A 72089-nucleotide genomic window follows, 5' to 3' on the forward strand; every position below is an offset into this window, starting at 1 on the left:
TAATCATTGCCTCGGGTAACCGAGATGGTAGCATTTCCATGCCTTAAGTGGTCCTGGTAAGGCACTTGGAGTATGGGGGTGTTACAAATGGTATCAGAGCGACGATCCTGAAACCTGTAACCAATGAATCCAATGAATATAGGGAGTCAATTAAAATGAATCCGGGGTAAAGGTTGTAGGAGCTAATGCAAAGACTTGGGAGACGTCCTAAAGTCGCGAACTCGCCCTATAATTTTGAACCGGTCACATGGGATATGAGTCGGGATCGCTATGTGTTTACCTTGTGCTTTGTGTACCTATGGAGTGATGTGTGGCATGAATCAGTGGATGTATGTATGTGGAGAATAGGGAATGTGTAGAAAAGATGGTGATAATGTGATTTCGTATGTTGTTGATTGAAAGCATGTTGCATGATAGTTGATTTTTAATGTTGGTTGGAATTGTTAGAAAAGTGTATGAGAATGATGAGTAATGTGTTGGAAATAGATGAATTGATTGGAAAAAAAATGGAGTAGCAATTGCATAGGAATATGAATTTTGTGATTATGAAATATGTTTAGGTGACGAAGTGTAATTGTAATGTTGTTGTATTAGTAACATGGGAATGGGATTTGTAATGTATGAGAATGTTTTGTGTTACGAAAAGTTATAAAATTTAAAGCATGCAGTTAGTACATGACTAATGAGTTAAATAATATAGGATTATTTCACATGAATAATCCATCCTATTGCTGTCCCACCTATATTAATCTATCCTTTACATTATCTCACAATAATCCTACCTATTACACGACTTTCTTTGTTTGCACTTGGCAACTTATGGTACCTGCTATTCCCGGTCCTCTCTTATTCAACCTTGCGCCTTTCTTCTTCATTTTAATTCATTTCATCTTCTTCTTATTTATCATTCTTCATGCTCTTCCCCATTACCCTATCCATTGCTCACCTCAAGCCACTTCAACCTTCAGTCTGCTGCTTCTTTACACTGCCAACGGCCTCCGTCAGTCCGCACCACAACCAAGTCCCCGCTCTCCTCCCTTGCCTTGCGCTGTCGGCTGCCTCGACCACAACACCGTGATCTGCCCTCTCCTACGATGACCACCAAGAAAATCACTAACCCTAACCCCCAAATTTTTGATCCTAATAATTTTCTTCGATTAATCAATATTTCCTTCTCCTGTGGTGATCTGTTGCCATTTTCTTCGATTAATCAAGATTTCCTTCTTATTTTCCGATTTTATATTGTTTTATTTGATCGTAATTTTTGATTTCTTTGATGTTGATCATTGTATATTTGTGGAATGATTTCATGGTGAATTATTTTTTCTGCTTCAATTTAAGTGTAATAGTTAACAGATCTGACCTGTGATTGATGATCATATGATGTGATATTTTGTTTTAAGATGTAATGTTTTATTCATCTTTTTTATCTTCATCATCGAGTTTAATTAAAGATGTTAATCTTCTCCGGGATAAGAATGGTGATGGGATTAGTAATTGTTGTTGTTGGTGGTGGGTCGGTGGTTAATGGTGGTAGTGGGCTAGTGGCTGATGGTGTGGTGGTTAGTAATTTGAGGTAGTAAATGACAAGGGTAGTTGTTAATTTGGTAAGGGTATATGATGAAGATTTACAGGAGAGAGGGAGAGTGAAGATGAAGGGAGAGCAGAGAAGTGAAAGAGAGACGTGAGTGAGAGAACTAATAAAATGTACTTTTAGTTTAGGGGTTTACCTGTTTAACAGGTAGCCCTTCGCCTAAGTGTAAAATGGGAAGATTGTAGGGTAGTTTGTATTAATGTGAGTTAATATGAAGTTTGGATTAATATAAGTTGGACACCAATAGGATGGATTATTCCCGTGAAATAATCCAATAATATATGTGCATGATGGATGTTGTTGCTTGATTTTTGAAGATGGTAACATAAGATTAGCAATACTGGTTTTATGAGTACTGAGTCGTTTTGTCTACCTTGTTGTTGTTTAAGTCGTTTGGGAAGTAAAGATCGATAGTTGTGTTTTTCGATGATAAAGAGGTTGTCTTTAAACTCTTATAACTTGAGATGCGTAAATGATTTTAATGTGATTCCAATTGGAGGTGATAGCTTGTTCTTTTACGAATCTAACGATAGGTCACACGCCCAAAATGACCAAGAAATGAGTGAGTTATGACTGTTTTACGAAAACTGGACAAAGGTCTTTGAGAAATGCGTAGGTACTCGATCGAGTAGCCTTGGTACTCGATCGAGTAGGGGAGTACTCGATCGAGTACGTCAGTTACTCGATCGAGTGTCCCTGGCAATTTGTTTTACGTGCTTCTGATCTTCACCTACTCGATCGAGTAAGTCCCTTACTCGATCGAGTGTCTATACTCGATCTAGTGACCCCTATTTTGGGTCATATGCTTATCTTTTGAATTCGTTGCATATTATGTTTAATTCAAAGTTATTATTTTGCTTCTTTATGCATTGTTTTACATGTATGTTGGTCTTGACGCGTAAGTTACCCAATCTTGTGGTGTAGTGAGTGGCACTGTGGTGAGTATGAGTTCGGTGGGAGGACATGAGTTATACGTGGTTGTGATAGATAGTGGAAAAAGAAAAGGAAGATTGTTATGGCTTAATTAAGACATAGAGCATGTTTTCTGAGATGAAATGAGATGAGTGATATGAGTGTGTGTTGAGTAACGTAAAAGTATGTGAATGTGAGCAATGGATGATGTGAGTCTAAGGAACGTGAGAATGAAAGGATTGAGAGTAAGGATATGGATAGTGACAACTTGAGATGTGTAAAGAATTATGGAGGGAGGTCGTTAAGAGCCGTGTGGGTTAAGAATATACATAATGAAAGTTCGTTTTACAGGGGTTGAGAAGAGTGGTATATAGTGAACTTTGTGGAGACACGTCACGGGGTGGAGATTTGGCTTTTTAAGAGATGAAACTATTGTGGGTTTTCCTTGGGCAATTAGCGGTATGAAAGGAATTTTGATTTCTAGAGATGTAAGAAGGGAGATGCAATTGTTGAACAGTAAACGTTGATTCTATGGATGGATTAGTGGCAAGGGTGATTGATGACATAATAAGAGAATATTTGTGGTAAGAGAGAGTGAGATGATATCGATATGAAATAATTAGATGTGAGTTTTGGAGCAGTGAGAACGTAACCGGGACACTAAAGAGTTAGGTAGAAGTGATAAGGAGTTGAATGGTTAATTGATTTTGTAGATGTAAAGGAAAAGAATGAGGGGAATAAAACGAGAAAATGTTGACCGGAGTTATGTGATATAGAGGTAAGGAGTCGTCGAGATGTGTGCTACAAATCATAAGGATGTTAGTTAATGGTTATAGAGGAGTTTTGGGACAACATGATTAGTAATGAGTTTCGAGGAATTAAGGAAAGTAAGAAGTTGGTAGAATACTTGCACGATACGAGATTTTTGGCGGAGAGTTAGATGATGATACAATTATGGATAGTATTGGGAAGAATGTTGAGGGAATTTTGTTGATGGATTCGATGCTTGTTATTTGGGATGTCAACCAAAGATAGGAAAGAAATCGTGATATTTAGAGATGAGTGTAAGAGGTTTGATGTTCGGACAGTGGTAATGTTATCGTTTGTGACTAGTGGTTAAGGGTGATGGTATATTAGAAAGGTCGCAATTCTAAAGAGGTTGATTTTGTAGAGACCAGATGGATATTTATGGTTGTGAGAGGGTATAAGATGTGGCTAGATGAGGCGGATGCTAATAGTTGAATAGTAATGGTATGGTTATACTGGGCAGGAAGTGATGGTTGTGCGAATGGGGGAAAAGGTTATGAGGGGCTTATGAGTTAAGCTCGGGCGGCAGGTAACCTATGTTGAGTGGTAACTTACGTGATCAGGATTGACTGGTTGGATGTGATTATGGGTCTATGTCATATATAAATGTTTGTGTGAGGTTGTGACCTCACAAGAAATGGTATGGTGTGATAATTATAAGTTGTTATCTGAATTTTCTGTAATACATGTTGGATACGAGTACGTAATGGAAGGATGTTTAAAAAGGTAATAATTTGACTGTTTTGGCATGACTAGTTATGCCTGTCTGTATTCATGGTACATGTCAATCTGTGATATGGTAAGGAGATGATCTTCACGAGGTTATTATCTGTTTAATTCATAAAATATGTGGTGTTATGATTTAGTAAAGTGGATTTGAGTAAGTTTTTATTGTCTGAGAAATTATTCTGAGACAGTATTTATGGGAGTTGTATGCAGTCGTGATGACTATCGATGTGGTTGTGGTGCCTCGGGTGGTGATCCGGGCACGATATTTAGTGTTGTGATGCGGGTATTTTCGCACCGCGGTGTGGCTGTTGGTGGCGGTGATGTGATGCCGTCACCGGTTGTGGTGGAGTAGGCGGGATGATTATGATTCGAGTTTCGAAAGTACATAGCAGTTATACATAGATTGTTGTTTTGTTTGATGTTGTTCCCTGCGAGTTTCAGTTTGTGCAGATAGACAGTTGTCTTGTTTATTGATATTTTCTTTACCAGTTTAAGTTTGAGAATCAGGATAGAGTATGGTATGAAATAGAGTTGTATATGTTTTCGTTGTTGTCATGGTATAGTGATATCTTGTTGATGAGACGCGGTTGTGAGAGGTTGTTACAGTAAATTTGATCTTGTTCTAGATAAGGCTTTAGTGGACATGGTAATGGCAAATGATTCGTAAAACATGTGTGGTAATGACCTGATAGATGCAGGTGGTTCATAATCCTTTGTTGAGGCAGTGAGTGTAGGGTGTTGGAGGAAATAGTGTCATGTTAAGTTGTGTATGAGTTTTGCGGTAATGAAGGAAAGAACTTGAGGATCTAGTGTGAGTGTACGTAACGAGTGTAGATCGTGAGTTATGCTTTTGGGAGATAGGTGCCTTACATAGAGAGGTATGTTGTTTTGCAGTAAGAATGGAGAGTTAGTATGGTATTTTTGCCACGCGTTTTATGGTATAGATTAGGTGGTGTGCCGTATGAGTTGAGGTATGAAAAATGTTTAAGTAAGAAAGCCTTGGATATGTGCATGGCGAGTGTTTAGGTTATAGGTGATTATCTTTGACATGCGGTGGTGATGAGGAAAAGGGAAAGATATATCTAGGATTTAGTATTAGTGAGTTACGAGGACGTAACATTTATCTTAAGAGGAGTAAGATGCGATAAAAGAGATTTTGATGGTTGTTCATATGGTAGTATATTTGGAAGTAGAGTGTTGGTGTAGCATAAGATATGGATTTGTATATGTTGTGGTTGATAGTGTTAAAAGGTCACGGACGTGCTTGTAGTAGTTTGATGTTAGGAATGCGAGAATACTTCGATAGTGTTGACAGTTGGATGATGAGATTATGGGTGTGAGTAAACTTCGAGGACGAAGTTCCTTTTAAGGGTGGTAGAATGTAACATTCCGTTTGATGTCTATGAGTGTCTTGATTTTGGATTTGATAGTGGATGATATTATGGAGCTAGCAGCGTTAGAGGATGGTAGTTGGTTATGTATGGAGTTCGTGTCGTGAGAAATATATATATGTGGAGTTGATACGATATCGTGAGCCATGTTGTGGAGGTAGGAATAGTTAGTGGAGTTGGTGTTACGAGTTCATGTTTGGGTTGGAGTTTTGTTTTGAGTTCTTAGTTACGTTGTTGTGTCTTGATCGAGTTAGCATGTTTGTTTTTATGTATGGGTTGAACTTCGGGGACGAAGTTCCTTTTAAGGAGGGAAGACTGTAATACTCCGTATTTATATGTCTTGGGGTACTCTATCGAGTAGCCCTTACTCTGTCGAGTAAGGGCAAGTGGCGAAATAAAATAGTTTCGACTGTTGGGGGCTCGATCGAGTAGTCAGTACTCGATCGAGTAAGGGGGTACTCGATCGAGTGCCTTGGATACTCGATCGAGTGTCCGGTTTACGGGGAGTTTTTCTCGGGTTTTGTTAATTATGCGATTAGGGTATTTAAACATAATCGTCGTTGTTTTAAAAACACTTTTACCAAAACCTAAAACCTGTTTAAGAGAGAAAGCAGTCAGTTCATCTTCCTAATCGCATCCTTAGCAATTCCCGGAGTTCAGACGGTCAGTTTGCATCATAATTCGTATCGTTGAGTTCCTTGCGTCAAGGGTAAGCTTTTAACATAATTTTTATAATGTTTTGCTAAGATTGGTTAAACCCTAATTTAGGGTTTGGGGGTTTTTATGAGTAGTTTGTGATGTGTAGTCTTTATGTGCTATATGATAGGAGGAGGATTCGTAGAGGAGGCGTTTTGATACACCGTAGATACCGTCTCGCTTGTTGTGCTTTCCGGCAGGATTTCTACTCGCATTAGTCCCATAATGGGATATTGGTGATGTCTTTGTAGTTAGTTGTTTGATATGATGATTGTGATTGTGATTGTGATTGTGCTTGGTTGTCTATGGTTCTCGAGATGCGTTCTCGGTGAGTGGGTCGCTTGTGGGAGTGACTTCACGCCCTAGTTTCGCCCTTCGTGGAACCCGCCACGGAAGGGGATGTGCACATTAATGGGACAGGGTTATCGCTCGGTATGATGAGCGGGGCTTAGGTGGGAACGGATGCGGTCCCCCACGGCGGTAGTCCGGTCCAAAGGGACGATCGGTGATTGAGATTGTTGGGATTGGTGTGGTTGTGTGTGTGTGTGACGGTTAAGTCATCTGTTTGTCTTATTGTTGATATATTGAATTGTGTGATTAGTACGACCCGTTTAAATGTTTTAAAACTGTGGTGATCCATTCGGGGTGGTGAGCATTATTGAGCGGTATGAGCCGATGCGTATGGGGTAATCGGGAGGAGTCACCACGATGCAGTTTAGAAGTCTTCCGCTGTGTTTGATAGTTTTATAGTCTTTTGATAGTAGATAGTTTTGGAGAACTTGTATCTCTTTATCAGTTTTGGTTTTTGGCATGTAATCACTTTAAACGTTAATTATTATTTAAATACGTTTCTTTATTGTCTTATGATAATCATTGCCTCGGGTAACCGAGATGGTAGCATTTCCATGCCTTAAGTGGTCCTGGTAAGGCACTTGGAGTATGGGGGTGTTACAATTTTCCTTTGTTGAGACGAGAGTGGAGATGATATCCACCTCACCACGAATGAGGTCCACGGTGGAAGCAAGAGCCGAGATGGCCAAATCCTTTTGATGAGCATCTTGCTTCATCCAAGCACTCAACTCAGCCAGGGCTTGAAGAACTTCCCGCATACTACCCGTATTCACTTGACTAGACGACCCAACCTCAGGATCCTTCTTAATTTTCACAGAGATCAATTCATCATTTTCCACTTTGATAAGCATTTTCCCCATTTGACCATCACTCATGATGTCACACATGTCTAATGAACCCAAACTAGAACTCACTAATACCCCATGTGCCTTGAGCACAATTGATAACCACATTCCATAGGGTAAGTGAAGCATACTAGTAGAGGGTTTGCGGAGTTTGGTCGAAATAAGATGAAATCGCTTAAACATTAACCCAATCAAGTTCACCTTTTTGTGAGTTGCAATGTGATAAATTAGGTATTGTTGGGCTATGTAGAGTTTTCCCCGGTCACCCGAAGGGTAAATGGAACGACACAACATATTAAAGACAATCCGAAGAGGAGGGGGTATTTGGGTGTTGCTTACGGGACCACAAGTGACTGTTTTAGGACAAACAACTTGAGCGACACTAAGGGGTGAGGCGTAAGGTAAGGCTATCCATGTTTCAGAGGGGAGATTATCATAACCTCCGGTTGGGATACCAAGGGCGGTAGCAAAATCAGATTGAGTAAGTTTCAGAGGCTTACCATTCACCTTAGCCGTGAGGAAATCACCCGATTTGTCAACTCGGACGGATGCAAAGAATTGAATCACCTCACTCACAAAGACCGGTTCACGTAACTCCAACAGTTTCTCCCAACCTTGAGCCAAAATCATGTCACAGACAGTGTGAAAAGCGGGAGGCTGGAACCAAGATTGATTGTAAACCCGAGGAGAATGGATGGCTTTGGGATTCATCAACCTCTCACAGTTTTTGTAGATGGAGGTAGGAAGATCTAGACTTTCAAGGTGATCCCAAACAAGAGCCAAATTCCACTTAGAGACAAGGGATACGGAATCAGAGGGTGAAAGGTACACTAATTTCTTCTTTGATGGTTTCGATTTTTTCAAGGGTGGTTCACTGGGTGTTTCAACAGGAGGATTGATAGTGGGGTTTTCAATGTTGCTTTGCTCGACACTTTCAGAAATGGGGGGTAATTGGGATGAAGAGGCTTTATCTTTTCTTTTGTTGTTTTTCTTCGCCGGAATCGGATCTGACTCGGCAGACTTAGTCGGATTCTCATTCAAATCGATTTCAGTTTCTTCAATATCATCAACATTCACCGTAACCGGTTCAGAGGAAGAGCTTGGGACAGTAGTACTCTTCTTCCGACCTCCTCGAGTACGACGCCCGACCATGGTGGAGATGGGGATGTCGTCAGATGGGACTGATGATGGTGGGACAGTGGAGAGAGGTGTTGGATGAGGGTTTGGTAGATCTGGGTTGGGTGAAGGGGTTGGAGTCGTGTTTGAGGTTTGTGGAGGAAAGGCATGGGAGATTTTGGGTGAAGGCATGTTTGGAGTTGTTGTTGTTGTTGGTGAGGTCATTTTTGTGGGTTTGACGGGTATAGTTGTATTGAAGGAAGTATTTACCATGGTGGGTTAAGGGTAGGTAAGTTTTGAGGGATTTGGGAGATGAAGGGTGTTGTGGGTTAGTAAGTTTGGACGGGGGTTAGGGATAGAAGGTGGGTTGAAGGGAGTAAATGGCCCAATAAATGAGGGAGGTGAGGTAGTTGGCCCAACTAATTAATTTTGATTACTCGAAATAAAACGCAAGGTAATATATTATAAACGTAAATTTAGATATGAGGTTGAGTGATTACCGACTCACGAATACGGTGTCAATTTTTGGTCTAAAAATGATGTCAATGCACTTAGAATACTTAATAACATATATCCAATTTTAATTTAATCAATTAAGGAAATTTGTAAAACTCACACTAAAAATCACAAGCAATTAATTAACCCAATTTCTAGTCTAAATTTCTCAAAATGTTCTCTTGCAAGTGGCTTAGTGAAAATATCGGCAATTTGATTTTCGGTTTTGCAAAAGATAAGTTTAACATGTCCTTTTTCCACATGATCACGAATAAAGTGGTGACGAATATCAATATGTTTGGTTTTAGAGTGTTGAATAGGATTTTTGGAAATATTTATTGCACTCGTATTATCACACATTATGGGAACGGAGTCAAAAATAATACCAAAATCCAAGAGTTGTTGTCTTACCCAAAGTAATTGAGAGCAACAATGTGCGGCACTAACGTACTCACTTTCGGCCGTTGAAAGAGCTATCGTGTTTTGTTTCTTTGAGCCCCAAGAGATCAAACAAGGACCCAAGAATGTTGCAATTCCGGAGGTGCTCTTTCTATCAACCGTGCATCCCGCATAGTCCGCATCCGAAAAGCCTATGAGATCAAAAGGACAATGTAAAGGATACCATAAGTAAAGATTTTGTGTTCCAATCAAATACCGAAGAATTCGTTTAACGGCTTTAAAGTGTGATTCTTTCGGATTTGCTTGGAACCTAGCACATAAACAAACACTAAAGAGAATGTCGGGACGACTTGCGGTCAAGTAGAGAAGCGAGCCTATCATACCTCTATACACCTTATCGCTAACATTCTTACCGAGTTCGTCTTTGTCCAATTTGGACCCGGCTACCATAGGTGTATCATGAGACTTACCATTAGTCATCCCAAATTTCTTAAGCATTTCCTTAATATACTTTTGTTGATGGATCATGATTCCATCCTTTGATTGCTTAATTTGGAGCCCAAGGAAAAATCCTAGCTCACCCATCATGCTCATTTCAAACTCCGATTTCATTAGTTCCGAAAAATATAAGTAAAGGAGCTCATTTGTTGCACCAAATATAATGTCATCAACATATACTTGTACAACCAACATTCATTGGATCGTTGCTTCAAGAACAATGTTTTGTCAACGGAGCCTCTTTTAAAACCATTTTCAATAAGAAACTTAGACAATCTATCATACCAACACCTAGGTGCTTGTTTTAGACCATAAAGAGCTTTGTCTAATTTGAAAACATGGTTAGGCAAGTCATTGTTATCAAAACCCGGTGGTTGCTCTACAAAGACATCTTCTTCCAAATATCCATTTAAGAAAGCGGTTTTAACATCCATTTGGAAGAGTTTAATGCCTTTGTGAGCCGCAAAAGCTATAAGCAATCGTATGGCCTCAAGTCTAGCTACCGGTGCATAGGTTTCATCGTAGTCAATACCCTCTTGTTGGTTATGTTGGGGTTGGTGTCCTTAACAGTTAGTGCAAGGACTTATAAACCTCTAAAAGGATCAAAGGGCATACTTTTGGTATTATTATCAGTTGATCCACGTTTATCAATAACGGTTGGCTTGCTAGATAAGTTTGACGTTATTGTCATACAGATGGCGGTGATCAACTGGTCCCTAAAAGTCACACCTATAGGATACGTTTGAGAGACGTGACGGTATGAAAATACGGTCATGTAGATGCCAAATTTGACTAACCAGTTAGTCCGAGTTATTTGACTAGTAATTAGTCAAATATGTGATGTTGAGATATTATATTTAATACGGATTAAATATTATGGGCTAAGGCGGATTAACCAGTTAATTCGTAAAATTGAATATAAACGTTTTATATTTAATTAAATGTATATTGAATATAATTATACAATACTGTTTTGTCGGACACGTATTAATAACTCAGCTAACCCGTATTATTAGCTGATGCCTTAATTTCCGATAACCGATAACAGTTTATAATACAAACCCGTCATATACATTTTAGCATTTGGCGAACTGGACCTCGAGCTAAAATTAAGAGGAAGTGGAAGCCCACTTCCCCATGCATGCCCTCGGTCCAGCCGAACCAAACAAAAGGAGAGACTCCCTCTCCTTTTGACCTAGACAATTTCATTTACACAGAAATTAGGGTTTTGGAGATTAATTTTTCTCTGAAACTGAGATCTCACATCTCGAGAAAAACTCACAACAAGTTCTCCCAATATTGCAAGGCAATCGGAGAACACGTTCTAGCACAAGGGCATTTCTCGGACAAGGTCTTGGGTGCAACAATTAGGAGGGAATCTCGTTTGATTTACTTTTTACGCTTTACGCCGTGCATCAAAGGACCCGAGGTTATTTCTTGTTCCTTATCGTTTCTATTGTATTTATGTTTTATGACGATAATCACATGTTTAAATTTACGTTATAGTCCTAAATTTAAAGGGTCTTATACGGATATAACCCTACAAGTGGTATCAGAGCGAGGCCACGTAAATTTTCCTATGTGTTTTTCATAAAACGATTTGAAACGATTTTGTTTTTGTCATAAAAACCGTGCGGCAGCCTCTCGGCAGAATTTTTTTTTTATTTTGCACACGGCTGTTTTTGATATTTTGTGTCTTGGGAACCGTGTCCTGTTTACATGGTTGCACTTGTTGTTGTTTTGTCTCGAAAACCGTGCTGTTTCATGCTATACACGGCTGTTTTTGTTTCAATTTTCATATTGTTTTTTTACATGTTATTTTATACGGAGATTATAGCAACATGTCAAGTTTTGTCAATTGTTAAATTGTTTTGATGTGTTTTTGATCAAAATTGCAATTGATTTTGTCTCGACAAACTGTTTTCACGAGGGTTTTGAAGTTTCAGCCATGTTTGCATTCGATCGAGCGTATTTCTACTCGATCGAGTGCTATTTCTGTCTTGTTTTTGTTCGATCGAGTCCCTGTTGTACTCGATCGACCCCTTTCTTAACCCTACTGCTCGATCGAGTTATCCTCGTACTCGATCGAGTAGATTTGCTGATAAAGGTACTCGATCGACCACCAGTTTAGTCGATCGAGCACTTTCTGTTTGGCAACCTTCTCGATCGACTTGCAGTTCAGTCGATCGAGCCCTTTTATCCCTCGATCGAGCACTTATGTCCCTGGATCGAAGGATTTCCGTTTTGACAGCTTTGAAAATTTGTTTCTTTTGATTTAAATTTTCTTTTGGCTTCAAAATGTACTTTATACGGATATTGTACACTCGCTATGATTGTGAAACGGTTCACACACGTACCATTAAGTTATTTTAAAGCGTATTTAAAGTAACGGATTGTAATGGATTAAAATTAAATGATAGAAGCGGTTTTATCACATGAATTTTAATCATTAAAAGGTGGTTTGGATAAATTTAACATAATTACGGAATTATGTCACGAATGAATTTGTTTTTAGTTGATGCATTTTTATTTATCGTTTATCTTGAATGCCGTGAATGCCCTTTTATTACGTATTTAATTTTACAATCAGTTGTAAATTAGTGTGGCCTTAGTAGAACGTGTTACCGTAATGATGGAACACGGTCTAGGTTGTATTTTGAGATCTCGTATCTCCATTTTATTTCTTTTAATTATAGTTTTAATTAGAATGTAAATAGGTTTATATTTGTAATTTTAATTTGTAATTTTTGAGAAGACCAAAGATGGAGACCGGATGCTCACTCCCGCTACTTGGATCAAGATGGAACATCAAGACAAGCTTTTCGGGTCCAACGGTGGATTCCAAAGTTGTATTATGTTCTTATACTAGGATAGGCCACACTAGGAAATTTATATTTACGTATTGCATTCTTTTATTTATTTTTCGCAACGATAATATGCATCATATTCCGCCTAAAAACCAAACCACCTAATTATTGCATGAAAACTGACACATTTAGAGGCCACGAGTTAGTTTTCATTGACATTCTCATGTCACACGTTAAAAGCCATCATCTAAATTAATTTGTTCACGACAGACGCTAGTTATTCGTTCACTTAAAATGAATTATAATTTTGTTGATGGGATCTTCCTCGTATAAACTAAAATTGAGAACGGTCTTTATAGGTCAAACTCCAATGAGTCCCTTCTTCGTCGGTAGGCATAATATGACCCCTTCTACGTCGGGTAAGTTGGAACCGATTGACCTATTTTATCTCAACACTATGGTCACTCGTACGATCCTGTGATTATGGTGGACTATAGATAGGATTTACGGAAATCTATCGACCAAGAGTTCTTCCGGAAGAATTAGCTAAACAGTTGGCTTATCAATTTACAGAAATTGAGTCTTGGGATCACTTGTATCATTCTTGAGGGAGATCAATTATGCAAGTGCAAGAGTCTACATGTTAAAATGAATTTTAAAATAGACTTAAATCACCTCGATGAGTTGCTTATTTCGTTTTGTTTTTCTTTCTTTTTCAGTGTAGATCACGATTTTAAAACTGCTAAACAACAAATGGCTGGTTCTACTGATAACCCAATGCCAAGTGCCACATTGGACCGTGAGTCCTGGCTTCGGATCTTCATGAATCGGATGAATCGGTCTACTCGATCAAGAATGATGGATCCAACTTCGCGGACCGGGAGGCGGTATTACGGAATGTCTGCTGCCGCGACGGGAAGCTCAAATATCTATTAGAGCCCATCCCGGCAAACCCAGGTCCCACGGCTAGAGCTGCTGAAATCACCAAGTTTAATGATTTCTGTATGGAAGCGGGTGCGATTAAAAACGTACTCATTTTTGCAATGGAACCCAATTTGCAGAAACGCTTCATAGCCCATGGTGCAAACAAGATTTTCACCACGCTCACTAAGGAATTCTCGAAAGCACCGAGAATCGTGACCTATGAGCATACCACTCGCTTCTTTGATGCGAGACTCCGAAAGGCCAACCGGTTAGCCCACACATTCTCAAAGCATGATTGAGAATGTCGAGAAAAATGGAGACCTTTAATTGTAACATCAGCAAGAACATTGTTATCGACCGTATGCTTCACTCACTCCACGATGGTTTTTCGCAATTTAGAGCGAATTACTATATGAATGATTTGAAGAAAACCCCACATGAACTGCACTCCCTTCTCGTACAGACCGAGAAGGACATGAAGTTCAGTGGGAGCTTGAAACAGGATGTTCTCGTTGTGTCAAACAAAGGAAAGGGTAAGGGCAAGGCTAAAGCAGACCTAACAGTAGGTAAGGCGAAGTTTAAGAAGTCGGGTTCAAGTAAGAGTGGTCCTGGTGAGTCGAGCAACTCATCAGGCGTGACAAAGAGCAAGAGTGAAAACATGGAATGCCATCATTGCCACAAGACTGGGCATTGGAGACGCACATGTCCTGTTTATCATGAGGACTTAAAGGCAGGTCGTGTTAAACCTGTTGGTATGTCTTCTCTCTCTTCTACTTTTATTCATATGATTGAGATTAACCACGCAAGTTACGGAACTTGGGTACTTGATACTGGTTGTGGTTCTCATCTGTGTAATCATGTGCAGGGGCTCCGAAACATCGAACCCCTCGTAAAGGGTGAGGTGGACCTGCGTGTTGGGAATGGAGCAAGAGTAGCTGCCATCTCCAAGGGGACATATGTGATCCAGCTTCCTAGCGGATTTGAGTTGTCATTATATGACTGCTATTATGTACCTAGTCTTTCCAAAAACATTATTTCAGTTTCTGCGCTTGATAAACTTGGTTTTTCATTTGTAATAGAAAATAATGCTTGCATTTTCTCATTACACGATATGATTTACTGACAAGGCGGTCTCCATGAACGGAATTTATGTTTTAGATCAGACCAATGAAATATTACACGTAATGAATAAAAGGTTAAAGGTTGGTGACAAAGATCAAACATATCTATGGCACTGCCGTATGGGACACATTAATGAGAAACGCGTTAAACAGCTCATCAAGAATGGAGCTATCTCGGCCTTTGATTTTCAATCATTTGGCACGTGTGAATCATGTCTCATCGGTAAGATGACTCGGATTTCCTTCAAAGGTGTTGGAATGCGCGCTGCTGACCTATTAGGGCTCATACACACGGATGTATGTGGTCCTATGTCAATCACCGCACGAGAAGGCTATAGGTATTTTATCACTTTCACGGACGATTTGAGTAGATATGGCTATGTCTACTTAATGAAGCACAAAAGTGAATCCTTTGAGAAATTCAAAGAATACCAGAATAGGGTACAGAACCTATTAGGTAGAAAGATTAAAACACTACGTTCAGATCGTGGTGGCGAGTATCTTTCTCACGAGTTTGATCAACACCTAAAGGACTGTGGGATTGCCCTACAGTTAACTCCACCTGGAACACCTCAGCTGAATGGTGTGTCCGAACGGAGAAATCGAACACTACTTGATATGGTTCGATCCATGATGAGTCACACGATATTACCTGATTCATTATGGGGTTATGCTCTTATGTCGGCCGCTCTAATACTTAACCAAGTCCGTCTAAAGTCATTGACAAGACTCCATATGAACTATGGAAGGGAACGGTCCCTAACTTGTCCTTTATACGGGTTTGGGGCTGCGAGGCTTATGTCAAGTGGAGACACGAGGATAAGCTCGGCCCGCGATCGGTCAAGACATACTTTATAGGTTATCCTAAAGGAACACTTGGTCATTACTTTTATTCGCCAACCGAACAACGCGTTTTTGTTGCGGCTAGTGCGACATTCTTAGAGAAGGAATTTCTCGAGAATGCAAAGAGTGATAGAACCTTCGACCTGTCGGAGATTCCAAAACCAAACACCGAGCAACCATTGGAGGAACCAATTCCTTCAATCCCGGCTGCGGTGAATATTCCCGAGGAACCTAGGAGGTCGGGAAGAGTCTCTATTCCTCCGGAGAGATACATTGGTATGGTCGAGGAACATGACATAGATGACGTTCTACTCTTAACGAGTAGTGAACCCGCAACCTATAAAGGTGCCATGACTAGTTTCGACTCAAAGCTATGGCTTGAGGCCATGCAATCCGAGATGGACTCCATGTATGAGAACAACGTGTGGGATCTTGTTGACTTACCCGCTAAGGTTCGTCCCCTTCAATGCAAATGGCTTTACAAGATAAAGCATTCTGTGGAAGGTCAACAAGATATCTACAAAGCACGACTAGTTGCTAAAGGTTTCACCCAAGTGCCAGGTTTGCACTACGATGAGATTTTTGCACCCGTAGTCATGCTGCGTTCCATTCGGATTATCTTAGCGATTGCCGCTTTTCATGACTATGAAATTTGGCAAATGGACGTGAAAACCGCCTTCTTAAACGGCTTTTTGGAGGAAGAGTTGTACATGGTACAACCCGAAGGTTTCATCGATCCAAAACATCCTAAGAAAGTGTGCAAGCTTAAGCGTTCCATTTATGGACTTAAGCAAGCATCGAGGAGTTGGAATCATCGCTTCGACCAAGTGATAAAAGACAATGGATTTACTCGATCGATCGAGGAACCATGTCTATATATCAAGTCGAGTGGGAGCAAGATTGTCTTCCTAATATTGTATGTTGATGACATACTCCGATTGGGAATGACATACCTCTCTTAACTTCGGTGAAAGTATGGTTGAAAAACCATTTCCAGATGAAAGATCCGGGAGAGGCACAAAGAATTCTAGGCATCCGTATCTATCGAGATAGATCACGTCGGATGTTATCTCTCGTCGAGTCTTACATAGACAAAGTCCTAGAGAGATTCAACATGACTAACTCCAAGAAGGGGTTTCTTCCTATGGCTCCAAGGGTGCATTTGAGCAAGTCTCGGGCACCAGAGACACCGGAAGAAAAAGAGCGCATGACACGGATTCCTTATGCTTCGGCTATAGGATCAATCATGTATGCCATGATATGCACACGTCCGGACGTGGCATATGCATTGAGTATGACGAGTCGATTCCAACAAAGAACCAGGTGAACCACATTAGTTGGTCATCAAGAACATTCTTAAGTACCTCCGGAGGACTAAAGATTGGGCATTGACTTATGGAGGCGAACAAAAGCTATGCGCAACCGGTACGCAGATGCTAGCTTCCAAATGGATCGAGATGACTCGAAATCTCGATCTGATTCGTTTTTACTCTTAATGGCGCTGCAGATCACCGGAAGAGTTCGAAACAAACTGTTACAGCAGATTCTACGACTGAGTCCGAGTACTATGCCGCGTCTGAAGCAACAAAGGAAGCGATATGGATGCGTCAATTCTTACATGGACTATCTGTAGTGCCTAGTTCGAATGACCCAATCACCATCTATTGCGACAATAGTGGTGCCATCTTCCAAGCTAAGGAGCCAAAGTCTAGCAACAAATCTAGACATGTACAACGGAAAGCTCATCTTATCCGAGATTACGTGGAGCAAAAGGAAGTAGTGATAGAAAAGATTGCTACTGATGATAACATAGCAGATCCTCTCACTAAAGCATTACGACAAGATAAGCATGAAGGGCACGTTAATTCCATGGGAATCAAACGTGTTCCTGAGTTGTAGTACTTTTTATGGATTAGATTCATTCTCGTTTGTACTTTATACGACATCATCGTTTTGATATTTATATATATATTTTGTTTTTTCATGTGGAATTGTACGACAATTTTGAACACCACAAAGTGAACTGAACAAACATCATATCTTTTTAGTCCTTAATTGCCCACATGAGCTGATAACTCTGGCAATTATTTTGTGACGTTGGTTGATGGTGGGTTCAACGAGCCATAAGTCAACCGGTTGACTGACCAATCACAGAGGCGATTTATACGGATATTTCGTAGGACACAATTGTGACATCGACGTGGAGTCCTAAATGTTTTATAACATTCGATGCCCGGTCGTGGATAGGACCTCCATGGTGATCCTACGAGTCGATTCTTTTGACTATCGACTGTCTCTTGAGACTACGGCAGATTTTGGGTGACTTTGGTTTCTTTCTCACGGTCATCCGTAACAGGGGGCCAAGTAGATTTTTTCTGGGTCATTTCATGCTGTGCTTAGATCGGAAGGAGTCGAGTTGAAGGAAATATTCACCTTTATCAGTACTCGATATTTCTCGGGGCCACTCGAGGAGTCAGAATCGAAATGCATGGCCATGCTCGGATACGGATTCATTTTATCAGTTAAGTTACTCTCTAGTCGGGGAAACTGTAACACCCCCATACTCCGAGTGCCTTACCAGGACCACTCAGGTATGAAGACATCACCATCTCGGTTGCCCGAGGTATGATAATCAAATAGACAAAATAGAAACAACATTTATTATAAGTAATTTAATGAATAAGTACAATCCTTGAAACCCAAACTGAAAGTACAATACATTATTCCAAACTAACTGTTCTCAATCGAAATAGAAATAAAAGCTAAACTACAAATGGAAGACTCTATCGTCATGTCGTGGCCCCCGGCTATCCCCGTATCATCTCTATACCTGCTCAATATCTGCTCACCATCCCCGAATGGATCACCGCAGTTTACAAAACAACACCGGGTCGCACTAATCACACAATCAAAATAGATAACAACAATAAGACAAACAGACAATGAACCGCCACACACACACACATCCAACCAACCGTCTCAATCATCGATCGTCCACTGGACCACCACCAGCTGGGGACCGCACCGTTCCCACCTAAGCCCCGCTCATCGTACGAGCGATAACCCTGTCCATTAATGTGCACATCCCCTTTCGTGGCGTGTTCCACGAAGGGCGAAACTAGGGCGTGAGATCACTCCCGCAAGTGACCCCACTCAGCCGAGAACGCATCTCGAGAACCATCACAAACACAACCACAATCACAATCACAATTACAATTACAATCATCATATCAACCAACTAACTACAGCACATCACCAATATCCCATTATGGGACTAATACTGAGTAGGAAATCCTACCTGGAAAGCACAACACGCAGACGGTATCTACAGCTGTCTCAAAACGCCTCTTCTATGAATTCTCCTCCTAACATATAACACATAGATACTACTATTCAATTACTATTCATAAAAACCCCCAAATCCCAAATTAGGGTTTCATCAATCTTAACAAAACAGTATATAAATTACATTAAAAGCTTACCCTCGACGCAAGGAATCCAACGACACAAACTACGATGCAAACCGACCGTCTGAACTCCGGGAATTGTCAAGAACGCGATTAGGAAGAAGACAAGTTGCTTTCTCTCTTAAACAGGTTTTAGGTTTTGTAAAAAGTGATTTAGAACAAAGACGAATTGGTTTAAATACCTTAATCGCGTAATTAACAAAACCCGAGAAAACTCCCCCGTAAAACCGGACACTCGATCGAGTACCCAAGGTACTCGATCGAGTACCCCCCTACTCGATCGAGTGCCCGAGCTACTCGATCGAGTGCCCAACAGGTCAGAAGCTATTTTATTCTGCAACATACCCTTACTCGACAGAGTAAGGGCTACTCGATAGAGTACCCCCAAGACCATAAATACGGAGTATTACAGAAACCACTCTTGATACAGATCGATTGTAAAATACGACCTTTGTGGATCCGGATCTGCAAATTGTTTTACATTGAGTGGGAGAAATTTTAAATGAATATGAGGATCGGTTATCGCACATACACTTGTACGGACAAGTGGGAGTTTGTTGGAGCTTGTGTCCTCCAGTTAGTGCGGATAACGTCATTGCACATACACTTGTACGGACAAGTGGGAGCTTGTTGGGGTTGGTGTCCTTAACAGTTAGTGCAAGGACTTATAAACCTCTAAAAGGATCAAAGGGCATACTTTTGGTATTATTATCAGTTGATCCACGTTTATCAATAACGGTTGGCTTGCTAGATAAGTTTGACGTTATTGTCATACAGATGGCGGTGATCAACTGGTCCCTAAAAGTCACACCTATAGGATACGTTTGAGAGACGTGACGGTATGAAAATACGGTCATGTAGATGCCAAATTTGACTAACCAGTTAGTCCGAGTTATTTGACTAGTAATTAGTCAAATATGTGATGTTGAGATATTATATTTAATACGGATTAAATATTATGGGCTAAGGCGGATTAACCAGTTAATTCGTAAAATTGAATATAAACGTTTTATATTTAATTAAATGTATATTGAATATAATTATACAATACTGTTTTGTCGGACACGTATTAATAACTCAGCTAACCCGTATTATTAGCTGATGCCTTAATTTCCGATAACCGATAACAGTTTATAATACAAACCCGTCATATACATTTTAGCATTTGGCGAACTGGACCTCGAGCTAAAATTAAGAGGAAGTGAAAGCCCACTTCCCCATGCATGCCCTCGGTCCAGCCGAACCAAACAAAAGGAGAGACTCCCTCTCCTTTTGACCTAGACAATTTCATTTACACAGAAATTAGGGTTTTGGAGATTAATTTTTCTCTGAAACTGAGATCTCACATCTCGAGAAAAACTCACAACAAGTTCTCCCAATATTGCAAGGCAATCGGAGAACACGTTCTAGCACAAGGGCATTTCTCGGACAAGGTCTTGGGTGCAACAATTAGGAGGGAATCTCGTTTGATTTCTGTTCTTTACGCCGTGCATCAAAGGACCCGAGGTTATTTCTTGTTCCTTATCGTTTCTATTGTATTTATGTTTTATGACGATAATCACATGTTTAAATTTACGTTATAGTCCTAAATTTAAAGGGTCTTATACGGATATAACCCTACAGGTTATAACCTTGCACCACTAGCCTAGCCTTGTTCCTTACAATTTCTCCCGAGTCATCAAGCTTATTGCGAAAGACCCACCTAGTACCAATGACGGTACGATTAGGCGGTCTAGGGACTAAGTGCCATACCTTGTTCCTTTTGAATTGATTGAGTTCTTCTTGCATAGCAAGCAACCAGTCTGCATCAGTCAAGGCGACTGTTACATTTGAAGGTTCAATTTGAGTAAGGAAGGCATTGTGGGCATAATACTCATTGAGATGAGCGAGATTGTTGAGGGATGATCTTGTTCGAATTCCCGAGTTGAGATCACTTGTGAGATTAGTGAGTGGATGAGAGCTTTGATGTTTCCACTTCTTTGGAACAATGGTTTCTTGTTCCCCCTCAGCAAAGATCGATCCACAAAGTGACTGTTTCTTTTGGCCTGGAGTGATCTTCATCATCACTGTTTTGGGTTACTTCAGTTCTGGAGGTGGAGGCAACAGTCGTTGGGTCTGTTGCTTCCAGAGAAGAAACAGTAGCAGATGTGCTACGTGTTCCCCCTGAGTTGCTGATCTCCTTTGAAGGTGACAGTCTCTGTGTCTGTTGCAAGTCAGTGCTGGGAGCTTCTTCATCCTCGAACACGAAGTCCTTTCAAACTAGGCCAATCTCAAACTCATCGTCATCACTATCATCATCATCATTCACGTTTTGTACCTGTTCAAGCACACTAGATTCATCAAAAATGACATGGATGCTTTCTTCAATTAACAAGGTTCGTTTATTGTAGACTTTATAGGCCTTGATATGATCGGAGTACCCAATAAATACTCCTTCATCACTACGTGGATCGAACTTACCCAAGTTGTTTTTACCATTGTTATGAACAAAACATTTGCTTCCAAAACATCTAAAATATGAAATGTTGGGTTTTCTTCCACGTAGCGACTCATAGGGAGTTTTATTCAATATACTCCTTATCATGACACGATTATGAATGTAGCAAGCGGTATTTACCGCTTCGGCCCAAAAGTTCTTAGGCAACTTACTAGATAATAACATTGTTCTAGCCATTCCTTCAAGGGTTCTATTCATCCTTTCAACCACACCATTTTGTTGTGGTGTTCTAGGAGCCGAGAAGTTATGGTCTACACCATTGTCATCACAATAAGCACCAAATGATGAGTTTTCGAATTCGGTTCCATGATCGGTTCTCATTGAAACAAGTTTTAAACCAAGTTTATTTTGAATCTTTCTTAACCAAATTATAAACTCATCAAATGTCTCATCCTTAGAGCTTAGGAAGAGTGCCCAAACGAACCTAGAGTAATCATCAACAATGACACACGCATAACGACTACCACCTCTACTTCTAGTTCTCATTGGTCCACACAAGTCGATATGTAAAAGTTGCAAAGGTTGAGATGTACTCATAATTCTTTTGGAATTAAAGGAACTTCTAACATGTTTGCCTCTAGCACATTCATCACATACTTTATCAAAATCAAACTTCATGTTGGGAATACCTTCAACTAAGTCAAGTCTTTTAAGGGTATTAAGAGTTTTTGTACTAACATGACCAAACCTTTTATGCCATAATCAAGGATCATTGTTCATTACACTCATGCAAGACATGGTGTGACCGGATAGAGTGTTCAAATTAGTTAAGTATACGTATTTGACACGTCTCCCTTCGAGTATTAGTTCATTAGTAGTGGCATCAAATATTCGACACATATTAGCACTAAATTCTACAATATTACCCTTATCACAAAGTTGAGAGATACTAAGGAGATTATGCTTCAAACCTTTGACAAGCCGCACGTTGTCAACACAAAGTAATGGTGACTTACCAACCTTTCCAATGCCAATTACTTCACCTTTCTTGTTGTCACCAAACCTTACCGTGCCACCATTGTATGCTTTAAGTGAGAGGAATTGGCTTCTATCACCCGTCATGTGACGAGAGCATCCACTATCCAAGTACCAATTGCGGCCGCCTCTCACCAAGCCCTACACAAGATTAGACTTTGAGTTTAGGAACCCAAACAAACTTGGGTCCCCTTTTGTGATCAACATATCTTATGGTATCTTTCCTAATCCATATTTGCCTAATTATTTTGATGTTCTTGTTAATGTCATGAAATATTTTCTCACAAGTGTTGAGGACATGACCATTCTTACCACAATAATTGCAAATAATGTATTCGGGAAGACCAACATACTTTCTCCTTCTAAAATCAGTTTTAGGCTTTCTCGGATGTAATCAATGTCTGATGTTCCATTTGAACCCCAAACCCGCAGTTTTGTTACATCTCTCGGTTTGATTCGTGAGGAAGTTTAACACGGTTTGACTTCCTTCCCATTTTTCAGTGATGTTTTTAGCATTAACAAGTTCATTGGTCAAGTCATTGACACGTGAAAGAAGATGCAAATTCTTTTCTTTTTCTCTCTTGAGTTCATCATTGTTAACACTTTCAATAGACAACCTTTTCTCAACTATGAAGTCATGGGTGTGGTTGTTGAGTTTAGACACAAGATACATGATTCGTTCTTTGGACTCTTCATATTTAGATGTCATCTCGTCAAGACTTTTGTTTAGATCAACGATTTCATCGGATCTATGATGAGGAGAAGACCTAGAAGTGCTACATTCGGGCATACCTTTTTGAAAGAAAGTAAGCCTATCATGAAGAACTTCTATTTCATTCTTGAGACAAACAACCTCACCTTTTAGACACTTGTTTTCATTTTCCAAACATTCAATCTTTTATTTAGACTTGTCTAAATCTTTGTCAGAAGCAACAGTCTTAGACACTGTTTCTCTTAGGTCTACAACTTCAACTACAAAGTCATAGATCTCATTCTCAAGAGCATCTTTGTCCTTCAAAAGATCATCACGTTCCTTGGTTAGTGAGAAACTTGCATCACCAAGGTAGTGTTGACATTTTCAAGGTCAGAGACGTCCGTGGGGGTCAACCTAAGACGTTCTAGTTCTTTAGTCAAAAGTTTGTTTAACTTGTTGACTCTTTTAACTTCATCATAGGCCTCAGAGGTGACAGTGACGTTGTCTGTTGCTTTTAGTTCATTTTTAAGATTAAAGTTCTCTTGAGAAATTTCCTCAATCTCATTTTGCATTACCTCAAGCTTATCATTTTGAAATCGACACTTATCAAAAAGTTGGTCAAGAAGCTTACATACTTTCTCTTTGGAGTAAGTTCTAGCCTTGGCCTTTAGATGATTTACCTCGTTGTCGGAATCGGAGTCGGAATCGTCGGGATTAGCCATGAGGCATCTTAATGTTGGAGCTTGTGTCCTCCACAAATTAGTGTGATAACATTTCTAAATCTCTTATAGGTTCACAAGGGTATACTTCGTATTTTATCAGTTGATTAACGATTACCTAATAACGGTTGGCTTGCTAGAAAGTTTGACGTTATTATCATACAGATGGCGGTGATCAACTGGTCCCTAAAAGTCACACCTAAAGGATGTGTTTGAGAGATGTGATTGTATGAAAATATAATCACATTGATGCCTTATATGACTAAATAGTTAGTCAACGTGTTGATGAGACGATTATTTAATGCCGATTAAATAATATTAGCTGAGACGAATTAACTGTCAATTCGTAAATTGAATATAATATGTTATATTTAATTAATGTATAGCTTGGACGAATTAATATGTTAATTCGTAATTAAATGTAATCAGTTATATTTAATTAGCAAGTTAAAGTATATATTATACGATATTGTCACAGACCGGTATTAATAAATCCACTGCAAGCTGTTGTGTGTAGACTTATTAATACGGAATGATACAAATGATAATTTATAAATAATATATTTTATACATGGTCGATCGACCGGGTGTGTCAGTCGATCGACTGATATACCTGTTTTCGGTAAATGGGCCGAAAATTAGAAGAAATAAAATTCACCCTATTTCTTCCTAATACACGGTTATAAGGGAGAGGGGAGATTATTTTTTCAAAACCTAATTTTCTAACCTATTCTTGTCTCTCATCTAAAACACAAAAACGAAAAACCCTAATTAATTTTACAGAAAATTTAGGGATCGATTCTAGCAAGAAGCAAGGGCATATCTCATATCGTCTTGGGTGCAACTGATAGGTGAATATCATTGCGATATTGTTCTTAGGCCGTTTTTGCTAGGACCGAAGGTTGATTTCTTTATTCTCTACCTTTTTGTTTATGTAATTTATTTTATGACTAGCATTCATCATTATATATTCGTTATAATCCTTAAAGTTAAAGGGATGCATACAGATAAATCCCACAAGTGGTATCAGAGCCAAGGCCACGAATTTTAATTTTGATGATTTTCATAAAATTGGATGTAAACATATTTGGGTTACGAAAAAAAATGGTTCGGCTGGAACTTTTTTTAGCAGAGGGGGATTTTTTTTCCTCCGTCTGTTTTCAGCGTTTTTTTTGCTCTTTGTTTGATGATTCATTTACATTTTTATTTTTCATATAGTTGTTTTAATCAGTTAAAATTATCATATGAAGAATTGGTAGTTTTTTGATTTAATGAAGATTAAGTTAAAATTGTAAATGGAATCGTCATGTCGATGATATAGAAATTTGTTTTTGCTATATAGTTTTTGGCATATACGATTAATCATGTTTTATTAATTCATATGCTAATCATGTTCTAAATAGCAACCATAAACGATTTTCTTCATCGAAATTTTTGTTTTAGGGCATTTTTGCCGCAAAAGAGACATAAAAGAGGCATTAGGGTTCTTGTTTATTTGAGCCGTGAAAAAAAAAAATTCTGTTTCGGTTACTGTTCAAAGTGGCCTAATTATAAAAAAAAAAAAAAAAAAAAATTGTTTTGTTTTGGTTTTTACAGAAAAACCGCAAAAAAAACAAAAAAAAACGGGTTGTCTTTGTTTTGTTTCGGTTTTACAGCCGAGAAAAGATAAAAAAAAAAAAATTCACGTTTTTGTTACTGTTCACGTCTGGGCAGCATAAAAAAAAAAATTCTATTTTTTTGTTTTGTTTTGCCGAGACAATTAATAAAAAAGGGGTTTTTAATTTAGTTTTGTTTTGGCAAATTAATAATTGTGAAGCGGTTCATAATTCTTAGATACCTAATTATTTTAAAGCAGTTTAAAATATTGATGGATTAAATTCATATTACAAGTTTGATATGAATTCAGATTAAAATTATTGTGATTAATTGAGGAATTGTCACTTAATTTGATCAATTAAATAGGTGGTTTGGATAAAATTAATCTACATAATTAAAGAATTATGTCTTGCATGTTTAATTTTTTTTTAGTTGATGCTTTTCTTTTGTTGAATGAATCGTTGAATGAATTTATTTACGTATTTTTGCAATCGGTTGTTATTTGTAATACTTAGTGTGTCCTTAGTCAAATTATGTTTTCGTAATGAAGGAAACATATTTTTTTATGTAATTATGAGATCTCGAATCTCCTTTATTTTTTCCTTTAGTTTTGGGTTTTGAAATTAGAATGTAATAAATAGGTTTATTATGTAAATTTATTTATTGTAATTTTCGAAGAAGACTAAAGATGGAGATTGGAGCTCACTCCCGCTACATGGATCAAGATGGAACATCAAGACAAGCTTCTCGGGTCCAAGGATGGATTCCAAACTTGTATTTAATGTTCATTTTGATAGGATAGGCCACACTAGGACTTTTTATTGTTTTTACGTTTTTCATTCCTATTGTTTTTCATTCACATGATAGATTATGCATCATTTTCCGCCTAAAACCAAACCACCTACTAAAATGCATGAAAATTTACTCATATAGATTGTATGTTAGTTTTCATAGACATACAGATGTCACTCAGTTTAAGTCATCATCTTAGTTTATTCATTCACGCATGCTAGATATTAGTTCACTTAAAATGAATTAAAATAAAGTTGATGGGATCTTCCTCTAAAAGTGAAATTGAGATTAGTCTTAATGAGCCAAACAACTATGAATCCCTTCTTCGTCGGTAGGCATAATATGACCCCTTCTACGTTGGGTAAGTAGTTTGTGTTGACTTAGTTTATCTCAACATTATAGTCCGAAGAGTTTCTCGTGATTATGATGGACTAAAGATAGAATTTGCAGAAATTTATCGACCAAGAATTCTAACAGTAGAATTAGCTAAAAAGTTATTTTATCAATTTACAGATAATTGAGTCTTGGGATCATTTATATAATTCTTGAGGGAGGTCAATTGTATAAATGTTTTGAGTCTTCGCGTTATGACAGTAGTTCATTAGACTTAAAAATATAAACGATGCACATGCTTATTATTTTTATTCTTCTTCTCGCAGTGTAGAACACGTTTATTTTGATAATACTGTTACAACAAAAAAAAATGTCTGGAAATAACGCAATCCAAATGCCTAGTGCCACACTTGGACGCGAGTCCTGGCTGAAAATATTCATGGACCAAATGAATCAGTTCACACGTCTGAAAAATGACGGGTCCAACTTTGCGGACGGGAGGCAAAGACTACGGAATGCTTGCCATTGCGACGGTAAGCTCGGTACTTAATCGAGCCAATACCGGTAAACCCAGGCCCAATGCGGGAGTTAACGAGTCACTTGCTTATAGTGATTTCGTTATGGAAGCGGGTGCGATAAAGAACGTACTCATCTTTGCAATGGAAACCAATTTGCAGAGACGCTTCATTGCCCAAGGTGCGAACAAGATTTTCACCACGCTCACTAACGAGTTCTCAAAAGCACCGAGAATCGTTACATATGAGCATACCTGTCGCTTCTTTGATGCGAAACTCCAGAAGGGCCAACCGGTTAGCCCACACATTCTTCACATGATTGAGAATGTCGAGAAGCTGGAGGCTCTTGATTGCAAAATCAGTGAGAGCATTGTCATTGACCGAATGCTTCATTCTCTTCATGATGGTTTTGCCCTTTTCAGGGCGAACTACTACATGAATGACTTTAAAAAGAGTCCTCATGAGCTACACTCCCTTCTCGTACAGACCGAGAAAGATATGAAATTGAGTGGGAGCATGAAGCAGGATGTTCTCACGATTTCCAACAAGGGTAAAGGTAAGGGCAAAGCTCTAGGCGACCTAACTGTAGGTAAGCCAAAATTCAAGAAGCCAGGAAACGGTAAGAGTGGGCCCGGTGAGACTAGTGGCTCACAGGGCAAGGCAAAGAGCAAGGCGGTGACATTGAGTACCACCATTGACACAAGACTGGACATTGGAGGAGGAACTGTCCCGTGTACCGTGAGGACATAAAAGCAGGCCGCGTCGTTCCTGTTGGTCTGTCATCTTATACTCATATGATTGAGATTAACCATGCAAGTTTCGGAACTTGGGTACTTGATACTGGTTGTGGTTCTCATCTGTGTAATCATTTGCAGGGCCTAAAGAACATCATACCTCTCGAAAAAGGTGATGTGGACCTGCGAGTCGGGAATGGAGCACGAGTTGCTGCTGTCTCGAAGGGAACATATGTAATCCAACTCCCTAGTGGTTTTGAGTTATTTTTAAATAACTGTTACTATGTACCCAGTTTTTCTAAGAACATTATTTCTGTTTCCGTACTTGCTAAAGACGGTTTTGCATTTTCAATAAAGGATAATAGTTGTATTTTCTCTTTCAATGAAATGATTTATGGCAAAGCGGTTTCCATGAATGGAATTTACATCTTAGATCAAACCACGGAAATATTACATGTGAATAATAATAAATTAAAGGTTGGTGACAAAGATCAAACCTATCTATGGCATTGTCGAATGGGACACATAAATGAGAAACGCGTGAAGAAACTCGTCGATAATGGGACTATTCCCGCATTCGATTTTTCTACATATGGCACGTGTGAATCATGTCTCATTGGCAAAATGACTCGAATTTCCTTCAAAGGTGTTGGAATGCGCGCTAGTGACCTATTAGGACTCATACATACTGATGTTTGTGGACCTATGTCAATTACCGCTAGAGATGGCTATAGATATTTTATCACTTTCACGGACGATTTGAGTAGATACGGATATGTCTACTTAATGAAGCATAAAAGTGAGTCCTTTGAGAAATTCAAGGAATACCAGAACAGGGTTCAGAACCAACTGGGTAGAAAGGTTAAAGCGCTCCGTTCAGATCGGGGTGGCGAATATCTTTCAAAGGAGTTTGATCAACACCTTAAAGACTGTGGAATCGCTCTACAGTTAACTCCACCTGGAACACCTCAATTAAATGGTGTATCCGAACGAAGAAATCGAACCTTACTTGATATGGTTCGATCCATGATGAGTCACACGGTAGTGCCTGATTCATTATGGGGTTTTGCTCTTTTGGCAGCTGCTCTTATACTTAACCGAAGTCCGACTAAAGATGTCGACAAGACTCCATATGAAATGTGGAAGGGAACGGTCCCTAACTTGTCATTTATTAGGGTTTGGGGCTGCGAGGCTTATGTCAAGTGGAGACACGAGGATAAGCTCGGCCCGCGATCGGTCAAGACATACTTTATAGGTTATCCAAAAGGAACATTTGGTCATTACTTCTATTCGCCTACCGAACATCGAGTTTTTGTTGCGGCTTGTGCGACGTTCTTAGAGAAAGAATTTCTCGAGAACAAGACGAGTAATAGAACCTTCGAGCTGTCGGAGATTCCAGAACCAACAACCGAGGAACGGATGGAGGAAGTTGTTCCTCCAACTGATGATACGGTTAATATTCCTGAGGAACCTAGGAGGTCGGGTAGAGACTCACATCCTCCGGACAGATACATTGGTATGGTCGAGGAGAATGACGTTTTACTCCTAGAGAGTAATGAACCCGCTACCTATAAAGGTGCCATGACCTGTTCCGACTCAAAGCTATGGCTCGAAGCCATGCAATCCGAGATGGACTCCATGTATGAGAATGACTTGTGGGATCTTGTTGATTTACCTAATAAGGTAAAACCTCTACAGTGCAAATGGCTTTACAAAATAAAGCGTTCTGTAGACACGCAACCAGATACCTATAAGGCACGACTAGTGGCAAAAGGTTTCACTCAAGTGCACGGATTGCATTATGATGAGATTTTTGCACCTGTAGTCATGCTATGTTCCATTCGGATAATCTTAGCGATTGCCGCATTTCATGACTATGAAATTTGGCAAATGGATGTGAAAACCGCCTTCTTAAACGGTTATTTGGAGGAAGAGTTGTACATGGTGCAACCCGAAGGTTTCATAGATCCTGAACATCCTAAGAAAGTATGCAAGCTTAAGCGTTCCATTTATGGACTTAAGCAAGCTTCTCGGAGTTGGAATCATCGTTTCGACCAGGTGATAAAAGAGTATGGTTTCACTCGATCGGTCGAGGAACCATGCTTATATATCAAGTCGAGTGGGAGCAAGATTGTATTCTTGATATTGTATGTCGATGACATACTCTTGATTGGGAATGACATTCCTCTCTTATCTTCGGTTAAAGAATGGTTGAAGAACCATTTCCAGATGAAAGATCTGGGTGAGGCGCAACGCATTTTGGGAATCCGTATCTACCGAGATAGATCACGACGGACGTTATCACTTAGTCAGGAGTCTTATCTGGATAAGATTCTTGAGAGGTTCAAAGATGACCAACTCCAAGAAGGGGAACCTTCCAATGACGACGGGATGCGGTTGAGCAAGTCTCGATCACCCACGACGCCTGAAGGGATTGAGCGCATGAGTCGTGTTCCTTATGCATCTGCAATAGGATCGATCATGTATGCCATGATATGCACACGTCCAGACGTGGCATATGCATTGAGTATGACGAGTCGGTACCAAAAGACTCCAGGTGAAACACACTGGATAGCCGTTAAAAACATCCTTAAGTACCTACGGAGGACTAAGGATTGGGTATTGACTTATGGAGGAGATACTAAGCTATGCGCAATCGGTTACGCAGATGCTAGCTTCCAAACGGATCGAGATGACTCAAAATCTCAGTCCGGGTTCGTCTTTACTCTTAATGGTGTTGCGGTCAGCTGGAAGAGTTCCAAACAGAGTGTTGTAGCAGATTCTACTACTGAATCCGAGTACTATGCCGCTTCGGAGGCTGCAAAGGAAGCGATATGGATGCGTCAATTCTTACAAGGACTTACGATAGTTCCTAGTTCGAATGACCCGATCACCATCTATTGTGATAATAGAGGTGCCATCTTCCAAGCTAAGGAGCCAAAGTCTAGCAACAAATCTAGACATGTACATCGGAAAGCTCACCTGATCCGTGATTACGTGGAGCAAGAGGAGATAGTGATTGACAAGATTGCGACGGATGATAACATCGCGGATCCTCTCACTAAACCATTGAATTATGATAAGCATGTAGGGCACGTTATTTCCATGGGAATTAAACGTGTTCCTGAGTTGTAGTACTTGATTATGGATTTGATACATTATCTCTTTCATATACTATTTATAACTTCATCGTTTTTATATAATATCTTGTTTTTCATGTGGATTGTACTGACAACATTGAACGCCACAAAGTGAACTGAATTACATTATATTTTGTTTGGTCCGTAATCGCCTTAATGAGCTGATAACTCTGGCTATTATATTGTGCAGTCGATTGATGGTGGGTTCAACGAGCCATAAGTCTAACGGTTGACTGATCGATCACAGATGCGAGATTATAACGATACCTCGTAGGACAAATTTTTGTGACAACGTAATGGAGTCCTAAATGTTTAAAAACATTCGGTGCCAGGTCGTGGATAGGACATCCATTGTGTTCCTAGAGTCGATTCTTTTGACTATCGACTGTCTCTTGAGATTAAGGCAGTTTTTGGGTGACTTTGGTTTCTCTAGTCGGGGAAACCACTCTTGATAATGATCGCTTGTAAAATACGACCTTTGTGAATACGGATTTGCAAATTGTTTTACATTGAGTGGGAGAAATTTTAGGATATGAGAATCGGTTATCGCACATACACTTGTGAGGACAAGTGGGAGTTTGTTGGAGCTTGTGTCCTCCACAAATTAGTGTGATAACATTTCTAAATCTCTTATAGGTTCACAAGGGTATACTTCGTATTTTATCAGTTGATTAACGATTACCTAATAACGGTTGGCTTGCTAGAAAGTTTGACGTTATTATCATACAGATGGCGGTGATCAACTGGTCCCTAAAAGTCACACCTAAAGGATATGTTTGAGAGATGTGATTGTATGAAAATATAATCACATTGATGCCTTATATGACTAAATAGTTAGTCAACGTGTTGATGAGACGATTATTTAATGCCGATTAAATAATATTAGCTGAGACGAATTAACTGTCAATTCGTAAATTGAATATAATATGTTATATTTAATTAATGTATAGCTTGGACGAATTAATATGTTAATTAGTAATTAAATGTAATCAGTTATATTTAATTAGCAAGTTAAAGTATATATTATACGATATTGTCACAGACCGGTATTAATAAATCCACTGCAAGCTGTTGTGTGTAGACTTATTAATACGGAATGATATAAATGATAATTTATAAATAATATATTTTATACATGGTCGATCGACCGGGTGTGTCAGTCGATCGACTGATATACCTGTTTTCGGTAAATGGGCCGAAAATTAGAAGAAATAAAATCCACCCTATTTCTTCCTAATACACGGTTATAAGGGAGAGGGGAGATTATTTTTTCAAAACCTAATTTTCTAACCTATTCTTGTCTCTCATCTAAAACACAAAAACGAAAAACCCTAATTAATTTTACAGAAAATTTAGGGATCGATTCTAGCAAGAAGCAAGGGCATATCTCATATCGTCTTGGGTGCAACTGATAGGTGAATATCATTGCGATATTGTTCTTAGGCCGTTTTTGCTAGGACCGAAAGTTGATTTCTTTATTCTCTACCTTTTTGTTTATGTAATTTATTTTATGACTAGCATTCATCATTATATATTCGTTATAATCCTTAAAGTTAAAGGGATGCATACAGATAAATCTCACACTTAAGTTTTCAAGTTTTGAGGTTTTTGAGACTTTTTCTTTAGAATGATTTGTAAGACACATTTTAGCCTCTAGTTCCTCCTCGATGAGTTCCTCATCTTCCTCGGAGTCGGACATTCCCCAAATAGCACTCATGACTCTATGTTTATAGTCCTTTTTAACCTTTTCTCTTCTTTCCTTTGATTTGATTTCATCCCACTTGGGACATTCTTTAATTTGGTGAGTTTTATCACCACATTTAAAGCATCCCACGGTGGAGTTAGGTCGTTTCTTAGGAAAGCGTTTTTTAGAGTAGTTATTAGTGAACCTCTTGCTTCCATGACCGTTGACAACCCCGGCTAGGTTCCTTGTGAACATAGCAAACTCGTCTTCCTCCTCATCTTCTCCATCACTTGGAGAGGATGTGAGGGCGAGACTCTTTCCCTTTGAGGACTCACTAGAATGCTTATCAAGATTAAACTCGTGAGCCATTAGTGATCTCATTAGTTCATGAAGAGATAGGGTTGACAAATCTTTAGCTTCCTCTATGGCGGTGACTTTGGGTTGCCACTTAGAGGTTAGACTACGAAGGATTTTTCGAATGATGTCCTCGGACTCGAAATTCCTTCCTAGACTTTTAAGCTCATTAACAATACAAGAAAAACGTGAAGAGAAACTATTTATGGACTCGTCCTTTGCCATTCTAAACATCTCATATTGTTGCATGAGAAGGTCAATACGGTGTTTTCTTACTTGGGATGTCCCTTCATAAGCAAGTACAAGGGAATCCAAAATAGATTTTGCCGTAGGACATCCGGAAATACGACTAACTTCCCCCTCACCAACACAACGTTGAAGAATCGACATTGCTTTGGAATTCTTTTCGGCAAGTTTGAAGTCGTTTTCATTGTAATTTCTTTCCTCTTTTGTCTTGGTGAAACCGTTTAAGATATCGGTTTCCTCAATGACAAGAGGTCCATTGATAATCGATACTTTTGATGTAATGTTCCATTTTGAGTTTCCACCATCCAAAATTTGAACCGGTAAAGACCGGGATCTTGGAGTGTTTCTCGGAATCCATTACCCACGAATCAAACTCTAAGGCGATTAGCCTCGATCAAGAGCACGAGGCTCTGATACCAATTGATGAGTTTATGGATTCAAGTACCTAAGAGGGGGAGGGGATGAATTAGATACTATTTAAAAATTTTAACTACAACTTTATTAATTAAAGTGAGTTGCAAGAACAAAAGAGAAGAGAGAATACTTCGAATAATATTGCGAGATTACACGAGTACTAAAATGAATGCCTGCTGAAGTATGAAAGTAACAACTGTTCGGACTGTATCTATTTGTCTCAGTTTATGGGATACAGACTGCAGACCAAATGTGACAGTATGATGAACTGTTACTTCGAAATGTAAGCAAGGCAAGACAAACAAAATTAAAAGAGCCGCGGAAATAAAGTAAAACAATTGAACACGAGATTTTTGAATTGGTTCGGCAAGAAACTCAAGTGCCTACGTCCAATCTACCTTTTTATTGATTTCTTTTAGTGATCTACTCCGACAACTAAAAGACCCGTACAATAAAAGACATCAACCTACTCCGGTTGTAAAGCGAGTCCAATAACTACTCCGTTCTTATGACAAGCCAACTCGCAACCTACTCCGGTTGCCAAGAGTTGAAGACTACTCCGTCCTAAACTCTACTAACACACTTAGAATGTTATAAAGATCAAGTTTCCACTAACATATTCTTAGCAAAGAATAGAGATGGACAACTTTTACAAGATCAACAATTCATAAGCAAGAGAGTTTAGTATGTTAAAGTAACAGTAGCCACGACTGTAACAACTTGAAGACTCTTAGAAGATTTGCAAAGGACACACGGTTTTAAAGCTTTGAAAAACAATTTTGCAAACTTGAAAATAATTTCAGAAAGAAGTCTTGGGATTTTTATGGAGGAGAGGCTCGCCTTTTATAGAGAGAAAGGGTGAGGAGGTTACTAGGGTTTTGAAAGGTCAAAGACCACACATGTGAAGAGCTTTAGCAACCACCCAAAACTTGCACCAAAGAAGGTTCTTTTGCAAAGGCAAGAATAGAGAAAGAGTGTTTGAAAGATATCTATAAAAGCTCATGCAAATTCAGAAAACAAAGAGGGAAAAACAAGTCACATGATGACAAGCTTACACAAATATGGCAAAAAGCAATTCTTGTTTTCCAAAAGACCAAAGGGTCAAATTTGCACAAAGAGGAAACATTTTGAAATTAATAATTATTCAAACCACTCTTTTGAAGGCCAACTCTTAATAAAAATCCGAAGTTTATCTTTGAAAAATAAGAGACACGTGAAAGATTTTTGAAAGATAAAAAGGCTTCAAGTTGTTACGAGTTGTGGCAACAATTCAAGCAGCTGTTCACTTGTGAAAGTAACAGTCGTCTTGACTGTTTCTATTACTCTAGGATACTCTACTTTCTCACTTGTACATTAGATGACACATGAGACTTGATACAATGGGATGATTAACAACTTCAACACTTCTTAATCCATGCTTGATTTAATCATTAATCCTGAAAAGGTAAACTAAGATAACACAAATCAAATGGGCATGTTATCATCAATTTAAGGAACCCAACACTAATGGCGTGTTTGCTCCGTTTTCAGGTTTTGCAAATCCGAGACTAAGTGGACACTATTTTGACAAATATTTTCAAAATCAACCCAAAACGATAAATACTTTATTTTTGAGCATTATTTTAAAAACGGATTCATAGACTGATCAGTTCACCGAAAACAATCGCCAGATCTGTACACAAGCCTATAGTCTACAGACATACAGTTCAGGGTTAACAAGAGATGGAAAACATTCGACATTTTAACAGGCATAATAGTTAACAGTAGCTTTGATCAGGGACTTAGTCATGATGCTGTTATAGTTGAATGTGACCTGCGTATTTGCTCGCGGTATTCTTAACCACTACTTGATACGGAGTTGATGGAGTACCATTTTGTTTGCTGCCATTCCTTCATGTCTAAAAGACAGCTGCCATTTATATCCTTAGACAAGTTTGTCAGGTTTCATCGATCAAACATGCAGTACAGGAAGATTAGAGACGCATACTGGCATACATAACACAGTTTGACAAGCAATGAAAAATGATTTCTGGGGTACCATTCATTCTTGTTCTAAACACGAAAATCAAAAACTGGTTTAAGATTTTCTGTTTCAGTTGTCATTTTAACACCAGAAAATAAGTAACAAGTCAGTAAGACGAGAATTAAGTAAGCAAGTGAAGAGAGAACTACATGCTCTCGGATATGGAGAATAACGTCTGCCATACAGCCAATACCATCGTCTGTACCCCCGTGACTGATATTTTGACCGATCATTGCTTGCATTGAGCTAGGCATTGTACAAACCTCAAGTTACAATTTCTTCATACACCAGGAAAAGCATAAATTGAAATTGAGCGAAAGATGTCACCAGGAGACAACTGGGCCATCTCCAAGATTATGGGGCTCTATGCCAAGTTTTGATAGTGAGCCCAATGCCGCTATATTTACAAAACTACTTGTATATACTCTGAAACTAGCTTAAAACCCGTGCTTAAATTGAAATCGAGCTAGCTCAAACCCGAAATAACAAGCTTGCTTAAATTGAAATTGAGCGGAACTAACATCTCATTCGAGAAAAATACCAACTAATTACAATTAATAATCGCTTAAATTGAAATTGAGCAAAATAAACCAGTACAACAAATGATGAACATTCAAGAAGCAATTAATTGGGACAAACAAAACAAGAATTAGCAAAGAACAAGATATTCATTACTTGAAACATTAGGCTTCAATTACATTAATCATCTAAAACTAATTGGAGTACTAACCGAAACCAAAAGCATCAACATTTAAAAGCCAATGCCAGATCATGAAGCTAACCCTAGAATTAAAACAAATCAACCGCCAAAACCGTAAAGAGTTCTTCCTTGCCTCTTAAGAGCATAGACAACATCCATAGCAGTAACAGTCTTCCTGCGAGCATGCTCCGTGTAAGTAACAGCATCACGGATGACATTCTCTAGAAAGATCTTAAGAACGCCACGTGTCTCCTCATAGATCAAACCACTAATACGTTTAACACCACCACGGCGAGCTAGACGACGGATGGCTGGCTTTGTGATACCCTGGATGTTATCGCGAAGGACTTTACGGTGTCGTTTTGCTCCTCCCTTGCCTAATCCCTTTCCTCCCTTTCCGCGCCCTGACATTTTTGTTTGTTGAATTAAGTTTATGGGGATGATTTGTGTTTGTGAGTTGGATTGGAAAATGGGAAAGGTGTGGGGTGTGTATTTATAGGTGTGGGATTTGGAGAGGGTAAGAGGGCGATCCGTGTGGGTGGGTGAGGAGTGTTGTCAGACGTTGATGTTATTTGATCAAGGGTCAAGATTGGATGGTAAATGTTTTGCGGATTGTGGAGTTATGTTTTTAGTATTTGCTGTGGCGGGAGATTTGTGGAGGAAACACGCGCTTGATATAACAAAAATACCAAAAAGACTACACGACCAATAACATCGCGGTGTATGGAAAAATACGAGGTGTATGGAAAAACCATACACGACCAAGTTGATGAGGCTCGAACTCATGACCTCTTGGTGGACCTACACTTGCTATTACCATTGTGACACATCCATCTCTTTATTAAATATGTATCTCTGTTGTTATTTGTATATTAAAAGCCGAGTTAAAATAATATTTACTTATAATAATTATTAAATATATACTTCTAACTTGTATTTAATGCAATGTATTTACTGAGTTAGTTAAGTATACTTGAAAAAAAATGTTCAAATATTTTATTTACTTATGATAATTATCATCTGTACCTTTAGTTTACATTTAACTAGGTTTAGTGTCCAGCCCCACCGGGCTACCTCTATTTACCATTTAAATTTTATTTTTTTATGAAATATAATTGCGTTAGTATTTTTTAACACATACATTTACGATTTATAATATATTGTTCTATGATATATTTTGAAATTATGATGAGATTAAAATTTATCAACAAATTATATGAAACACATTCACTTATTCTCCCGTCGTTGATATTATTGCGTCCACAACATACCCCTGTTAATACTATTACGTTTACTACTCCTTCGGTTACTGTTATTTCTTTGACTATTCCCGCTATTTTTATAGTTAAATTCACTATTCCCGTTAATTTTATCAAATTTATATATTTAAATAAATAAAATATTTTCCTTAAACCGAATTGTTAGCTATCTTTCTCCATTGTTCATACTTCCGCAATGTTTTTATAACATTTGTTGTCACTGCTGTTACTTTCACTACTTCCACCATGTTTATTTATTTTTTTCACTACTCCCGCCATATTTTTTTTTCACTACTCCCGCATTTAATACTGTTAATTTCACTATTCTCATTCTTGATACTATGACTTTCACTGCTCTAGCTGCTATTATTGTCACTTTTACCACTCAAATGGGTGATTACTATCATATTTATTACATCAAATGTTGCTACAATTATTTTCACTATTAATAGAGTTACTTTTGCTATTTACACAATTTTATCACGCTTATATATTTAAATTACAGGTGGTAAAATACGGGCTTAGGTCGGACGTGAGCCGGTCTAGCTAGATTTTTTGGCCCACAGTCATGTTAGCAGGTTTTGAGCGGGTTCGTGGACCGGGCCTTTGTAAAATTTGGAAAATACGTTGTCCAAACCCTCTTTGTTAGCGGGAATAGGCCCGTCCCGTCCACGAACAGTTCTAATTTAAATAAATATATCTGTTAAATCTTTCTCTTGCTTAATTTTATCAAATTAAATTTTATATTAGTTTATTATATGAATTTATTAGAGTTATATATTTAAATAAATATGAAATATTATACTAAAATATTATTTAAGAGCGCTCATTATTATTCACTAACTAAAGTACAAATCTAATGTATTATGAAATATTGCATATATTGTGAACTTTTATTTTATTTATCTCTTTATAGTTTTCATAACCCAATTAATTTACCATCAATTTAGTTCATTCAAGTATAATATTCGGTGTAATTAAACTTAATTTATTTATTATTATTTATTATATTAAAAAAAAATATACTTAGTGTACAAAAATACAATGACACACTAAAACAGGCTCTAGATGTATGAAAACGAGTACTAGGTTCATGAAAAGTATTACATACATGAAAATGATTAGTAGGTGCATGAAAATTAGTAAAATATATTTCGCCTCAATTTCCTTCTATAACTTAACCAAGAAATATATTATCTAGACATTAAATTGTACGTCGAATCCAAATATGTCGTTATTTTAAAAATAAAATTTTGTAAGGGGGGAGTTCTCACGGTTCTCATTATCCTAGTGGTTCTCACCAGATCCCAAATCTATATATGTACCCTTTATATATCTAAGATGCACTTAATGAGTTAATGATATAGAATTGGGATCCTATGAGAACCATCAAGATAATGAGAATCGTGAGAACTCCATCTTACGGATTTTTTTTTTTTAAAATAAGGACATATTTGGATTCGGCATTGAATTTTATGGCTAGAAAACATATTTCTTGGTCCAAACATTATAAATTATTGACGCAAATCGAGGCGAAATACATTTTATTAATTTTCATACACCGACTGCCCATTTTCTCGTATCTAACAATTTTCTTGCACCTAGAACTCGTTTTCGTGCATGTAGAGCCCGTTATTTTCATGCACCTAGTAATCATTTCCATGCATGTAAAAATTTTCATGCACCGAGTATTCGTTTTGGTGCATCTATAGTAGTTTTAGTATACCTAATTGTATTTTTGTACATTATGTTTATATTTTGTTAATAAAATCAATAAATTTTATTTAGTTATAACAAATAATGTGTTTGAACAAACTAAGTTAAGGCTAAATGATTCACCTAAACTTTCAAATCGAGATTTGGTAGAGATTTAATGATGGTTCTCACGGTTCTCATTATCTTAGTGGTTCTCACCGGATCCTGACCCTAATGATATATATATATATATAGATTTAGGATCCTATGAGAACCCCTTTCCCATGAGAACCATGAGAACCTCATGTTCAGAACTTTTGTACCAAAGGTTCAGAATATTTATACCAAAGGTTCAAAACCTTTCTACCAAAAATTCGCAGCTTTTCTACCAAAACTTTAGTGGGTAATGCAATTAGCTTATAGATTAACCTTATCCCCATAGGTCTACCTATATGAAGACACCGGTATACACCATACATAAATGACTTCAACATTAATTACGAAAGTTATATTGGTTCTTGACATTATCTAGAAGATTAGCTTGTACGGAATTTTGCTTGCTAAAAAAGTGTGTATTTTTCATTTTTATCATGTGATTATATTGCAAGTTCCTACCAAGTACATGAATGTATTCAGTTTATATGTTCCATGAAGAAATCCGACCTTATTCGTCCATTATTGAAAGTTATATTGGTCCTACCAAGTACACAAGTCCAACCTCGTTCTCTTTCTTCTTTTATTTTCACGCACAAAGTTCGTTTCCGCTGCCATGTTTTAGCCTTCGCAACACCTCGACTAACGTGATATTCGTGACTTGAGGTAGGTTTATTCATCTTTGTTTCGTGTGTTCTACATACCTCTCGCATAGTACTTGTTTAATGAATAATTAGCGAGCCGGGTTTGGATTATTATCTATATTGGATACCGGTCTTTTAGGAGTGATTTAACATGTTTTATGTCACACTTATAGACGGAAATTATGTGTGGTAGATGGGCAGAATAGTAGCAGTAGGTTGTGCTCTGTTTTTTAGTCGACGTCGGTAAAATCTCGTTACATGGTATGCATTTGTTTTAACTCTGTTTGATCTGAATTTTTTGGGACATATTAGAATGATAATGTAGCATGAAATCCTTGTGTTTATTGCTAAAAATATTAAGGTCGGAGTTGTGTTTGTATTGCCCTGTTTTCGAGACGGATGGATCGTTTTTTGGTTAGCTTTAGTTGAGTTGGATGATAATGTTAACTGTTGTTCCAACATTCTTGCAACACTTAAAGAGTTACCCAAAATATATTTTCTTTTTAATTTTTAATTACTCGACCGTAGTGTTCAATAAAAAGATTTTAATACACTACATACCCAATACACGTGCTCGGGCTACGCAAAGGGAGGTTATTGAGAATTTCTAAGAATTGGAATATTTAAATGTTTTTTCTTATTCCAGCCGTCAAACTTTTAGCTACTTGGCTCAAATTTTTTAAAAAAAATCCTATTTGGAATCCTTCTTCTACTATTAATTACTTTCTCTCTTCCAAAACGATTTATGTAAAGATAACTCAAAATCTCAAATTTATCATAAATATTTGTTTAAGAAGGTCTTACACAAGTCCATTGGCAAGAAGATGGCCAAATAAACCCATGTACCTTTGGTACAAAGGTTCTGAACATTTAGAATAATTTGGTTGTATTTTTGGTACAGAAGTTCTGAACCTGAGGTTCTCACGGTTCTCATGGGAAGAGGGTTCTCATAGGATCCCAACCCTATATATATATATATATATATATATATATATACATATACACTTGATAATTAATTGGAATATACATGACATGTCATATAGGTATATATTATGTACGTCCAATGGAAATAAGATGTACCTTTGGTATAAATATATTTTACGTACATACATTTTCCGTTATAATAATATGTTATAGAATGTAAATTTTATCTTATTTATGTAAATTATAATTACAGATAATAATTACCATATGTACATAAAATATTTAGTTTAATTTTATCAAGTACATTTAACTAATCAAGTATGTACATTGATTTAATCTTGAAGGTACATTGAATATAAGTTGGAAGTACAATTAATAATTATTATATGTACATATTGTTTTAACTCAGGTCTTAACAAAGATACATATCAAAAGATATGCAAAAATGACAACAAGATGGATGGGTCACAGTGGTAATAGTACGGGCTTTCAAACTAAGAGGTTGTGGGATCGAGCCTCATTAATGACTTTTTTTGAGGTTTGACTTAATAATAAATCTAATAAATAAAATAAAGAAATAAAAAATTTCCATAAATATAGTTAACTAGATGTAGTTAACAATTTAACTACAAATGCTAAATTACTAACCTAGCCTTAAACTAACTAATGGAGGTTAACTATAATTTGCCACGTGTCACAATGTAATTGGTTGTGTATGGAAAAACTCATACACCTCGTGTATGTGTATCATCTTTCCAAAAATACATTCATCATTCGTTCGAAACCAAAGTGGCTTGATTGTAGTGGAGCGCAGGAGTGTCTTAAAGCGTTGTAAATTGCCAATGAATTGAGAGGTCTTGGGTTCGACTCCCTACACGGGAGTGTTGCGGTTACCTGTCATCCTAAAGGATGTCTTACACGGCACACGTGATTTGTAGGGTATTGCAGGTGCTCGGGGGATTAAACCTCTCGTCATCAAAAAAAAAAAGTGTGACTTAATACCGAAAGGGTAAATATTTTGACATTGTAGTAAAAGTACATGCCTAAATAGTAAAAGTAATGAGTAATCACTATCATTTGAATATAAGCCTCTTAAAATTACATGCCTAAATAGTAAAAGTAATTATGTCATTGATCTAAAAAAAAAACTAATGATCTCATTAGTGCAAAGAATTGTAGTAACATTAGATATGGTAATATGATAGTAATGAGTAATCACTCACATTTGAATAGTCTAAGTAACAATATTTGCAGCGAGTGGGAGTGGTGAAAATAATAGAAGTTACAACGAGAGTAGTAATATCATTATTAATGCGACAATAGTGAAAATAACAATAACTACGGCGGTAGTAGTGAAAGTAACAGTAGTAATAACGAATGTAATAAAAGTAACAATACTAATAAAAAAAAGTATATATGAACAATTAGCTAACCAATCGATTAAGTAAAATATTAATACCGGGAGTACTAAATTTATCCCATAATTTATTTCATTGGAATTTTAAGATATGTCATAGAAAAATATATTAATAATAAATTTATGAGTTATGTAACTTTAAAGTAGCATTTGCTCGGCTTGACTCGTTAAGCTATCGAATCGAGCTCGCACGAGTCGAGCTTTGTCTGAGTTTTGACCGAGCTGATCTCAAGTTGCTCGCAATCTGTCTCATCTTATTATCACCTCTAGACTCTAGTTAAGACTTTTATACAAGAGTCAAGAGGTAGTTAGTCTAGGCCCGTCTATTAATGGGCGCTCTATGTGCATTTGCATTGGGCCTCAAATTTTTGGGGCCCAAACTTGGCAAACCCATATACTAATTGAGAAAAAAAAAGGAAGGTAAATTGATGAAATCAAAACACGGTATACTGACTCCAATTTCATACTCCACATTCAATCCCCAATCTCATCTCCTTCCCCAAATAAATTTATTTTCTTTCCCAAATTAAATCTTCCCCAAATTAAATTAATTTCCTTCCCCAAAAAAATTAAACTTGCTCTGTAATCTTCAACCTACCTAACGTTTCTTTCTTTTTTTCTAATCTTTAAATATGATTATCCCAAATCAATTCATCACAAATCATTCAAAGTTTTCAATTAAAGATATTAGAATCAAAACTTTGTCACTTTGTCACTTTCAACCGGCTGCCAAATTCTCAGATTTACATTTGAGTTTCAAAGAAATCGAAACAGGCAAGATTTCGTCTTAACATTATATTCTTAATGAATTCTAATGAATTTAATTATAATTTTAATGAATTTAATGATAATATATTTGTAGTTATTGGAGGTAGGAGTCGGAGATTAGTAGATCGGATAGTCGTGACGCGGACGTTTGTTCTGGAATCCGGCATCAAAGCATCAATAAGGTTGTTTTGTTTCATCACATATCTCTATTTTTAATTTCATGTTGCCTAGAATAAGAAAATTTGATTCTGGATCCGAAAAACGGAAGAAAAAGAAGCGAATAGAACAGTTAGTTCAGTCTCAAAAAGGTGCACTCGATAAATTTTTCACGAAAGGGTCTACTTCTAATAGTGAAAATATTAATGATAGTGAACCTGTTGTTGCGACTGAAACTGGCCAAACTGCTGTAATTTTTTGATAATCATGATTCTTGTGGTTTTGACATGGCTATAGAGAATAACGATAATAAAATTGACGATGAGGATAACAACAATGATGATAATTTAGATATGAATGTGAATGATAGTGATGAGAACAATGATGGTTTTGATGTAGGAGGAGAAAAAAATGATGTCGAAAATGGTAGTCATATGAAAAATATTTTTGATATGTTTGACCCAAGAAATTGGGATTCACTTAATTCTGATATGATTAAAATTTTAGCAAAAAAAGGTCCTAAGAGAGATTTATCTATTGAAAAAGGTCCTAAAGGCCAAAAGGGGAGAAGATTTAAATCAACATGTTATACAAGAGTTTTACCAAATGGAGAAAGGTGCGATAGAGATTGGCTTTTCTATTCAAAAGAGCTTGATAAAGAGTCAAACAATTGATAAAAAGACGAATAGTGCATTAGATAAAGAGAAAGAACATTGGAAAAAAGTGTTAGAAAGAAAAATATTTGTTGTGGTGTATTTAGCAACACATAACTTGGCTTTTCATGGTAGTAATGGGAAGTTATATCAAAAGAGCAATGGAAATTTTTTAGGATTAATTGAAATGTTAGCGAGGTTTGACCCTATAATTCAGGAGCATGTGCATCGTATAACCAATGACACTATTCATAGTCATTATCTTGGTCATAACTTTCAAAATGAGTTAATTCTTCTTGTTGCATCCGCTATTAAATCTGAAATTATTAAAAGTGTGAAAGAAGCAAAATATTTTTCAGTGATACTAGATTGCACTCCCGATGTTAGTCACCAAGAGCAAATGTCATTGATTTTGAGATATGTTGATGTGTCTTCAAGCTGTGTTTGCATTAAGGAATCATTTTTAGGATTTTTGAGTGTAAATGATACAACTGGACAAGGACTTTTTGATGTTTTATTAAATGAATTAAAATCTCTTGATCTTGATGTGAATGATGTAAGAGGACAAAGTTATGATAATGGATCAAATATGAAAGGCAAAAACCAGGGGGTACAAAAAAGACTTTTAGATGTGAATCCTCGAGCATTCTTTACTCCTTGTGCTTCTCATAATCTTAATTTAACATTGTGTGATATGGCAAATAGTTGTGGTAAAGTTAAAGACTTTTTTGGAGTAATACAACGAATATATACTATTTTTGCAAATTCTAATAAAAGATGGGAGATATTGAAGAATAATGCAACAGAATATACATTAAAGCAACATTCATTTACTCGTTGGAAAAGTCGTGTCGATAGTGTTAAAGCAATCAGGTTTCAAATTGCAGAGGTACGTGATGCTTTGCTTCAAGTAGGAGAAACTGATAATGATAGTAAAATTAGAAGTGAAGCTAAATCCTTGGCCATGAATGAACTTGGTGACTTTGAGTTCTTGGTAGCACTTGTTATTTGGTATGAAATATTATATAGAATTAATTTTGTTAGTAAACAGTAGCAATAAAAAAATATGATTCTTGATGTGGCAATTGATGATATTAAGAAGTTGGTTTTATTTTTCGAAGATTATAGGGAATCTGGATTTAATGATGCCGTTAATATTGCTAAGGAAATTGCAATATAATTAAATGTTGATCCCGTATTTTCAAAGAAGCGTGTTATTCGAAGGAAAAAACAATTTGACGAGAATCAAAATGACACATCTGAAGTAGTTTCCCAAACTAGTGAAGAATCTTTTAGAGTGAACTATTTCTTATTTGTTGTTGATCAAGCTATTGGTTCACTTAGAAAAAAATTTGAGCAATACGAAGAATATCAAAATATTTTTGGCTTTTTGTTCTCTTCTAGTAAGTTGCACACATTAGACAATGCTGAATTAAAGTCTTGTTGTGACGATCTTCAAGTAGCACTTACAAGTGGTGAACAATGTGATATTGATGGGAATGAATTGTACATGGAGTTAAAGTTGCTTAAAGATATATTACCTAATGAAAAAGAGATGGAAGCTATTGATCTTTTGAAAATTTTGAAAGGTAAATCGAATTTTCCTTATGCATTTATTGTGTATCGAATATTGTTGACTATTCCCGTGACAGTTGCATCTGCAGAAATAAGTTTTTCCAAGTTAAAGTTGCTGAAATATTACATGCAGTCTACAATGTTGCAAGAGAGGCTTAACTGATTAGCAATAATTGTTGGATATATATATCGTGGTTGACTCTCCGTCGACCGCCAATAGCAAATGATAAACTTGGATAACGATAGAATCACGAATCGTTTTCCTTAAAGAGTGGTTCGACCCTTACATTTGCCTTGGGTTGCACGAAATCTCTTGTAGAATAAGACTATCGATTCCCTCTCATTATAGGCAAATAGAATCGAGAGAATACAAATGAAGTTTTGTATGTTTATTGTACCAAAATCTGAAAGTAATATGTAGTTATTATTTTTTCTAACTTCTCATGCACATATATATGCGTATATATATATATAGTATGCATGCACTTACATAAGAAATGAAAAGTTTTTCTGAAAAGGAATCTTAAAAGATAAGATTTCAAAATCCCCAAGTAATATTCTTGCGTTTTAACAAACAATTGTCAGCCCCGTACACATGACCCCTGTAATACTACGGTTTTCTATGTCTAAGGGTACTCTATCGAGTGGGGCTTACTCTGTCGAGTAAGTATGTTTTTATACGAAACAGTAGTCTGTCTGATGGGTACTCGATCGAGTATGTGTGGCACTCGATCGAGTAAGGGGCACTCGATCGAGTAAGTTACTTACTCGATCGAGTAAGTGAGTCTTGCGGGTTATTTTAGCCGGGTTTTGTTTATAACGCGTGATTAGTATAAAAGGATTCCGTCACCTTTCTTAATTAGTTTTCACTTTTCTAAAACCTTTCAAGAGAGAAAAAAAGTTACGTTGTTCTCCTTCTTCGCGTTGTTAACAAATCCCCAAGGCTAGGAGTGTCGGATCATCTTGTTCTTTACGCCGTTGTGATCCTTGTGTCGAGGGTAAGATTTTTATATAATTTTTATAACGATTTGTTAAAGTTGGTTGAAACCCTAATTGGGTAATTTGGGGGTTTTGGGGAGTATTGTTGATGTTAGATTGTGATTGTATGATTGTATGTTTGATAGGAAGTAATTTCAGTGAAGGACGATGTTGATTAGCTGATTGTGACGATCTTGGTGATTGCTGTTCCAGGTAGGGTTTCCCTACTCGGTATTAATTACATGATGTGTGTGGTGGTTGTATTGTTATTGTTGATTTATCTTACTGCTGGTGATTGTGACGGTTGTTGATTAATATCATTGATTGTTGTTGTTGTTGTATCTGTCTGTGATCTTCGGGGTGCGTCCCTAGCTGAGTGGAGTCACTTGCGGGAGTGGCTTCACGCCCTTGATTTGCCTTCTGTGGAACCCGCCACATAAGGGATGTGCACATTAATGAACATGGGTTTATCGCTCGATGGAGATGAGCGGGGCTTAGGTGGGAACGGCTGCGGTCCCCCACTGGCGGTGTGGAGTATCTGTTGCGATGGGTACTCTGGCAGGACTACACACTTTAGTGTGTAGTCAGTTGTGTGGAGATTGATTATGGAGTTTGGGGCTTGATGTGACGTTTGAGCTGTTGGCATTTGTTTTATTGTGATTTGTATCGTGTAATTAGTACTGACCCCGTTGTTTGTTTTGTAAAATTGTGGTGATCCATTCGGGGATGGTGAGCAGTTGTTGAGCAGGTTTGATACAATGCATTTGGGCTAGCTGGGATGAGTCATCACTTGGCATTAGAAGAGTCTTCCGCTGTGTCAGACGATATTTGTAGTTGTTCAGTTTTGCTAGTAGACAGTTTGGTTTTGGAGTTGTATTTCATTTAACAGTATTGGTTTGAGACATGTAATCACTTAAACTATATTTACTTTTAAAGTACGTTTCTTTATTGTCTTATGATATTCATTGCCTCGGGCAACCGAGATGGTGACGTTCCTATACCTGAGTGGTCCTGGTAAGGCGCTTGGAGTATGGGGGTGTCACAAAGTGGTATCAGAGCGACGATCCTGAAACCTGTAACCAACGAACCTAATGAACATAGGGAGTCAAACTAAAATGAACCCGGGTAGGAGTTGTAGGAGCTAATGCAAAGACTTGGGAGACGTCCTAAAGTCGTGAACTCGCCCTACAACTTTGAACCGGTCACTATGAGGTGTCATGGAACCGCTATGTGTTTGCTAATGTTCTATCGCGTATGTTGAATGATGTGTTGTATAGAAATGTTGCACAATGATTGCGGTGGAATGAGGAATGTGGTAAATGATAAAGTGTTGTCAATAGGCATGTTGCATGATAGTTGGTTTACAATGTTGTTTGGTATTGCTGGAAAAGTATATGAGAATGATGAATAATGATGTTGCTGGATGGACGATTTATAATATGGTTATGCTAGTAACATGTGATTAGGGGATGTGATATGATTATACATAACTTTGTTTGCGTAAAGTTATATAATAAGTTCGTAAATTTGTCGACTGATGTATCATATGCACTTGTTAGATGAAGAATGTGGTTGACATGGATGAATTGATTGGAAAAGATGGGTTGCAATTGCATGAGAATATGAATTTCGTGATTATGAATATGTTTACGTGACGAAGTGGATTTGTAATATTTTTGTATTAGTAACATGGAAATAGGATTTGTAGTGTATGAGTATGTTTTGTTTTACGAAAGGTTATAAAGTTAAAACATGCGAGTAGTACATGATTGGTAAGTTGAATGTTATATGAGCATGATAGATGTTATTGTTTTGCTTTTGGTAGGTAGTAACATGTGGTTAGGGATAGTGGTTTTACAAGTATTGAGTCGCTTTTATTCACTTGGTTGATGTTTAAGTTGTTTGAAAGAGAAGATCAAATAGTTATGTTGTTCGATTATAGAAAGGTTGTCTTTAAACTGTTATAACTTGAGATGTATGTATGATTTTAATGTAATTCTAATTGGAGGTGATAGCTTGTTCTTTTACAATTCTAACGATAGGTCACACGCCCAAAACGACCAAGAAACGAGTGAGTTATGACCGTTTTACGAAAATTGGACAATGCTGAGAAATGCGTAGGGTACTCGATCGAGTGGCCCTTACTCGATCGAGTGCACCCATTGTTACTCGATCGAGTAGCCCTTACTCGATCGAGTAGCCCTGGTAATTTGTTTTACGTGCTTCTGACCTTCACCTACTCGATCGAGCAAGTCACTCACTCGATCGAGTGGCCTGTACTCGATCTAGTGACCCTTGTTTTGGGTCATGTGCTTGTCTTTTGACTTCGTTGCCTATTATGTTTAATTCAAAGGTGTTCTTTTGCTTCTTCATGCATTGTTTTACGTTTGTGTTGGTCCTGATGCGTAAGTCACCCAATTTTGTGAGGTAAGGAGTGGCGCTTGTGGTGAGTATGAGTTTGGTGGGGAGGACATGAGTTATATGTGGTTGTGATATATAGTGGAAAAAGAAGAGAAATATTATTAAGGCTTATTGAGGCATGGAGCATGTTTTGTGAGATGGGATGAGTGATATGATTGTGTCGAGTAATGTAAAGGTAAGTATATATGAGCAAGGAGTGATGTAAGTGTAAGGAACATGAGAGTGAAAAGGTTGAAAGGAAGGATGTGGATAGTAGCAACTTGAGATGTGTAAGGAATTATGGAGGGATATGGTTAGATTGTGTTGGTTAAGAATATATGTAATGAAAGGTCGTTGTAGAGGGATGGAGGAGAGTGGTATATAGTGAACTTAGTGGAGACATGTCGCGACGTGGATTTGCAGATAGTGAGTGAGTTTGGGAATTTGTATTATCAAGAGGTGAAACTAATTTGTGATTTCCTTGGGCAAGTAACGTTATGAAATGAGTTTTGGGGATTCAAAAAAAAAAAAAAAAAAAAAAAAAAAAAAAAAAAAAAAAACTGAGTGGTGATAAGTGTGAGTGATAGCATGATAAGAAAAGATCCATGGTAAGAAAGAGTGAGATGATATTGATATGAAATAATGGGATTTGAGCTTTGGAGCAATGAGAAGGTAACCGGAGCACTAAAGAGTTGGGTAGAAGTAATAAGGAGTTGAGCTATTAATTGGTATTATTGAGTGTAAAGAGAAAAGAAGGATAAAAGTAAGCTGAGAAAAATGTTGACCGGAGTTATGTGGTATAGAAATAAAGAATCGTCGAGATGTATGATACTATCATGAAGATGTTAATTAATGGTTATATAGGAGTTTCAGGACAACATGGTTAGTCATGAGTTTCGAGGAATTAAGGGGGTAAGAAGTTGGTAGAGTATCTGCATGATATGAGATTTTGGTGGAGAATTAGATAACGATACAATTAAGGATAGTATTGGGAAGAATGTTGGGGTAAATTTTGTTGATGAATTTGATGTTCGGTATTTGGAATGCTAACCGAAGATAGGAAATGAACTGTTATATTTAGAGGTGAGTGTAAAAGATTGTTATACGAGCAGTGGTGGTATTGTGGTATTGTCAATAGTGGTTAAAGGTGTTGATGGATAAGAAAGATAGCAAATCTAAAGAGGTTGATTTTGCAAAGGCCGGATTGAAATGTATGGTTGTAAGGAAGTATAAGATGTGGTTATATAAGGCGGGTGCTAGTAGTTGAATAGTAATGGTATGGTTATACTTGGCAGGAGGTGATGGTTATGCGAATGGGAGAATATGTTATGACGGACATACAAGTTAAGCTCGGACGAGAGGTAACCTTTATCAAGTGGTAACTTACGTGATCATGATTGACTAGTTAGATGTGGTTATAGGTCTATGATGTGTATAAACGTTTGTGTGAGGTTCTGACCTCACGATAAGTGGTATGATGTGATAGTCATAAAGTGTTATCTGAATGTTCTGTAATATATGTTGAATATGGTAACCTAATGGAATGATGTTCAAAAAGTGATAGTTTGGGTGATCTGGCATGGCTATACTTGTATGTGTATTCATGATATATGTTTATTCCGTGAAAAGGTATGGATGATATTCATGAGACTCTTGTCTGTTTATTCCGTATAATATGTTGTGTTATGATCTAGTAAAGCAATTTTGAGTAAGTTTTCTTGTCCGAAAAGTTATACTTAGTCAGTGTTTATGGGAATTGTATGTGGTTGTGATATTTATCGATGTGGTTGTTGTGCCTCGGGTGGTTATCCGGGCACGGTACTTCGTGTTGTGATGCGGGTATTTCGTGCTGCGGTGCGACTGTTGGCGGCGGTGTTGCGATGCCGTCACCGGTTGTGGTGGAGTAGGCGGGATGATTACGATTCGAGTTTCGAAAGTACATACCAGTGATACATAGATTGTTGTTTTGTTTGATGTTGCTTCCTCTGAGTTTCGGGTTGTACATATAGACGGTTGTTTTGTTTATTGATGTTTCTTACCAGTTTTAGTTTGGGAGTAAGGGTAGAGTATGATATGGAAGAGAGTTGTGTATGTTTTCGTTGTTGTCATGGTATAGTGATATCTTGTTGATGGGAAACAGTTGCGAGAGGTTGTTGGAGTACTTGTGATATTTCTTAGAGGAGGCATTGGTTGACTTAGTAATGGCAAGTGATTCGTGGAACATGTGATGTACAGATCTGAAAGCTGCAGGTGGTCCATAATCTTTTGTTGAGATAGTGAGTATAGGGTGTTGGACATTAGTATCATCGTAAGTTGTGGATGAGTTTGTGGTAATAAAAGAAAGAACTTGAGGATCTAGTGTGAGTGTGTGTAATGAGTGTGGATCGTGAGCTATGCTTTTTGAGATAGGTGCTTTATATAGAGAGGTATGTTGTTTTGCGGTAATAATAAAGAGTTGGTATGGTGAGTTTGCTACGGATTTTGTGGTATAAGTTAGGTGGTGTGCCGAATGAATTGAAGTATGAGAACTGTTTAAGTAAGAGAGCCTTGGATATGGGAATGGTGAGTGTTTAGATTATAGGCGGTTATCTTTGACATGTGCTGGCGATGAGGATAATGAGAAGATATAGCTAGGATTTAGTATTAGTGAGTTACGAGGACGTAATATTTGTCTTAAGAGGAGTAGGATGCGATAAAAGAGAGTTTCATGGTTGTGCATGTTGTAGTATATTTGGAAGTAGAGTGTTGGTGTAGCATAAAGGATGGATCTTTGTTGTGATTGATATTGTTAAAAGGTCATGGCTGTGCTTGTAGTAGTTCGATGTTTAGGAATGGAAGAATACTTCGATAGTGTTGACAGTTGGATGATGATGTTTAGGAGTTCGAGAGTGTTGTCAGTGGGATGATGATGTTTATGAGTGTGAGTAAACTTCGAGGACGAAGTTCCTTTTTAGGGTGGTAGAATGTAACATTCCGTTTGATGTTTATGAGTGTCTTGATATTGGATTTTCTAGTGGATAATATGTTAGTGAAACGGAGGTAAGCTAGCAGCGTGCGTGGATGGTAGTTGGTAGTGTATGGAGTTAGTGTCGAGAGAGGCTATAATGTGGTGGATACGATATCGTGAGTCATGTTGTGGAGGTAGACATAGTTGGCGGAGTTGGTGTTAAGAGTTCATGTTTTATAGGTTGGGGTTTCGTTTTGAGTTCTTAGTTGCGTTATTGTGTCTTGGTCGAGTTTATATGTTTGTTTTGAGTATGGGTTGAACTTCGGGGACGAAGTTCTTTTTAAGGAGGGAAGACTGTAATACTACGACTTTCTATGTCTAAGGGTACTCTATCGAGTGGGGCTTACTCTGTCGAGTAAGTATGTTTTTATACGAAACAGTAGTCTGTCTGATGGGTACTCGATCGAGTATGTGTGGCACTCGATCGAGTAAGGGGTACTCGATCGAGTAAGTGAGTCTTGCGGGTTATTTTAGCCGGGTTTTGTTGATAACACGTGATTAGTATAAAAGGATTCCGTCACCTTTCTTAATCAGTTTTCACTTTTCTAAAACCTTTTAAGAGAGAAAAAAAGTTACGTTGTTCTCCTTCTTCGCGTTGTTAACAAATCCCCAAGGTTAGGAGTGTCGGATCATCTTGTTCTTTACGCCGTTGTGATCCTTGTGTCGAGGGTAAGCTTTTTATATAATTTTGATAACGTTTTGTTAAAGTTGGTTGAAACCCTAATTGGGTAATTTGGGGGTTTTGGGGAGTATTGTTGATGTTAGATTGTGATTGTATGATTGTATGTTTGATAGTAAGTAATTTCAGTGAATGACGATGTTGATTAGCTGATTGTGACGATCTTGGTGATTGCTGTTCCAGGTAGGGTTTCCCTACTCGGTATTAATTACATGATGTGTGTGGTGGTTGTATTGTTATTGTTGATTTATCTAACTGCTGGTGATTGTGACGGTTGTTGATTAATATTGTTGATTGTTGTTGTTGTATCTGTCTGTGATCTTCGGGGTGCGTACCTGGCTGAGTGGAGTCACGCCCTTGATTTGCCTTCTGTGGAACCCGCCACAGAAGGGATGTGCACATTAATGAACATGGGTTTATCGCTCGATGGAGATGAGCGAGGCTTAGGTGGGAACGGTTGCGGTCCCCCACTGGCGGTATGGAGTATCTGTTGCGATGGGTACTCTGGCAGGACTACGCACTTTAGTGTGTAGTCAGTTGTGTGGAGATTGATTATGGAGTTTGGGGCTTGATGTGACGATTGAGCTGTTGGCATTTGTTTTATTGTGATTTGTATCGTGTAATTAGTACTGACTCCGTTGTTTGTTTTGTAAAACTGTGGTGATCCATTCGGGGATGGTGAGCAGTTGTTGAGCAGGTTTGATACGATGCATTTGGGCTAGCTGGGATGAGTCATCACTTGGCATTAGAAGAGTCTTCCGCTGTGTCAGACGATATTTGTAGTTGTTCAGTTTTGCTAGTAGACAGTTTGGTTTTGGAGTTGTATTTCATTTAACAATTTTGGTTTGAGACATGTAATCACTTAAACTATATTTACTTTTAAAGTACGTTTCTTTATTGTCTTATGATATTCATTGCCTCGGGTAACCGAGATGGTGACGTTCCTATACCTGAGTGGTCCTGGTAAGGCACTTGGAGTATGGGGGTGTCACAACCCCGATCGGGGTCGTAATGTATTCCGCAAGATATGTTAAAATCCATTAAATACGAACATATCAAAGGCCCTTATATCGGTCATGATAAACCCGTCTTAATAATTCACACTTAGCAATATTTCATTATATTTCATTACTTACATTAGTCATTCCTTAAACCGCAACTTCAAACTCGTTTATATGAGCGTGTACTCCACACTCCCTAACCCATATTATAACGGTCAAATTTGCTACGATTTTTGGCCAAATCCCGATTGCATTCAAATGACATCATGATTAACTTAAATCACCAACATTCATCCCTCATTTAAATGCAATCCTTGATTTAAAAAACAAAACCAAACCAAACTTATACATAAAGTGAAAATGTCACGCAGATTGAATTTCCACCTTAGTGAACTACACGTTCTGCATTCGAGTATCGGGGTGTCTCTAAGGATTGAACCCGTCAAGTCATTTGAATACATGAAGATAGAACACATACAAGTTCAAGATAACTCCATAAGTTTATTACCTATACTATTTTACATGGCCTAGTGTCCCTATCCATTCATGAGCGCTTACAAAGCCAAACTCGAGCTTTAAGAAGCGGCCACACTTCACACTCATATAGGTGGACTCTTTTCATCGTGCCCTGTAAAACACTCTTTCAAAAGATCCAGTAAGAAGATTAACTTCACCCTAACTTATCATGCAAGTCCGAGCACATACTTTCGGGATAATACAAACAATGTGCTCCAATCTTTGATAATAGGCTTTCCACATTGAATTATGCCTCTAACGTCATATTAGAGGGGAATTGGGTGCCCTACCACCAAAGATTTATATAGGCTTTAAACATCCCGATACCGACTTATGAACGAAGTCTCTAATTGATCCTTTTTGCAAAGTGATCAACTAGACATTTGTTAGAGTTAGTGTCCTCCAGAATAGTGCGTTTACATAATAAATTTCATTAAAGGAATATCATCAGGATATTTATTATTTGATCCTCGTCAGTTGATTAACGTAAGTCGATAATGGTTGGCTGACTAGAGTTTGACGTTATTGTCGTGAGACGACGGTGATCAACTGACCCCTTTCGGTCACACCTAAAGGAACGAACCCCAATTGACAACTAATTAATTGTATGAGATACAATTTATTTAGTCCCTTGATTTATTGACTAAAAGTTTAGTCGATCCTTTTAGAGAGATTTCGAGTTGCGAACTCGAGGCGCGACAGTTATTATTTAGTTACGCGATAATTGAATAATAAATTTTACGAGACGGGTTTTAGCTAACTAATTGTTAATTAACTAAAATAGTACTAATTGATTAATGTGATTAATATTAGTACGTAAATAATATGTGTAGCGGTACACATATATTTACGGAGTGTTTTGGACAAAATTTATTGGGAAGCATTTAAACATAAAACGATGTTTAAAGTAAAATTACACGTATTTGTGCAATAAATATTAGAACCGATATGGACCCGTAAATGGGACATTGGACCGTGTAAATGGAGTGTAAATGGATGATTATAAATATAATCATTACACTCATGACTTTGATCTATCCCATCAAACTTTTGTTCTATTTTATGCACAATGACAATTGGACATAAAATAAAGCAAATTCACACCCTCACTTCACCTCTCTCATCCGGCCCCTTTCCCCATATAGACCAACAATTGTCTCTTTTCTCACTTGCTCACTTGAACATCTTTTGCATGTGAATAAAATTGTTGGTTTATCTCTTTAAAATTAATATAATCTTTTACTAAGATTGTTAGTAATTAAAAGTATTTACTAAGAGTGTTAGTAATATTTTACATATAATCAAGGGTATTTATAGCATAATATCTAGTTAATATTTGTTAGGAATTTGAGTTTTGTTCTTGGGTGCATATTGAAGGAGATCTTCTAATTTGAAGATTTGTTCTAGGAGGATCATCCATTTTATTAGCACAAGAATAATCTAGATAGGTGATCTAGATTGTGCCCATATTACCATCAAAATCAATGTAAGGAAATTGTATTTCCTTAATCTTTATTTATTATGCTTTTATATTTGCATACATGTTACATAGATCACATAAAAATGAATTATGAGATAATTTAATTTTTAATTAGAGAGTCTAATATGGATCTATGATCTTTCAAGTGGTATCAGAGCTAGGCTTGTAATTTGCATGTTGATTTTAAGCATATTAAACAAATTAGGAGATAATTTGAAAAACTCAAAAATTGTGTTAGAAGAGGTTTTAGCACGAAAATTTTTGGGCATGGATACCTACTGATCTCAAAAGGTTTGTGGTAAAATTTGGTGACTTGTGAAGTTATTTTGCTATTTTTAATGATTTTTGGTAGAAAACCGAGTAAAAAATGCCGTATTTTGGTTAAGAGTTAACTAAAAATAGTTAAAAGTTGATTAGGGTTATAAATTTTTTATATTGTTTCATGCATATTTTCTACATATTGTATGTAAAATTTAGAAGGTTGGTTTGGAGTTTTGCATGTTTGTTGATTTTATGAGATAAAAGTCGATAAAAGTGAATTAAATTAATCATATATTTGAAATATTTGTTCTTGCCCTTGATAAATTTATGTACATTTAAAAATATGATTTAAAAGTTAAAAGTAAAATTTAAAATGTGATTTCACCTTGTTTTGATGTTTATTTGTTTTTGTGGTTAAAAACCAATAAATATCGATCTTTTTCTTCATAAAATTTATCCGAAATTTTTGGGCAATTTTTCCGACATTTTGGTGTTCTTAGGAGTGTTCCATAATACTCAAAATTTTTATTTTCAATTTTTGGTAATGTTTTCAATTATTTTGGATTTATTACTTAAAAGTTATGATTTTACCGATTAAATTAGCAAATATCACCAAATCAAACTAATTATTCATCATCAAATTAGTGAGGACTAATTTTGAGGTTCAAAACAGATTGGAAAATTAGTTTGGACTTAAATGTGATTTAAGAGTCGATTATTGATTTTTACAAGTTAAAAATCGATTAAATCCACATAACCGAGCAAGATACCAACGATTGTAAGATAGGGCGATTTTGGCATCATTTTACAGCATTTTAATCATATTTATTTATGTTGAATGAATGATTGTCATTATTTAAAGTATTTATTTTGTTGTACCTAGTATGGCCTAATTTATTTTAATCGTTATTACCCGAAATGAATGGGAATAGCGATTTGTTTGTAATTTAAATACGATCTCGTATCGTCAGTTTGTAATTAATTAATAGTTTTATTTATTTTATTAATTAATTTATAATAGGAATAACTATGTAATTTAATTGTAATAGTTATTTTTACCGGCGTTTCCAAAAGACGGATTTACATCGAGACGGAGTCTATTTTTTGGAAAGGTGTTCCAAATCCCATAAGAAGGAGCCACTTTTGGAAGATGTTCCTATGAAGAGGCAAGGGACCAAGGAGTTGGTTTTCGATATGTAATAGTCTAGTTTTTATTAACTAGGAGGCCATACTAGGATTATTCATATGCTTGCTTGTTTTTATTTTTCCGCGCATGCCAAAATCGCCATTCACATGCATTTTATTTTTGCGGTTGTCAATTCACGTCATTTACATTCACCGACTTAGTCCACTTATAGGGAATTTATGACTAAATTGACAAGATCTCTCACATAACTAAAATTGAGATTAGCCTTACCAATTAGTAACACATATGAATCCCTTGTTCATTAGAGCCACGCTCGCCCAAGCGGGGTGTTCTCTTTTTACCTCGGGTAAGTAGGGTGGTAAACGGTTATCACGCGCCAAAGTTGGTTGGACTCAACGAGGTATAAGATGGACTTGTATTCCGGGGCTAGTAGATGGATTTAAGGAAATTCATCAACCAAGAGTTGTAGAGGTAGAATTAGTCAACCGTTGACTTACCGAATTTACACGATTATGGGATGTTTCGCCCAAGCGATGCTCATTTTTGTTTAAAAACGGATCTTGGAATCATTTATACAATTTAGTGGGAGATCGTTATATAAATGTTAAAACTTGTTAAAGATGTTTCACAAGTAAAATTAAAACAATGAATGTTAATATTTCCTTATTTTGTTGTAGCATTTTAATTCGCAATGGCAACTTCATCAACTCCATCGACTACTACACTAGGCAAAGATTCATGGCTAAGCTCCGTAATGGACAAATGCATCTTAAAAGATGACGGTAGTAACTTTCTTGAATGAGAATTCAACATCAAAAGCGCCGCGTTGTCCGACAACGTGCTCACTTACTTGACCGATGCCCCTCCCATCGAGCCCGGTCCAAGGGCTTCATCGGTGGTGCGGACCGCCTATGATGGCCATGTAAGGATGTCAAATGATATCAAAAATGTGTTGATATGGTTGATCTCCCCAAATCTCAAGCTTTCATGCATTTCCTTAAATGCGTATGAGATATTCACTCGTATGACTACTATGTTTTCACAAACACCAAAAGTCCGCCAATACGAAGCGGAGGCACGCTTCTTTGAAGCAAAGCTTGAGAGGGGCCAAAAGGTTGGTCCCCATTGTTGGAGTGTCCCCGACAATAATGCGATCACAATTGTCGATCATGATGATCACATGTTTAAATCTCATTTTTAAGAATACGTAAGGGATGATTCATTTTATAGTCAACTGATCAACATTAATCGGTAACGATTGGCTTGCTAGAGTTTGACGTTACTGTCGTGGGACGGTGGTGATCAGTTGATCCCTTAAGGTCACACCTAAAGGATGATGCCCTAATCTGTAAAGTTGATTAATTGTATGACGATACAAGTTAATTAATTCCTTAAAATTGAACAATTCAATTTGAGAGAGAGAGAATATTTATATCTTATTATAATGGGATTAAATAAGATTTATTTTAGTAATTGAAATATTTTATTACTAAAATTGTTTATTGTTTGTGAAACAATAGAGATGAGAATGAATGGTTAATTATAATTACAAGATGTTGTGAATTATAATTAAATGACCCATTTTATTTATGTGATCAAGTATTACTAGTCAATTTGTTGTATGTAATTTAATTAATTCATAAAATGATATTTATGTGATAAATATGCATTAAATTAATTAATAACATGTATCATACTACATGTGACATATTGTGTGACAAGTGACTAATTGACAAAAATAAAATGGTAGTCCATTTTATATGTGGACCAAAATATAGGTAGTGGTAGTGGATTGTGGTTGATTTATTTTATGAGATAAAATACTTGTAATGATACCTAGTCTAACTAGCTATCATACCTACACATTTAGATAAGAACAAAAGTAAAAAGGGAAGGACCATATATTGGTCCTTATACTCCCCATAACCGACACCCTCCTATTATTCCAAGGGGACTTTGGTTTTTCTGTTCTCTAATTCATTCTATTTATGCATGTTAAAGATATTCACATGCATTCTTCTCTCTACTCCTTCATCTTTCTCTAAAAATTTAGAAATCTTGATTCAAATTGTTCAAATCATATTACTAATATTATTAGTATAATATATGAGTATTAGTAATCAATTTTAAGGTAAACTACTAAACAAATATCTAGCACATATTATTTAGTAGAGATAAGGGATAATCTTGGGTGCAATCAAGAGGAGTGGCTTATACACTTGAAGTCTTTGGAGGATCATTCTATTACTCATCATAGCTCAAGAACAAGTGAAGGTAGGAGACCTTACTTGTGCCCATAAACCGAAATATTCAATGTAAGGAACCGGTTTTCCTTTACACTTATTTATATGTTTTGCATGCATAAGATCCTTAAGTTTTTATGACTAAAACTTTAAACTAATATATTTGATATGTAAAATATGATTTCCAACAAGTGGTATCAGAGCAACACGGTTGTTGCATGCAAAATCGGGTTAGTTTTTTCGAGTTAATTTAATTAACATATAAAACTTGTTATTTAGGCTTTATGAAGATAAATCATGAAATAATTTTGCATGTTAAAAGTTTCTGGTCCTAAATGGATTTTAGGTCATATGGGTTGATTTATGGATTTTATTGTTCATTATATATATTATTGGCATTAAAATGTGATTTTTATGAGGAAAATGTCATTTTTGGACGAAAAATAGCTAAACTTCGAATTTTCCAGTGATTTTTGGATATGTTTTCACATGTAATACATAATGATGGCCTGTAAATTTGCATGTTAAAATAAGTTGTTTTGCTCGAAATATGAATTTTATAATTTAAAATCGTATTTAAATGGGTAAATAGGTTAATATGCGTTATATTTCGAATCTGGTCATGGAAATTTTATATGTTGTCACATGAACTTGTACAAGATGTGTGTAAAATTATTGGCTATAGTGAAGTCTTTTTGCATGATTTATGAATTTTTGATGAAAAATCACATAGATAGTGACTATAATTAGTTATAATGCTAAAACATACTTCATGACTTAGGAAAAACGTCACATATTGCATTTTATCATATATTTCAGATCTAAAAGTGAAAAGTTGATGAAAATAAATTTTCTCATATTTTAATGGTCATATTTGTTAAAACCGATAAACCCCAACATTGTTTTTCTCGATAAATTTTCGAAATTTTTTTAACCTAAGTTTTGAACATTATGAGTGTCATGGTATTTTTCCAGAATGTTCATGAGTTTGAATTTCAAATTTTGAAATTATTTTGATTTAATTTGAAGTTTATGTTATAAAATTGTAATTTTAAGTCCATTATGAACAATGTTGTCCAATCAAGTTGAATTATTGTCAAAGTGTTAGTGAAGACTAAATTTTGAGCCCTAAGTGAGTTAGGATAATTAACTTGTGCATAAATATGAATTTATGTAATTATTGTGATTTTAACAAGTTATAATCACGCAAATCCATAAAAACTAATGTAATATACGATATTGGCTCTTATAAGGCGATTTAGCATAAAATTGAGCATGTTCATACATATTATAATGCTGCATTTTATTTATGATTGTCATATTTTGATTTTATATAATTTTTGAATTATGTAATTTTACTTAGTATGGCCTTAGTTTTAATTGGTATTACCCGAAATGTATGGGAATATCGATTCGGTTGTAATTATTGTGATCTCGTATCACCGTTTTGTAATTTAATAGATTTAAATTTTAATTACAAATGTATAATAGGAAATTATGTAATTCATTTTGTAATTTATTTATTCCGGAGTTCCTTGAAGACGGTGCCATTCGAGAAGGCGGTCCATCAAAGAAAGTGTTGCCTTGAAGTGCGTGCCATATGAAGTTCAAGGGACCAAAGGAGTTGGTTTCCGAATTTGTAAAATAGTTTATTAGATTTACTATTTTTAGGAAGGCCATACTAGGACTTTATTTTTATGCTTTGCATTTTATTTATATGTTGCATGCATCGCTAAATCGCCATAACTAAACATGCATTTTAAATCGAGTTTATCAACCGTGTCAATTACAATTATCGTAGTTCACCGCTTTAGTTCACTTAAAACGTGATAGATAATAAATTGACATGACCTCTCGCTAAATAAACAATTGAGACTTAGCCTTACCAAAAAGTAGAAACCATGAAAACCTATTTCGTGAGGGAGTGCGCTCGGCCACACCGGGGTACAAACCTTGTTACGTAGGGGAAGTGGGTGATAAATGTCTATCAACCGAATTTATATTGATAAGGGATGAATCGGCTACCCCGTGCCCAAGTTAATGTGGATTTGGATCATGGACACATTTATTCGAAATTTGGGTTGAACTCAACAAAAGTATTCTCGACCATAGCCGGATGTGTTTTGGGCTAAAGATAAATATTAGTGTAATTTTATCGACCGAGAGTTCTAAAAGTAGAATCGATTAAAGAGTTAATCCACCGAGTTATATTGATAAGGGATGAATCGGCTACCCCGTGCCCAAGTTAATATGAATTTGGATCTTGGAATCATTTATCATAGTTGGGTAGAGGTCGGATTTTTTTATTTTGGGCTCCTTGAAACCTCTCCAACTTGAGTTATGAGTATACAAATGATTTTTTTGATTAAAGATGAGTAAAAAAAGGGCTTAATTTTAATTCATTTGAGGATTGAGGATTTTATAGACTTTTTTTTTGGCATTCTAATTTATACATACATTTTTTTTAATCATTTTTTCTCGAGCCGTACGAGGAGAAAACTTCCTATACGTTTCCAAGGGGGGTTAAATCTATCCCAATGAGCCGTCTATCGAATCGTTGCAATTGATGTTCGGTCCCGAAGAGAGGGAAGAGATCTGCAGAAAGTAGGTTTTTATGATCCGATAAAAAATCAAACTTATTTAAATGTTCCTGCTATTCTAGATTTTATTCAAAAAGGCGCTCAACCTACAGAAACTGTTTATGATATTTTAAAGAGGGCGGAGGTTTTTATAGAATTTCAATTTAAGCAAACGAAGTTCAATTAATGAATAATAAGAATTTTTTTTTTTTATAAAAACGAAAGATAATGAGGTTGTAATTTGGTAGAACTTTTTTAGTCCTGTACTTTTTTTGTAGTGCCAATCCAACAAAAGTTTTCCTCTATATTTAATATTTTTTTTTTCTATTTAGAGTTCACAATTTCTATTATATTTATCGTATAATAGAAATAGAATTGGATTTTATTTGAATTTGAGTACATTATTATTCAATTGAAAGTAAGATAAAAAATAAAATGGAATTTCTTGTAAATATATTTTATTTTTCATTCATATTGACAAGAATGTATTGAACAAATATAATTAAATTGTGAAATAAAAAAATTAAAAAATATTGGATCTAAAAAATGTAGATTATTTGTCTAGCAAATTTTTTATTCAAGAATATCTTTGGTGTTTGTTTTTATGTTTGTAACGGGAATCAACTCAAAATTTTTTTTTAGATTTGTTGCTAATTCAACGTTTTGATTCCAATCCTATTTTATTGATTTCGATTGTATCTACATAACATAACTATTTTGGGGGTTGCTAACTCAACGGTAGAGTACTCGGCTTTTAAGTGCGACTAAGATCTTTTACATATTTGGATGAAGTAAGGAATTCGTCTACACCATCGGTAGAGTTTATACGACCACGACGATCCTAAAGGAAATTTATGGAAAAAAGAGCATGTCGTATCAATAGAGAATTTAGAACCTATTTCATTCTTATCAAAGCAAGACAAAACTTTATTTGATTTCTTGGAAGGAAATGCAATGAATTATTGTTGGGTCGATTGAATAAATGGATCGAACCCTATCCTTATGGGTTCTAATTTTGTGGAAAGAATAAGCAACGAGCTTATCTTCGTAATTTGAATTATTACCCGATCTAATTAGACGTTAAAAAAACTTAGTGCCTGATGCGGGAAAGGATTATCCCATGTGTGGATTTTCTTTTTAATGAATCCTAACTATTAAACTCCTCATTCTCCATATGAAGATGGACATGAATGTGTAGAAGAAACAATATATTGATAAAGATTTTCCAAAATCAAAAGAGCGGTTGGGTTGAAAAAATAAAGGATTTCTAACCAACGTTTTATGTTATTTCCTGATAACAAAAAAACAAATTAGATGGAAAAAATAGAGAGTCCGCTGATGAATTTACCGAGGTATCTAAAAAAAATACCTTGTTTTGACTGTATCGCACTATGTATCATTTGATAACTTAAGAACCCCCATTTTTTTTACTTTGAGTTTTAGGTCCTGTTTTAAATGGAAGAATTCCAAGGATATATAGAACTAGAGGGTTCTTGGCAACACAACTTTTTCTATCCACTTATCTTTCAGGAATATATTTTTTCGTTTGCATATGGTCATGATTTAAATAAATCTATTTTGTTGGAAACTTCGGGTAATAGGAAATATAGTTTACTAATTGTGAAACGTTTAATTACTCGAATGTATCAACATAATCATTTGATTATTTCGTCTAACGATTCTAACCAAAATGACTTTTGGGGGCACAAACGCAATTTTTATTCGCAAATGATATAAGAAGGATTTTCACTCATTGTGGAAATTCCATTTTATCTTCTATTAATAGCTTTTCCAGAGAAAAAAAAAATAGTCAAATCTCATAATTTGCGATCAATTCATTTAATATTTCCTTTTTTAGAGGACAAATTTTTACATTTAAATTCTGTGTTAGATATATTACTACCTTACCCCACCCATCTAGAAATCTTGGTTCAAACACTTGATCTTGGATAAGAGATGCCTCGTCTTTGCATTTATTACGCTTATTTCTTTATGAGTATCATAATTGGAATAGTCTTTTTATTCCAAAAAAATCCATTTTTTTTAAAAGGAATCAAAGATTATTCTTGTTCTTATATAATTTCCATGTATGTGAATACGAATCAATTTTATTTTTTATTTGCAACCAATCCTCTCATTTACGAGCAACATCTTATGGAGCCCTTCTTGAACGCACCTTTTTCTACGGAAAATTAGAATACTTAGTAAAACTTTTTACTAAGGATTTTGCCGGTATCCTATGGCTTTTCAAGGATCCTTCCCCGCATTCTGTTAGGTATAAAGGAAAATCCATTCTTGCCTCAAAAGGGACATTCTTTTTTATGCATAAATGGAAATTTTACCTTATTTATTTCTGGCAATGTAATTTTTCTGTGTGGTCTCACCCAAGAAGAATCTATATTAATCGATTATCAACCCATTGTCTTGACTTTATTGGTTTTTTTTTCAAGTGTACAACTCACTTCTTCAAAGGGTACGGAGTCAAATATTAGAAAATACATTTCTAATAGATAATACGATTAAGAGGTTCGATCCGAAAATCCCAATTAGTACTCTGATTGGATCGTTAGCTAAAGCGCAATTTTGTAACCGATTAGGACATCCTATTAGTAAGTCGGTCTGGATCGATTTATCGGATTCGGACATTATTGATCGATTTGGGCGCATATGCAGAAATCTTTCTCATTATTATAGTGGCTCTTCAAGAAAAAAGAGTTTGTATCGATTAAAGTATATACTTAAAATTTCTTGTGCTAGAACTTTGGCTCGTAAACACAAAAGTGGTGTGCGTGCTTTTTTGAAAAGATTAGGTTCAGAATTTTTAGAAGAATTCTTTACGGAGCAAGAAAAAGTGCTTTCCTTGATCTTACCAAAAAACAGCTCTAACTCGTGGGGATTCTATGGAGGGTCTATTTGGTATTTGGATATTATTTGTATTCATAATTTGGCTAATGATGAATAATTCTTTATTAAACTATCTAATATAAATGAAATTGAAATTATACCGAAATGGGTGGAGAAATAACAAAAAATGCATTCATTTCTATACTGAAATGTTTATCCTTATACAGTTTAAGGATTGAATTAATTGAGTATTCTACTCCTTTAGAGTTCCTTAAGGGAACTTAGTTTTAGATATATACATAGGGAAAGCCGTGTGCAATGAAAAATGCAAGCACGGTTTAAAAAAAAGTTGTGCCTTTACCTATCCTATATCCATCCTCCATATCTATATATGATATAGGAATATATAATATAGAAAAAATATTCATCTAAAATTATAGAAGGAAGTTAGTTCTTTTTTGTTCATCCCCATAAAACTAATTGTTTTTTACTATTATTTTCTTTTTAGATATATATTATATATAAATATAAATGAATGTGAATAAAATTAATATATTTAAAGGTTGAGTTTAAAGCTCTCTTAGCTTATCTGTTAGGGATATCGTCTTATTGTCAATTTTAATTGTTTGTAATTTGTATAAAAAATGTTAATTAGGAAATAAAAAAATTAGAAAAAAAGAACAGTACTAAAAAAGTGTAAGATATATTACGTATCTAATCTATGTAACAATTGTCTTAACTGTGAACCAACGACTATTCATGATTTGATAATTGAATCAACCGCAAACCGGAACCCGGTTCCAAATTCGAGGAATGTTATGGTAAAACTTCGTTTGAAACGATGTGGTAGAAAGCAACGTGCGACTTGAAGGACATGATCTGTTGTGGATTCTTATATCCATCATTCTATAATTTCTATAATAAAGGATGCTCTTAACTCAACATCTTTTTTTCTGTTTCACTCGAACCCGGTTTGTTGCGGTGTAATGGAATATGATGGAGCTCGAGTAGAAAGTACTGAGCAATTTCTCAAGGGAGAGGGGTCTAGGGTTAGTGTCAATAAAAAGAATACGTTGGAACAACTTCGTAAGTTATCTTTGACAGAAAAATACTAAAGGATCAAAATAAAGAAAATTTTGAATCCCCCAGGAGATTTGGATAAACCTTTTCAATTAATTTGATTTATATATATCGTGCGGAAATGCTTTACTTGTTAAATTATTTGCAAGTATTATTATAACGATAAATGTTTTGTTTTCATTATTCCGTTATCATATTGTTCTATTTCTTTACCTCAATTTATACGATATCATTTCGATTTTTATTCAAATCTCCATTAAAACATCGTAACTAAAGACAAATATGAATTTTCTTCTAAAACCTCGTGTTATCCATTGGAAGGATCTCTTGTGAAGAGTATAGATAAAAGTTATTCGTGATCAAAAGGGTTTTTGATTCTTGACTAACATATCTACTTACAATGAATTGTTTCTCATATGCTTAATTGAGTTAAGTACCTTGAAACGTTAAATCATTTTGGTAACTAGATTTGTAGGAAATCAAAATTGACCAAAATACCGCAACCACTTCAATGAAAGTTTTAAGACTAAACGAATGAATTAAAGAGTAGTCTTCATAATTTTTTTTTTTTTTTTGGTGAAAATGTGAATCTCATTAAAATCAATCATAGTACACCATACACTTATCATACTTCATCATAAGCTAATCTACTAAGCTAGTACATTAATGTGTTGTAGCCAAGCCTTACATTTCATACTTCCCTTATCAAACTCTCCTTTGTTCACTCGAATTTTAATCAGCTGCTGGACTCCTTTCACAACTTGTCGTGGTTGAGTAATGTAATGCTCCAACCTACATTTGTTCCTACAGTCCCAAATGCTGTATATGAGACCAGAAATTGCAGCCATTACCACCTGCTTTTTCATCAAAGATCGACACCTCCATCTAATAATCCAGTCCATTACATCTCCTTGCCATTGAACCTGCAGCCAATGCTGCAAATGTATCAGACACTGCATACTAAACAAGCAGTCAAAGAACAGATGTCTGTGTGTTTCCAATTGCATTCCACACAGATAGCACACACCAGCAGTACTAGCACCAAACTTTTGCAGTCTATCTTGCGTTAAGAAACGTTGTTGGACATAAATCCAAGTACTAAAGTTGTTCTTAGGCAAGCAAACTCTATTCCAAACCACAGGTACCCAGTCATTCTTTGAACAAGGACCAAGTAACCACTGATACCCCTTCTGAATAGAATAATTCCCCTCCCAATCTCCATTCAAAAAACCAGGCTTAAGCATATCCTTAACCTTGCAAATCTGTCTCCACGTCCAACTAGAATTCAGAGTAGGTTCATACATCCACCATTCATTTTGCTTTATATAAATGTGATGCACCCATTGAACCCAGAGACTCTCCTTCTTACTATGGATCCACCACGCATATTTGCCTATCAACGCAACATTCCACAGATGGCAATTGATGATACCTAACCCACCCTGTTCCTTAGGTAAACAGCAAGTCTCCCAAGCAACAGGAGGAGAATGCTTATACTCAACATGCCCAGCCCATAGATAGTTCCTGCAGATGCATTCCACCTTGTGAATGACACCCTTTGGTAGCAAAAAGATCCTAGCCCAGTAAGCATGCATCTGAGTTAGAACTGCCTTAACCAAGACCAGCCTCCCTGCATAGCTAAGATGTTTAGCACCCCAACCTCTAATTCGTGCTACAATTTTGTCCACTACCCTATTGCAATCAGCAACACTCAGTCTCTTGGATGAAATTGGGACTCCCAAATATCTAAACGGGAACTGCCCCATCTTAAACCCTGCAAGCCTGACAATTTGGGTAGCTAGGTTGTCATCAACACCATTCAAATACATATCTGACTTTGCCTTATTCATACACAGGCCAGAAGCTTCAGAGAAGGTCAGAAAAGCTCTCAATATGATAGTAATGGAAGCTGTATCAGCTCTGCAGAACAGCAAAAGATCATCTGCAAAGGCAAGATGACTTAGCTTCAGTCCCCTACATAAGGAATGGTACCTGAAATCAGGTTTCTCAGTAACAACCCTGAGAATCCTAGAAAAATACTCTAAACATAGCGTGAAAAGTAATGGAGACATGGGATCCCCTTACCTCAAACCCCGTTGTCCCTTAAAGTACCCAAAATGTGACCCATTCAAATAAATGGTGAAGGACGTTGTGGTAACACACACCATAATCCACTGAATCATCTGATCAGGGAACTCAAGAACAATCAGCATATCCCTAAGAAAGGCCCATTCAATGGAATCATAGGCCTTTTTGAGATCAATTTTAAGCATGACCCTAGGTGTGCAAGATTTCCTCCCATAAAGCCTTACCAAATCTTGACAAATAAGAATATTATCAACAATCTCTCTATCCTTAATAAAAGCACTTTGATTCATACTAACAATGTCCATCAACATTCCAGAAAGCCTTTTACAAATGATTTTTGAGATGCATTTGTAAATGACATTGCAGCAAGCAATGGGACGAAATTCATGGACTGAGTTGGGGCAATCCACCTTTGGAGTAAGTGTAAGCACAGTAGCATTCACTTGCTGTAACAGTCTGCCAGTCCTGAAGAATTTTTTAACAGACTTAATCACATCTTCTCCAATGATGTCATAAGCATCTCTGAAAAAACCAGCAGAATAGCCGTCAGGACCAGGAGCCTTCTCCACAGGAATAGAGAAGAGTGCTGACCTAATCTCATCATCAGTTACCTGCTGAACCATCCCTCTAGCATGCTCAGCAGTCACTACACTGCCCTGTTTAACAACAGCAAGACACATAGAGACAACCTCAGTAGAGCTACCTAACAAATCCTGATAGTAATCAACAAAGGCTTGTTCAATGGCAACAACCTCAGTACACATCACCCCATGCATATCTTTAATCTTAAGAACCTTATTCTGGGCACGTCTTGCTTTAATGGTACTATGAAAGTACCTAGTGTTTTCATCAGCTAAATTAACCCACTGAGCTTTAGCTTTTTGTGCAAGGAAAAGAAGCCTGGCATCATCAAGCTCTTTGTAGGAATCAGCTGCAACTCTCTCCTCAGCTTGAAGCTGCACATTCCTAGGATCATTGTGCAACTGTTTCTGGATGCTTTCCAACAGCAATTTAGCAACCATGGCAGAATTCTCAATATCCCCATATCTCCCATTATTCAGCTTCTTCAAGGGGTGCTTCAGATACTTAAGCTTTTTTACCAGCTGAAACATATGACAGCCATAAACAGGCTGTTTCCAAGTCTCCATGACAATGTTCTTAAACTCAGCATGTTTCCCCCACATATTAAAATATTTAAAAGGACCCTTCCTTCTCTCAATATCCTCCCCTAGCTCAATCAAGTAAGGACTATGATCATAAAGCCCCTCAGAAAGGAAAGTAACAACACCATTAGGTCCATTCAAGATCCAATCATCATTTGCCATAACCCTATCAATCCTACTATAAACCCTAGCATCACCCTCCTGTTTATTGTTCCAGGTGAAGTAGGCACATGTAGAGACCAAGTCATACAAGCCACACACATCCACACAGTTATGAAACCTTTTAACCTCAGCATCAGTCACCTGAGACCCAATCCTTTCATCCACATACAAAACATTGTTAAAATCCCCCATTACAAGCCAAGGTCCATGGACATTAGCTTTTATAGAAATCAAAGAGTCCCAAAGAGCAACTCTATCAGAATCAGCATTACACCCATACACCAAAGAGCAAGTCCATCCAAACCCATTCACCAGATTAGTAACCTGAGCATGAATGACCTGCAAATCCTTCCTAATGCAATTAACCATAACCTGTGAGGAATCCCACAACAACCAGATTCTACCACTATCTTTTACCTCACTATTATCAATTATTTGCCAGGGACTGCTAAACCCAGCTTGAATTCTATCTTTTTTTTTTATTTTGACCCTGGTTTCAACCAAACCAAACAGGCTTAATTTATTAATATGCAAGAATCTCCTAATGTCACCTTGCTTATTCCATTTATTAAGGCCTCTAACATTCCAAAATCCTATATTAACCATTTTGAATGATTGTTGATCTCCCCTTCCCCATACTATTTAATAAACTTTGCCTCAAGGACTGCCGAATTACTTCAAGTACAGTAGGGCCCCCCTGACTGCTTCCCCTCCCTAATCTAGACATGCGATGAACCAGACTAGCTGGTGAAGCCATCTTCTTGCCTCTGAAAGGGATGGGGGTAACCATCACAGGAGGGTTACTCTGTGGCAGAACCACTGCTTCCTGCACAGGCTCCACACATTGCACAGAGCAACCTGCACAGGAACATCAGCGGCTTCACAGTACCTGAGCTTTAGGCCTCCAAACTTTCGAGCAGGTTTCTTACGAACCTCAGCAAAGACGCTTCCTACACATAGCAGCATCATGTCCAATGCCAGAACATTGAGAACATACCAGGGGTTTCCATTCATAGGAGACCTCCTGCAACTGCACCACATCCTTATTATCAATGAATTCAATCTTATCAGGTAGAATATGTCCCAATTTCACTTCCACCATGAACCTGGCATACTCCAAGTACTCCTTCTTCTCAGTAGCACGATCATGTCTAATAGGTGTACCTATCATGCTAACTATCTTAGGTAAGGCTTTTCCCCAAAATTTAAGGTCCAAATTATACAATCGCACCCAAATTCGCACCAAATCAGGTTTATCCTTCACACATTTCACATCAGGTTGCCAATCTCTAAACGGTTTATTATCAAAGAATAGCTGTTCAAAATGAAGCACAGAATCCTTATCCTCTTGTTTACTAAATCGAACAATACAAACACCATTAGCTTGAAAAGCAACTTTATCAATCGATAAATCCTTCCAAATTCTTCTAACATAACCATCCATAACATGATTAGGAGGATTAGCTCCCAAAACAAAGCAGAAAACAGACGAAGACCAGAACTCAAGCTCACCTTGGACGTCCCCTGTTTCAATTTTAACGCGAGGTTGTTCCAATGGCGTTCCTGTTTTCGCGCCAACTGTCTTCCACTCCGTTTCAGTCATAACAGTAATTTCCGGTACTGCACTCACTTCCTTGCTCAAATTAAATGATCGTAACTCCGCTGTCTTAGAACTCTCGGCTGCTGTAACTTCAGCAGCAATCTCTCTTAATTCTGTAATATGTATCGTATTACTACTATTTTTGTGTTTATTAGTTGATGAACTAGTATTTTTGTGTTTTTGTGGAGTATTATTATTATTTACATTCCTTCGATTTCTCGCCATTGCTGAAAAAATTGAAGAATTGTAAGCTTTCTCTCTCTACTCGCTTTCTCTCTCTATAACCGTCTTGTATTAAGAAAAGACTCATTGAAATGAGTGGGAGCATTCTCTTAAACCGTTAAGAAAAGGATGAGGTTTAAAGAAGTAAAATTAAAAATGGAATTGATACAAGGTAATGTTAAAAGTAAAGTTATTGAGAATAACGATACTAAACCTATCAATCCCGACCGATAAAGTTTCCATTGTCTTAAGTGTTGGACACTAGAAAGGAAACTACCCCAAATTATTGAAGAATCAGCAAGTTAGTTGTGGGACATCTAATGGGACCTTCTTCTTTAAATGTTTATTTGATTGACATAAATTTTGCTAGTACTACTTCGTCAATATTAGAAACCGGTGGTGGTTTTCATCATTGTATTTGATACATAGGATGATTAGAATATGACGACTAGCAACAATGATATTGAGAGATAGAGTCATTGTGTACTCAATCTAGTTTTTGGGTTTAAAGTTGTATTTAATTGTGACTATTAAGTGCATAAACTCTAAATAAGAATATAAACTTGTTAAGATACAAAAGAGGTTTCACTTTTGTGACCCATTTACACCACGATTTGATATATGGCTAGCCCATTATCAAGGTGACTATATTCTAAAAACCAAACTAGAATGATATATCATGTAGATGACACAAGACTCAAATTGGTATCCCAAGATTAAAACTTTAATTCTGGAATGATAAACGCAAAGAGTTACCGAGTACTCTTGAAACCATTAGATTGTTAATCTTATGGTATATGCGTATCTTGTATTCAAAGCAAAATTTCTCATGCTTTTGGTTGAAAAGGAAATTGAGAATGCAAATCATTGATCCAGAAAAGGTTGATCATTTTATTTTACCGACAATTAAAGTGGATACTATAGTGTTCACTTCATAAGGTACAAGGAAAAATATTTGAATAAGTTCAAAGAGTTCAAGCAATC

At 36.7% G+C, this 72089-nt stretch overlaps 1 protein-coding gene and 1 pseudogene across 1 annotated transcript; one reads left to right on the top strand and one right to left on the bottom strand.

Moving 5' to 3' along the window:
- Positions 1–36360: 36360 nt before the first annotated feature.
- On the bottom strand, positions 36361–36882 carry LOC141611556 (histone H4). Its single transcript, XM_074430126.1, has one exon. It carries the CDS (start codon positions 36820–36822, stop codon positions 36511–36513), a length of 312 nt encoding a protein of 103 aa, XP_074286227.1. The 5' UTR covers positions 36823–36882; the 3' UTR covers positions 36361–36510.
- Positions 36883–43714: 6832 nt separating this feature from the next.
- Positions 43715–45818, top strand: LOC141613285 (uncharacterized; annotated as a pseudogene).
- Positions 45819–72089: the final 26271 nt, after the last annotated feature.

Source organism: Silene latifolia, chromosome 11 (genome assembly GCF_048544455.1).
Source record: "Silene latifolia isolate original U9 population chromosome 11, ASM4854445v1, whole genome shotgun sequence".
Classification (NCBI taxonomy): domain Eukaryota; kingdom Viridiplantae; phylum Streptophyta; class Magnoliopsida; order Caryophyllales; family Caryophyllaceae; genus Silene; species Silene latifolia.

What these genes read in the sequence shown, in the direction of transcription:
- LOC141611556 (XM_074430126.1), bottom strand. Translation starts at nt 36,822, where the DNA reads ATGTCAGGGCGCGGAAAGGGAGGAAAGGGATTAGGCAAGGGAGGAGCA.